The sequence below is a fragment of the Solanum tuberosum genome, unplaced genomic scaffold (genome assembly GCF_000226075.1).
Source record: "Solanum tuberosum cultivar DM 1-3 516 R44 unplaced genomic scaffold, SolTub_3.0 scf00026, whole genome shotgun sequence".
In the NCBI taxonomy this organism is placed as follows: Eukaryota; Viridiplantae; Streptophyta; class Magnoliopsida; order Solanales; family Solanaceae; genus Solanum; species Solanum tuberosum.
In genome coordinates, this window is record NW_006238952.1 from 2,442,103 (window position 1) to 2,512,947 (window position 70,845).

Genomic DNA, 70,845 nt, shown 5'->3' on the forward strand with positions numbered 1-70,845 from the left:
TCCTCCAGTTTCACTTTGAAATATTTATCAATTATTTCTTCAATACTTGTGGAGCCATTGGAGCATGGTTTTCCACTTGGTGAAAAAAGTAGAACACCAACATCCGCTCCGGACATAGTTGCAAGCTTATTTGCTTGCTGGAATAGTGTATTTTTTCTTTTTGAGAAGCTTACAGCGCGTGCTTTCTCAGATTCGATCAACTTCATTTCAATCTTTTGCTTACCTCTTTTGGCCTCATTTTCCATTACTAAAGAAACTAATACAAAGAAGAAAATAAGATGTTTTGTTGAACAAGTCTGAGCAATGTTAAGAGGAACACTTGGGTAATTTATAGTAGGTGGGTGAGTGTAATTGTCATGAGTATTGTAATGTCTATTTAATGTTTTCATATCAGAAGTCTATTGTTGTCACGTGTATCGTCACGTTTATCTATTGTTATCATATTATGACTATTTGTCACGTGTATTGCTATGTTTATTAAGTGTTTTCATATTATGTGAATTTATTACGTGATTACCATGACTCCCAACAAAAGTTGCCTTCTATTCCACTGCAATTGCAAAGTAATATGTTGAATTCAATCTAAATGTAAATTAAAATAGTTTGTTATTTTATTTTAATGTTTTCATCTATTGAGTCTATTTGTCACGTGTATTGTCATGTTTATTTATTGTTTTCATATTATGAGTCTATTTGACAAATGTTTTGTCACCTTTATTTAGTCTTTTCATATAATGTGAATCTATTACGTGATTACCATGATTCCCAACAAAAGTTGCTTTCTTATTTTTTCCCACTGCAATTGCAAAGTTATAATTTTGAATTGAATCTAAAGATATATTTTTGTTAAATATGATATTATTTAAAGGAAATCTTAAAAATAACAATGAAAGAGATAAAGACGATGCCAAAAAATTGTAAGTAATTAGTTCAACAACTTCAATCAAGCTAATCAAGCTTAAAAAATAACAATAATTGTAACTAATTAGAGGTGTAAAATCATCTTAGGGAGATTTTTCTCTTAAATCACACTAGGAGAAGGGCCTCACCGAAGGGGTGTCAGGTAGCCAACCTATCCTAATGATAGCATTAGTAACTGCTTTCAAGGTTCAAACTTGTGGTCTATACACGAGGAAAACTTTACCGGTGATTCAAGGCTCCCCTTCCAAATTAAAATTATATATGTAAATAAATTAAATCATTGTTATTTTTCATTTATCTTTAGATTTATTTTATTTATTTTTGTCATAAAAAAAATCTAAAGATAAATAAAAAATAACAATGATTTAATTTATTTACATATATAATTTTAATTTGGAAGGGGAGCCTTGAATCACCGGTAAAGTTTTCCTCGTGTATAGACCACAAGTTTGAACCTTGAAAGCAGTTACTAATGCTATCATTAGGATAGGTTGGCTACCTGACACCCCTTCGGTGAGGCCCTTCTCCTAGTGTGATTTAAGAGAAAAATCTCCCTAAGATGATTTTACACCTCTAATTAGTTACAATTATTGTTATTTTTTAAGCTTGATTAGCTTGATTGAAGTTGTTGAACTAATTACTTACAATTTTTTGGCATCGTCTTTATCTCTTTCATTGTTATTTTTAAGATTTCCTTTAAATAATATCGACAATTTTATGCCCAATTACATTAAATTCATAGTGCATACGTTACAACTCACATAATATTGTGCTCCTTAATACACTTTAGACCTATAATATAATTATTCCATAAAAAATACATGTCTTTTATCTATTCCATCTGTAATACACCAGGTATGATTTAGCACTTGATCTATTTTAATACTTATCCTTAGATTGGCAACACCGGTTGGCTCGACCAATTCTTAATTCTTATATCTCCTAGCTTGCTCAACTGCCGTTTAGGGCAGTCCTGACTTTCAATTGCATCATTTTCTTTAATCTGTCCTGACATTAATGCAAGTGGGACCACATTCCAAACACTTTGTTTTATCTTCCTTCTCCCGCTCTTTCTGCTAAAGAACATAAACTCTTTCACGGTTTTTGACATCCTTTATGGAGTGTCAAACCATCTTAACATAGCCCACCATAACATTATTGATAATCCGCAATGTAGAAGAAGATGATCTACGTCATTGTCCGCCTCCTTGCACATGTAACACCAACTGATGCAAACAACCTTCCGCTTACTAAGATTTTCCGCTGTCAAAATCACCCCTCTAACAGCTAGCCAAGTGAAAAAATACATCTTTCATGGCACCTTTGGAGTCCATATTACATTACATGGGAAAGCTTGCTCCCTCCTAACTAAAATCTTCTCGTAGAAGGACTTCACAGAGAATATTCCATTATTTCCCAAGTCCCACCATCAACCATCGGGTTTGTCAATCAGATTGACTTATCTATGAAGTTAGGCTAACAATCTTTGAAACTCGGTCACTCTCCAATCTTGAAATTCTTTTATAAATCTCAAGTTCCATAAAATCTCTCCACCTTGTATCCCCCTAATTAGTTGTACCGTCAAGTCTCTTTGACAAGATATTCTGGAAATTCTTTGGAACTCCTCTTTAGATGTGCCGAAAATTTACTGTTTTTCTGTCTCCGACCATGAATGAGATATATTCCCAGAAATATTTATATCCCTTCATAATATTCCTCCACAAACCACACCCAAAAGGCAAAGTGATATTTCTAGTTCTCCAACCCCCTTCTATTCCATATTTATCAGCTATAACCACTCCGAACTTCCTATTCCAGTTGCCTAATAAGGCTTGTTAAAGACCTTTGCATCTTTTTAAATAAGAGGTTGTAGTAAGATTTGAATACTAAGTAGTTAATGCTGTTTGTTTTCTCAACATTTGAATGTATAAAAATTGTCTTTGTTTTAAAAATAATAAATATAAAGTTTAAATAAAATACTAAATTGATCTAATATTATATTAATAAAATATTTTAAAACATTTATATGATAATTAGTGGTAGACCTCCCCATTTTTAGGAGATGTGACAGTCTCTCACTGCACCAAGTGAAATTTCCTTGCCCCATCTGCCGCAGCCCATAAGAAATTTCTTTGAATTTTTTCCAACTTTTCAGTAACCAAAAATTAGAGCACGAATCGAGGACATGTAGTAAGTGGGAATACTCAACAGTCTGCTCTTAATAAGCCATTAGGCAAATATCTTTTGTGCTACCCTGCAAGTTTCTTCTCAACCCTCTAAAGAATGGGATTCAACATTGTATGATCCTTGTTCGACGCAACTAACGACACTATAATACATGCTATCGGAAGGGCTCCAACCATGCAATTCAGAACTTTAGCAAGCGATCCAATGTCATTTACCTCTCCAAGCAGAATATTTTCACACTTTGTCAAGTTGATTTTGAGGCCTGACACTGCCTGAAACCATGTGAGGACTTGGCCTAAATAATCCAACTTGGTCTCAACTGCTTCACAAAAAACCAAAGTATTCCACAAACAGCAAGTGAGTCATTGAAACTGTCCTCTACACCCCAAACGCAGCATCGAAACCCTTCAAGTGTGAAGTAACCCCCCAAGACAGCTATATCCATCATCCAGCTCTAAGTTTCCATAACTAGAATAAACGACATTGGAGATACATGGACCCCTTGTCTCAAACCCCTCAAGCTCTCAAAAAATTCACATGGATTACCATTTACCGACAGAGAATCTCACTGAAGAGATGCAAAAATATATCTAATTTCTCCACTTTTCCCCAAATCCCATTTGAAGCAATAATGGAATCTAGGAATTTTTGGTCCACATGATTATTGGCGTTTTGAAGATGAAGTTTGCACTAAACACCAGGCACTCCTTGCTTTCTCCTTGAATCCACCACCACGTTTTCCACTAAAGTTGCATCCAAGATCTGTATACCCTCAACAAAAGCATTCTGCGATGCAAAAATAGTTTCGTCCAACACCTTCTGAATTCTAATGAAGGCACCTTAGAGATGATCTTAAAGATGCTTCCCACTAGACTAATATGTCTATAGTCCTTCATGCTCGTAGCTCCCTCCCATTTAGGAATGATCACAATGAACGAGGCATTCAAACTATTTTTGAATTGACATCTTTTATGAAACTTAGCAATAGTATCCATCACATCAGTTTTGACCATATTCCAGCAATGCTGGAAAAAAGTCAAGGAGAACCATCAGGTCCCGACACTGTGTCACCCGCAGAACACTGCACCGCCCTTTTCACCTCCTCCTCGATTGCCTTTCCTAGCCACTCGCCCTCCTCTCCTCCTATTTGAATGAACCCTAACCACCACCGCCCCAAAAAAATAAATTAGGCCTCCACTCTGGTTCCTCTTCATACAAATGTTCATGAAAGTCTACAACTGCCCCCTCTACTTTCTCCTTCCCTACATTTCTGGCATAACTCACCCTATTGATCTTCACTGACTCTATGTAGTTCCTTCTCCTATTTGAGGTTGTTGCCCTATGAAATTTTTTTGTACTAGAATCCGCCTCCATCAACCATAATGCCCTAGATTTTTGTCTCCAACTAACCTTTTGGGCCAAGGCCAATCAGCTAGCGCCCTTTTCAATCTTTTCTTTCCTCTCCTTTTCCCTCTTATCTAACTCCCTCCCCACTTCTACCTTCTCCAAATCCCCCACTTCATTCATAATTTCTCATTTTCACTTTTACTCTCCCAAAACACCTCTTTATTCCACACCCTTATGTCAGCTTTAAGCAACGTCAACTTCTTGAAAAGCCTCATATTACTCTCCCAAAACACCTCTTTATTCCACACCCTTATGTCAGCTTTAAGCAACGTCAACTTCTTGAAAAGCCTCATATTACTCTCCCAAAACACCTCTTTATTCCACACCCTTATGTCAGCTTTAAGCAACGTCAACTTCTTGAAAAGCCTCATATTACTCTCCCAAAACACCTCTTTATTCCACACCCTTATGTCAGCTTTTAAGCAACTTCAACTTCTTGAAAAGCCTATAAGAGGGTCTCCCCTCCACCACATAACTATTCGACCAGCTAGCCATTCTATCCCCAAAATTTGCCACTTTAGCCACATATTTTCAAATCTAAAAGGAGATCTCATCCGCCTTCCCAAATTGCATCATTAATATATACTGTGATGATTTTTACCTTATCATTACTTGAGTCGAGGGTCTATGGGAAACATCCTCTCTATCTTCTTCGCAAAGTTGGGTTAAGGTTGCATATACACCATCCTCCCCAAACCCCACTTGTGGGATTACACTGTATGGTTGTTGTTGTTTTAAACACTACAATTATTTGGAATTCACAGCTGTCAGAAAGTAATTCCTCTTATTATTAATTTGTAAAAATTTGCTTGATTGAAATTAAATTTATCATCTGTTCGGATATTGGAATTTGTTGGTGGAAGTTTCTGATCAAATGGCTTTCAAAATTGTCCCAAACTGTAAGAGTACATCCTATTTGGTTATTAGGAAATTCAAGTGAAAAATAAATGTAAAAATCAACTTATCAAATCGTTTCTTACTGCTTAGGCACATGGATAGAGTGAGTTTTATTCTTTTGGACTTCAAATCCTGTTTCATCAGCATACCACTTGACATCTGAACAAACTCCCGTATAGAAAGAGATCTTCTCAATCTTTGTTCATGCTCCATGTGAAATAAGTGTGCAACATTGTGGTGAGAAAAATCTAGTTCTTGCTACAAAATGTGTGCTTTTCCTCTTCTGATGGCATGCTTAACTTTAGACAAACTGTTTAAATTCCCAACTGTCAGCAGATTGACATGTGGTACCAAGGATTGCTATTTGCTTCAGTTTGTCACCATGTGGTAACTTATCACTTATATTCTTCCTTTCAGATTCGTTTTCTTTCATCAAGGGCACACATACTTTCAGAAAAGTGGGACCATGTACCTATTGTGCTTGCAGGTGATTATAATAGTACTCCCCAGGTGTGAATAGCTGAAATATATCTTTATGAAGTATGTTATTGACTTCTATTTTTAAAAATTACTTGCTGAAACAATGCCTATTTGTTTATCCCTTGTGACAGAGTCCAATCTACAAATTCTTGTCATCATCCGAGGTAATACGCCAGATCCCAATTCAGTATCCTTTATGCAATATTAAAGTACTTCTTAAGTAATATGATCTGCATGCTTTTTCGTTGAATTGTTTGCTTCTCAAAGGCTTTGTTTTTGATATAGCAGCTCAATCTAATGCTACATAACCGAAAAGAGTTATCTGGTCAGAGACGATGCCATCCTTCTCAAGTTCTTGGTCTTAGAAGAGAAAAGGGGATTTTGTTTGTTTTAATGGACAGGTGAAGCAAAAATCTTCCAGTACTTATTATGTCTTTTGAAGGTCTATGTGCTCCTATAAATCAGATAGCTAGAGTGTTCATAAAACCTAAGGGGGGTTCATAAGGTGCTTCAGTTTTTGTTTTGTGAGAAAACAATGTGGTGTTTTTTAACAACATGACATCTTCTCTATATCCTCATTCTCAGTTTTCAACTTCACTATAATGTGTTGTATGGGTCAACTTCACTGTATCACCAAATTTGTTTATGGGGATAGGACTTTGTCACATTGATAGAATATAACAAAAATGGAGATATGAAACTAACTAACCATTTACATAAGGCTTAAAAATATGTAATAATAATAAAAGACGTATAACTCTTCCAACTGTTTATGTTGGTTGTTGCTGATTTTATTTGGGTTCTGCTATTAATGCCCTTCATACATTGTCAAGTGTGTTTGATTCTTGATCCATTGATGTTTGAGATTTCTGATGCCAATTGGTTTACTTGTGAGAAAACTAAATTATTTGTATTATCATATGATTCTGATGAAGAATTCTGTTGTGTGCATGCAATTGACTTCAGATTTTTTAATTCTCGATGGAGCGACGAGGAGATAAATGTTGCGATTGGCACCCCTAAATCCCACATAGCTATGCACCCTTTGAAGCTAAATAGTTCTTATGCGATGGTGAAGGTACGGCTTGTCCTTCCTATCCACAGTTTATGTTTATTTCTTTGTATATTCCTCTTAGGCAGACGCTACCTCTTCCTTCTTCTTAGGGACCTCTAACAACAAGGGATAACAGTGGTGAACCATTAGCCACATCTTACCACTCGAAGTTTCTGGGAACTGTTGATTATTTGTGGTACTAATGCTGCTGATTACAACTGTTACTCATATTTTTCTGCTAACTTGAAGGGAGTAAGCACTAAAGTAAAATCCACCACATGCAGGTATTCTGATGGTCTTGCACCCACAAAAGTTTTAGATACTTTACCAATTAATGTCTTGAAGAAAACAGGTGGTCTTCCCTACAAGGTATTGTTCTTCTGACATAGTAACTTGATGTTGTTAATAAGAACGTCTTAGATTATGCAAATGACCTGATGCTTGATTGCACATTTGGGATAGATTCAGCCATCAAGAACCATTGTCACAACATCTTTTCTTTATGGTGAACCAGTAAACTTTTATTTCGTAAGCCGGATAAGAGCACTCCTAGATCTCATTACATTTGATATATTCCTTGAGATGTTTTGTGTGTTAACTTCTTCTCTAAGCTAATTTTGATCTGAATTTCTGGGCCGCAGAAATTGGGTAGTGATCACTTGGCTTTGGTTTCTGAGTTTGCATTCTTGGAAGTTGTTGGAGCAACTGAAGACCGTCTATCAGTTAAAGGTGACATCTGTTAATATAGCGATGGACCGATCATCCATACAACAAACTCCTCATCATGGCACGCAGGTTCAAGACAACATGAGAAACAAACTGGATATTGCAGATGTCAAACGGAGTTGCGTGAATTAAATTGAGCGTAAGAAATGACAAAGTTTAGTTTGTGATTACTAAGCAAATGCAATGTTCTATCCGCTGTTGACTAGAATTATACTACGTACAAATGATTGTAGTAGCATAAATGATAGGAACTCATGGTTTGGACATGTGAATATGTTATCGCTGAACAAATCGGTACCTTTAATATCATCTCAAGTTTTTGTCTGCAACTCTGCATTGCAGTAGGAACATATATGTTAACACAAAACCAAGTTTGCAACATTGTGATCTCAAAATTTTCTCTTCCTAATGAGATGCTATCAAGACTTGGCTAACAGGATGAGAAGTACTTCTTCCTGGGTTTGCAATTTGCATCTAGTTAGCTGGGTGGGCAACAAATTTCATTCAGTTCCAACGTCTTCGTCCATATAAAGTTGTGTTCCTCTTAAACCGTTTGGTCATGTGAAATGAAATCATAATATAATTGGAAATCATATAAGATAAAGTTGAAGTTTTGTGAAGACGTGTAATTTGAAATTTTTAGTTAAGTATATTTTTTTTGCTCATAAACATAAAACTCACATAATGCATTGTCACAAAGCAATTCTAAAAAAAAGAGATTATATTGATCGAATTTTTGTTCAATTAAAAAGTAAAATTGAACATGAATAATATTTATATACCAACAAAAACAGCATTTGGTAAAAATTTATTAAAGAGAGGTGAAGGAAATGAGAAAGTTTTGTGTAAACCAACAATATTTATGTTGGTGGGAATAATAGTTATATCCAATACAAATGGTTTAAAATTTAAAATTTGGTAAGAGTAATAATGTTAACAATATTTTTTGTTTGCATATTAAATAAACGGTTGGAGGATATAAAATGGTGGGATTTTTTTCACAAAATGTGGGCTAATTTTTGTATTTGAAAAAATGTGAAATCATGATATAAAATTTTCAAATCTATTTTTTGGAGAATTAAAGATTTCATCTCATGATTTGAAATAATGAGATAAAATAACATGTACAAAATATCTATTAAAATATCAAAAAGAGTGTATAATAAGAGTAAATTTTCTCAACTTTTGTGTAACATGTAATCTATTATCGATGTTCTATTTACGGAAACAAGAAAAGACAAATTCAGACTAAACTATAAAAGGAAACTTGAACTTTCAACACAATAAGAAAGTAATTTGAAGAAAATTATTTTCACCAATAGAAGAAAAATGACTCTTTCCTATTTATAAGAGAGAGTGAGAGACCTTCATATTTGTTTAATTTTTACTTTCTTACCATTATTTTATGAGCACTCAAAAAGTTTCATTAAAACATTATATGATTTTTATTTTATTATCAATTTTTATAGATAATTTTCCTCGTATCTCATCGTCTCTAACATATAATGTGTCAATCTGATAAAGTGAAATTTGTTTTAGTGATAGAACGCTTTTATCATCAATGCTAGTTTGAGCATTCAAGTTACTCCGAAAAAAAATGAGAATACTATTTATCCTTCTAGCTAAATTAGACGTTTACTCGTCATTCAGCACTAACTCAGGGACTGTATTTGCAATATGATGAAATATTTAAATCAAGCGTGTCTTGACTTTTGAGTCGAATGGATATATTAACACAAACGTGTAGTCATCGACACGTCACTGCAGGGGTAGAAAGCGATTGAAATAATTCTATCCAATTATAGAATGCCAAGTTGCAATTTGGGAACCATTTTTACAGACCACAAACCGACTTATTCCGGACGGCAAGAATCGGGCGTGTTATATCTTTACCGACTCCTATTTCGCCGGGAACGGATCCATTTTCTCTCTCTATCTCGCCGGAGAATTTTGGAAATTAGTTTACAGTTATTTCGATTGAATAATTTTTTCTTCCCGGAGATATATCGATTTACTCGGTTTCCATTATTTGTTGTTGTTGTTACCAAATCTAATCCAAATATAATCTACGTTGTCGCAACCGATGCAACGGCTCGTTGACCATACCCTTGCTGTTACCAAAGAGTAAGTTCTTCATTTCTCGTCTTTGTTATGTGTATAATATACACATAATGTACATGCCTGTATGCGATTCAGGCGCATAGTGGTTCTGATTGGAATGAAATGGAGGGCGGGCGGAATGTATGGAAGATTTATTGGTATTGGATTGAGGCTTATCTGATTGTGATCTTTTGCTTTCTCGCATTAAGTTTCTTTTGGAAAATTGTTGTTTCAGAGGTTGAAATTCGCCATGATTGTCCTAGTTCAGGTGCAGAAATGTCATCTCTTTTGACGTATGAGTGTACATCTTGCTCAACTGTTAAATGCTTAAGTTTTGGTGGGAAAAAATGCAATTTTGTGTTTAAGTTTCTGTTTTGGGTTCAGTTGATCAGCCAGAGCTTAAGAAAATAAGAAGTAGAGCAATATGTTCCACATCTTATATTTGAACCTCTAGCTTCTTTGTATTTACTCCTGATGCCATTTATGGTAGTCAAACTAATATAACAATTGTTTTTTTTGGATAGATTTAGCTATAATCTCCACTATTCATACAGTGGGATAAACATGAAGTATTGCAGAAGTTTCCTTTTAAATTGTACTGATTGCCTTAAGGGCATTGGTTGAGTGGAGGACAACATTATAAGCTCAATATCTATATGATTTCCTTCATTTCTTTGTCCTTTTTTATTTTTAAGGAAATATAATAGATGGAACTTTTCGTAATGATATTAGATAATTCACTGCTTTAGAAGTCAGCACTATTACTTGGGCGGATGGATTGGAATAAGCTCTGAAGTTACTAGTCATAAAACTAGCTCATACTCAGCTGTATCATCTCATTCCTACGTTGTAATAATTATTCAGCTTGAAATCCTTAGGGTTACTTTCACGCTACTTTCTGGCTGTAGGTTTTTGTCTTAGCTTTAGCAAGTTTTGTTATTGATGCATCATTTGATGTTTCTGATTCTTGTTAACATTTACTCAGGTCAGTTAAGACATTGACCTATGAGTCGCTGAATAATGTTGTGAGATTGATTAATGGAGTGTCAGCACTATTATTGACGATATTGCCGGGGAAATCTACTATTCTTGAAGGCATACATGGTTGGGAACTTCGTCCAACCTTTCGTGGACCTCGGCTTCCACAGTGGATGGAGAAGTGAGCTTTCTAATTTTTTCCATGTTACCCTGTTTTGGCTTTTGAATTAATGTCTTTTTTATAATGGAAATGTATTAACAATTACCTTCTTGGTGATCACAGTGGCGCCTCATCTTTTAACCAGTTCATCCATGAACATTCTTTTGATTCTGATACCTCCTCCTCAAGTGTGGATTATTCATCAGAAGAAGAAGAACAATATACTGATGAAACCATTTGTCCTCCATCTCCACTGTCACAAAGTTCTCGGGTTTCTAGAGCTCGCAGTCTTTCAAGGCGGAACAGGCATTGGATGCATTGGTTCAGATACATCGTCTCATGGCTCCTATTCCCTATTAAATTTATGTTGGGCCTACCTTTGTTTATATATGCTTTGAGTAGGGGCCGTAGAGCCTCTCGGACATCTGAGAATTTTCAGTCTTCCCATGTACAAGCTAGGAAGAGATTACAGACACTCAGGGATCAAGTTATCCAGTCTGCCACTGACAGAAGACGTGGCGTTGTTGAGGTTTGACTTTTCGCGTAACGTTAATCTTCGTCCATTTTTTTTTTCTTCTCTTCCATGTATGGAAAGGCGAAACCAATTGATTCAGAAATGGAAGCAAATTGAAAGATAGAAAACTTCATTTTATTTCATATGATGTTGACTCAAAAATACGCCAACATTCCAACATTCATATGATGTTGACTCTGCTTAGCTGCTACCTTCACTTTCTTTCGTCTACAGTTTCCTACGCAATTCCTGAAGAGAGACTATGAATGAGCGAGATAGTTAGCCTCCCTTTTTCTGGTTCTCCTTAGATTCAGAGGAATGTATTTTGTATCTGAAAACAATTACTATATTACAAAATAAAAAGGAGAAAATACATGGGAGAAAGAACTGTAATGAGGGAGCAAAGAACCTATCTAGATTGAATTGGAAAAGAAAAGACAATCTGACTCTGTCCTTTATGGAAGGGTAAGAGAACTTTATCAATGATAAGTGGGGCTGTGATAGCGGAGGTGATCGGAAAAGGCTCCTCTCCTTAAGCAGTACATCAAGGAGCAGGTTAAGGAAAATGATCCATGAAATTGAGTGAAGAAAGGGTGTGAAGAACTACAACTTTAATTAGCTTTTAAGTTTTCCTGTTTACCATTTTAATGTCAAGGAAAATGTTGGACCTGAGAAGGCTAGCCTTGGGGCGACAGAGAAGTGCTCCGTGTTTCTATGAGTGACTAGGGTTTGAAACAAGGAAGCAGCCTCTCCATTAAGTAGGGAAAGCTGTTGACCCCCGTCTTTTCCTGAGTCTGCTTTAGCAGGAGCCTTCTGGCACTCTGGTCGGCTTTGGAAAAAGTTGGACTTGAGTAGTTCTGTTGGTTCTCATGTCAAACAGAAGCAACCAAGCATCTGAACTAACTCCTGATGGGCTTTATCACCAACATCCTACTCCTCTGGCACTGCCTGCTCAAGAACAATACCAAAGTGAAGAGTAATAGAAAGGAGAATAGGGAATATAAAAATGGTGTCTTTTAGAAATCACTTTGTCCCTTATATGCTATACTATTGTTTGTTTTCTCCTCGATTGTAACTTTTCATGGAAATGACTTGGTCTGAATTTTTTACATGTAGGACCTCCATCTAGCAATTGAGATCACCATAGAGGCTGTTTTTGATTTTTTTCACAAGGCTGCACACTGTCTTCTTTCACCAATAGACACCTTGAAGAAATTGGTGAAGTGGTTTTCTTCTGACAACAGTGGTCATGTGGACGTTCCCACTGTCGGTTCAGGTGTCTCTGTTCCTGTGGATACCCTTTCGGAGAGTGATCCTACTCCAAGACAACGGAAAACGGGCTTTCATTCCCTCAATACAGATGCTCGGACATGTCAAGATGTCATTACAGAGCTTGGGTAAGGGATTTTGCTTGCATCCTATGTAATTTAACATATTGCATACGTGGTTTTCTTTAAAAAATCTTACATACACAGTGAAAGGGATTGGACGTTTCCAATCCTATTTAAAAAGATTTGTTAAGTTTTTCTTATTAATCTGTGGATTTTTCTTAAGTTTAGATTTAAAATATACATTTCCAATTTCTTTAGAGGTCTTTTAAGTGTTGGATAGGATTAGCATAATGTTGGATTAGTGTCTTTTGTCACTAATCCAGTGAACCTAGCGAATGCTTATTTCCTTAAATACTAAGTAACATTTAAGTTATATTGATCAGTCTAAACTGGTTGGACATACTGCTTTTTGGACAAGAAATATGTTGGAAATATTTTGAAATTACAAGTGTAAACAGGATTATAAAAATTGTGAACTTTCAGTTATATTTTTGTCTTGTCAGTGTTGTTTGGGTACACATTATCCTCTATAGACTTGAAAACTTGGTTGGTCAGAAGTTGTAGTAAAACCAGTTCATTTTCAGGCAACCTCACCAATACATAATGGTGAAGTGTGTATTAAACTCTTTGTATTCATAACTAGTGTGCATTAGTTTTCAAATAAAGTTTAGCATTCCAGTCTCAACTTGTGTCTCTTTCCTTTGTAGATACCCATATGAAGCTCTTCGTGTGGTTACTGATGATGGATATATTCTCCTTTTGGAGAGAATTCCAAGGTTTGGGTTCTTTTTATCATCACCATATCTTTATATCTACAGCTTTGAGGTGGATGCCCATTTATAGATGTTCCTTGATGTTTCTAACTTGATTTTGCAGACGTGATGCTCGAAAAGTTGTTTATCTACAACATGGGATTTTTGATTCATCCATGGGGTGAGCTTCGCATGTCTTTTAACTCTTCAAAATCATTTTCCCTTTCTTATGCATAGTATTCAACTTGTTGCGTACTTTGGTTAACACCGACTGTCTTTGGCATAAATCGCAAGTTGTTTTTTGAGATCTTCTAAGCGTATGAGTTATTATACTTCCATAATATTTTAGTTGAAATGACAGTTGATCAGATAGAAGGACTTTGGAAGTACGTAATATTGGTTCTCTGCCGTTCTTATTTCTTACATCTCCTTTCTTGCCTAAATATTGTCAAGATCAGTCCAATTTTCAATTGTGTTATTAAGAGTTGCTGCAGTGATCAGTTCTAATTGTCAACTGCATCATTATTTATTCCATGATTATATGATTTACAGGTGGGTATCGAATGGAGTTGTTGGTTCCCCAGCATTTGCAGCCTATGATCAAGGTTTGTTCTTTGTATTTTTTGGTCTATAGGTGTGCATATACTATAAACTACCCTGAGATAATTCTGTAGTATTCATTCTTCTGTTTCTTGATTACAGGGTATGATGTTTTCCTAGGAAATTTCCGGGGATTGGTGTCGAGAGAGCACGTTGACAAGAATATATCCTCACGTCGGTAAGTGCATCACTTCATGCAGCTCCCATTGCGTCTGAAATGTCATTTGACCTCTTTTTTGAAAGGAAAATAAACTCCATATTTTATGTTTTTGTTGATTGCTGAATTTCTATCAAGTTACTTCAGCTCCCAAGTATGGCATCTTCATGCAGGTACTGGAAGTACTCCATAAATGAGCATGGGACACAGGATATACCTGCAATGATAGAGAGGATCCACCAAACAAAAGTTACTGAATTGGAAAATAGCCAAAAAATTGTGGAGGAAGAGAGTGGCAATGATCAGCCTTACAAACTTTGTGCAATTTGTCATAGTTTGGGTGGAGCTGCTATTTTAATGTACATTTTAACACGTCGAATTGAGGTAAAGCCCCATAGGCTTTCAAGATTAATCTTATTATCGCCGGCTGGGTTTCATCATGATTCCAATCCCGTATTCACAATGATGGAATGCTTATTCCTGCTATTGTCTCCTCTACTTGCCCCTTTTGTGTCAGCTTTCTATATTCCCACTCGGTTTTTCCGCATGTTGTTTAACAAGTTGGCCCGAGACTTCCATAACTTACCAGCAGTTGGAGGCCTTGTGCAAACTCTCATCAGTTATTTGGTTGGTGGAGACAGCTCCAATTGGGTTGGAGTCTTAGGGTTGCCACACTACAATATGAATGATATGCCAGCTGTTTCATTCCGTGTGGCCCTTCATTTGGCACAGATCAAGCACACTCGGAAGTTTATGATGTTTGACTATGGGAGTGCAGCTGCGAACATGAAAGCTTATGGTTCCCCTCAGCCTTTAGATTTGGGGGAGTTCTATTCCCTTATTGATATTCCGGTTGATCTTGTTGCTGGGCGTAAGGACAAGGTCATCAGGCCATCCATGGTAAGGAAACATTATAAGCTGATGAAGGATGCAGGTGTGGAGGTGTCATATAATGAGTTTGAGTATGCTCATTTGGATTTTACATTTTCCCATCATGAAGAACTATTGGCCTATGTTATGTCTCGACTAATTTTAGTAGGTGCTTCTATGAAGCAGCAACCTGGCCAGAAATCATTGAAGAACAGGAGAAAAGAGGGGCAAACCAGCAGCAGCCGTTAAAGTGTAGCACTAACAAGAGTCGGACCTGTCTATATCTTGGGTGTTTCTTTGTAATACATGTATGTCACTTGTACAGAAAAATATAGAGGATGCTGAATCAGGATAGGGTACGTACGCGGCCCCTTTTGGACATTACAAAAGCCTACTCAAGGAAATAGAATTGGACTGGATGTTGTGTCCTGGAGTGTTGGATGTGGTTTTGTGTATATTTTGTATGTATGTTGTAACTTGTAAAGGTGTACCATTGTTTTGGAATGAGTACTACACATATGGTGTTTATTGTGTAATTAGTACTTTGTAGAATTTGTGAAAAATGAAATCTTATGAATGGGCATGATGCAAGATACAAATGATATGCCTTAAAAAAATCAGCTGCTGATGTTCTCTTATTGACGGGTGTTGTATAAATCTGGGGCGAGGGTTTCCAGCAGGCCCCCTTCTCTGGCTTTCCCTTTTGTATGAATAAAGATGCTCTTGGCTGGACATCATTGGTTCTGTGTCACTAGAACCCCGGTGCCTGCCAAACGTGCTTCCAGACCATCTGCAAAGCAATGAGCTAATATGTGGTTTCCATCTCCAAAAAGAGATGAATGGAGTCTAATCTGGTTCAGTAGTTCACTTGCACTCCTGCAATCATCGGTGGCAACAGTCTCTGCACAATTTTATTAAAAGAGACCTTAAATCTACGATTTCCTTTTTGACACACTATTTCATCCCGCAGCCGCCTGTCCCTACAGTAGATCCTTTTGATTGCCCCTTCTGCGCCGTGGTTTTCGTTCTAGCATTCTTCTTGCGGTAAGCTGTCAATGCTTCCCTTCCATTGCACATGCTATGCAGCAAAATTACATCAAACTTCTCCGAACGAACTGTTGATTCTGTATAAACAGCAGTTTGCTTGCTGCTACTTCGTTTTTTTAAATCTATATCATCTCTATGAGGATTTTTCCTCCCTCTTGGTCCTGTAGGTGAAGTCTCTCCCTCATCCCTTTTGTCCACCTGAGCTGCCACAACCACTTTCTCCTCTTTTCTCAAGAGGCAGCAAGTCATTGATAACCACATTTGACATTGTCCAACAACTTATTATTAGTAGGGAGGAATTTGCTTGCTTCTTTAATTGTTTTTCTAAAGAAAAAAGAAAGGTCACGGGTTCAGCTATTTGAACCTCTAAATTTACTTAATGCATGACGCGGATCCAGTTAATTTCTTATTTTTATTGTACTTTTACACTTAGTTGCGCGGACTCTCTACTTTTGATGCCGCACCCATCTCGGATTCTCCAAAAATACATTATTTTTGGCGAATCTGACATGCACCCGTTGACATTTTTGAATAGTCCGACCAACATAACTTTTACATTCTAATATAATGTATAAATATAGTAATCTTTAAGCCGCTGTTATGTGGTTCAACTTGTCTGCTTAACATCAATAACATGCCCTCTGCATATAAAATTGGGACCTTTCAAATTGATTTAGGACTTCATATGTTTTAGGAGCATAAAGACTTGTCGAGTGTCTGGGACTTGTTTGTCGATACTTCTTCTCAGTTGTTATAGAATCTTTAGCATTGTAGATGAGGTTCCATTAGAAGACTGATGTAGTGAATGTCTAATATCTGCTTTCAAGTGTGGAGGTCTTTATTCCTTTGCACATAACATATTTTATGAAAGTCCTGTTCAAACTTTTAAAGAATGATACATTAATTCTTAGCAAATTCTTAGCTGATGATGTTGTTTCCAAGCTGCTTAAAGTCATTGTAGTTATATCGTTTATGCTACAAAAATCATTGTGTTAAGTTGATTGTTATACTAGAACTTGATTATTCAAAGGGAGAAAGCATATAGCTTCTCTGTTGTGCATTAGTATAGCATTATATCTGCTCCCATTAAGCCATCGACTATCTTATTCTTTCTACTGTCTTTTGATTTACTTCTCCTCCTTCCATCCGAAGCATAACTGCACACTCACACGATCTTTGTCGAGAGATAGGAGCATTCGGTTTCTGATGGTGGAGAGAATGGACTAGATTCTTTCCTACCTTTCAATTAATTTGTTCATTGTGTCAACAATTTTAAATTCAATTCTTATAATGTGGCTTGAGCTATATCCAACTAGGAATTTCTAATGCTAAATTTTCTATAAGTTACAAGAGGTTTTCACAATCATAAAGCATGGGGCACTGGATTCTAAAATTTACTACAAGCATTTCATCACCATATAGTGATGAGAAGAATGGGATTATTGTTCTTCTTGTCTGACAATTGACTTGTTCCGTTGTGTCAATTCTTTATGTCAATTATCTTGAAATTTATTTAGATGCTCATCTGAGTCGAATAGATGCAATGCTATAATAATTAGTACAAGCTTCAAAAGTAAAAGGTTCACAAATAATGATATATTGTTTAGGTTTCTCCTTATTCTCTCTAAAATCTCATGAATTACCATACTTGATACATTAATTTTCATATTTCTTTGGCTTCTTGATAATGTTGTTAAAGCTTACTTAAATTCATTAATCCCTGAAGCTCACCGAAGCCCAGGGTATACGCTTCACCTCGCTTAAATAGCGCTTTAGTATAGGTGTTGAGGTGCATATACAAGTATATAACAGATATACAAATACATTTCGCCTCCCTCCACACTCAGATGTCTCTTGCTCGCCTCTTTCCTCCCTCTCCCAATCTCGCTCGCCTTTCTCTTCCCTCTCTCAATATCGCTCACTAGATATACAAATACATATGTATACCAGTTACATCTATACAATCATCTGATCGATATACATATACAATTCGACAGATATACAAATACAATTCACTCTTCCACTCTCACCCTCTCTTGCTCGCCTCTCTCCTCCCTCTAACATGTAGCTACGAATCGTTATTAACAAACTATAGCCATTGAGCCTAATTAAGTTATTTTTAGTGGCTATTTGCAAAATTGTCCCTTTTTAAATTTTATCTTTTGAATGAATGATTTTTTGTTTTTGTCATTCAACATACTAAGTAATAATAAATAATTGGTTCAAGATACCCTTGACATTAAAAGAAAAAATTGCAAGACTCAAATTATGTCTTACGAAGAAAAAATTCCACAAGACACATAAATAATGTCTTACAAGACATAAATTCAATTTCAGAACATTATGCCATAAAAGGTCAAAATCTATAAGCTACAACATAACTTAGTTTCCATAGAATTTATATTTATAGATATGTAAGTTTAGTTTCAAAACCACAAAAAGTTATATTTTAGAGGCATAACTTATCATAGTGAACTTTTGTCAAATAAGATAAATATTTTCAAAACTTATGTTGGACAAGGTAAAAAGTTCTCTACACTTATATAGAGTAAATAACTAATTCTTGCAAATTAAATAGAGTAAATTTTAGGTTTAGCAAATATAAAATTCATATTTGTATGTTATAGCTATAGTTTGTATAATTGTGCTCCATAGCAAACTTTATGTTTGCTATGGCTATTAATATGTATATTTCGGTATACATATACATAAAAATTATGTATTTGGGTCTATTTGTATATTTCGGTCTACAAATGGGTCCTGCATTTGTATATTTTGGTCTATTTATATATTTTGGTATACAAATGGGATGGCAAAAAACATGGAATGTTTGCTGCAAATTACAAATAAAAGAAACTATGACTATAACATTTAATTTGAATTAATAGTTTGTTATTTCATACAATTTTCCCAATTAAATACTACATAACTCATATCGAACGAGGTAAAAAAATACTAAATTTCAACCTTGCAAAGTTAGGTCATAAATAATAGGGATAAGGGTCTGAAAAATACCCCAACTTTGGTCGGATTTGTTGTTGTGATACTAAACTTTCATAAGGATCTATTACCTCCCTAGACTATTTAATACCGTATTTTTTTACCCCCTGAACTATTTAATAGTGTATTTTAAAGGTATATATGTGCCCACGTGGACACATTATTATTTATAATTTTGCATTATTTTTTATGGCCACGTGGGCAAATATATATGTTTAAAATACGGTATTAAATAGTCTAGGGAGGTAAAAGGTCCTCGTGAAAGTTTAGTATCTCAACAACAAATTCGATCAAAATTGAGGTATTTTTCAGACCCTTATACCTAAATAATACTACTTTAATCTAAAACTTTTAATTAAAGTACAAATTATCAATTTAAACTTTAAAGGACAAAACTTAAATACCACCCTCAAAATATGGATTATCCTTGCACAAACTTGTTTTCGGCCCAGTTGGAAGAGCCCATCATAGGAGTGAGTTGTGGCCCACTTTCGAAGAGCCATATGTGAGTCAATAATCTCAGATTTCGGATTCAGGGTAGAAAGGGGGAGAGGAAAATCGAAGGAAAACAATCGGAAACGGAGACGGAGACTAGAAATAAGAGAGAGCAATGAAATCGCCGAGATGGGGATATGTTAGAATTATATCAGGAACTATTTTTGGAGGCATTCTTGGATTCTATCTTATGCATCGCGCTGAACTTCAATACAAGGTTTTGCGATCTTCTTTTTCTTATTCTAGGTTAAATTGCCTACGCCAAAGAGCGATCATCTGTATAAATTACTGTTATGTGATTGAAGGAAATGTGGAACGAGAGATTGAAGAAGTATGAGGAGGAGCTCAAAATGAATCAAAGTATGGAGACGCATACCCCCACTGAGTTGTCTGGAGATCCTCTTGCGAGATAGGTACTTTGAAACACCGACCTGCTAATCTCTTCACTTTCTGTAGTTTATAGCTTAGATAAGGTTTGAGATGTTCAGATTCTTATGTATCTTGTGGATTATGATTTGGAAATTCAATCCAGACTGGACACTCCAATAGAAATGAATAATTGGGTATGGAATTGCAGTCCTGGAATTTAGGCTGACTTTCTGTGTGAGGCTTATGTCTTGTTTATAATAATTTATGTTTATGCAAGTACAATGGGTTTAGTAGATATATGATTGGGGAGTCCTATACACGAGGGTCTTATTTAGGTCTTGTTCATGCTAAAATGTAATATATAGTTAAGTTTGACAGTTGTGAATTATGAGGCTGTCTAGTTCTCCAAACATGTTTCCAGGACATCCTAGTTTGTAGCATTCTTTCACAGTGTAATCACCCTTCTTTTAAGTTGACCCAAAGTGTAAGTTGGGTGTATGAAACTATAAAACTAATTTATGTTTATACATAAGTAATTTTTTTATTGAAATTGGTAAGATTAACTTTATACATAAGTAATTATTCATGTTCCCTAGATAACAGGTTTTAAACCACCTTATCCCTATTCCCTACACTAGAAGCTTCCGTAATGTAACGAAAATCAAACATTTTATGTATACACAAAAATTGTACATATATTATTTATTAATAGGAATTAGGATTCCCCTTCATGCAAGCTGGCTCCGTCCCTGCTTGCAACAGTTCCATATCAATGTCTCCAAATTCTGCAGAAAGTCGCAGCTCTTATTTAAGACACGTTTCAGTTTTCCAATAGTTATTTGCTAAAGTCCTGCTGCATTTAGAAATTTTGGCCAAGATGTCTTTCCTCAGAACTGAATTGATTAATCAGTAGCAGGAACAAGACTACTGTACGTATGATCCAACAATAATTCAAGAGGGAGAAGGTTTTCCTTCTTGTATTGTACACTTGCACCTTGCTTCTTAATTTTTTCATCATTTTACACTACATTCTTTATTCATGCAATTTTCCATACCTTTGATCCAATTCTTTATGATTGTTTTTCTTCTGCTGCTCAGTCCATTGCACTTGCATCAGTATTATATAAACTTTTTGGTTCTAGACTCTAGTGATCAGCTTAAGGCACATTGGTCCAATCACTTAATATCATTATTTACTAGTACTGAATATCTCTTGTATATGGAGAATGTTGAGGCCTACCCTTAGTCAATCAAGCGAACTGTGGACAGATTTTAGTAGGTACAATGTATTCGTGTCTTTCTTAAAATGCTTAACTGTTCTATCATTACATTAATTTAGTTGATGCATGTAAATTTTTCTTACGAGACATAACTATACTGTCTTTTCATCCCTCAAGTTGTACATTCTGCACTTTTGTTTATATTAAGTCCAGGAAAGAAAAGCTTTTTGGCCTCATGTTTACATGTCCAGATCGCTTCACCCTCATTGTTAGTCTCATTCACTAACATTATTTAGTAGTCGGACATACTGTCCACATAAACACCCCTTCTTTTATTTGCAGCTAAAGATAAGTTTCTCATGTCATATCTTCAGTAGCATTTCCAAAAGACTTTGCAACTTGAATTTAGACTGAAGATATATGATGAATGAGGATATCAATTGATTCAAGTTTCATGTTCTTTCCCTTAAATGTGTGGTGTTCATCTAATGTGAGTGTTTACTGTTGGTTCTTTTAGATGAGCTCTACTTTATTAAAGTGAAGAAACATTCTGCATAATTTCATGCTATAAACCCAGTATGCTATTTGTGTTTTTTAAGTACCTGGGACAGAAGGAGTCGAAGTAGAGTAGAAATTGGGGAAGAGAAAAGGGGAGGATGATAATAAATCACGAGTCCGGATATTGATAAATCTTCATTTTTGCTTGAGCCTAGGGTCTATCAGAAACAACCTCTCTATCTCCCAAGGTAGAGGAAAGGTCTGCTTACATTCTACCCTCCCCAGACCTCACTTGTGGGACTACATGTTGCTTGTCTGTTTGTTGTTGAAGAAAGTGAATGTAAAGTAAGGTCCCTTCCATATTCTTGCGACTTCTTATAACTTGCTTCTCAAAATCATTTCTGTGGTTTTTCATGGAATTCATCTCCTTTTCGATTACCCATGCATGTAAAATCATTGCATTGATCACTTGTGCTTGTAAATCTAATCTAAACCGCAGTGGAATGCTAGCATATCTCCATTCAAGGTCATTTTTCTTGCTTCCAATTGTTAGTTGCAGTTAGCTGTCTTTGTTATTGATCAACAGAAGTGACAGGTGCAGATGGAATTCTGTGCGTAATTCTTCAAAGGCGTGATCCGGGTTTCAACCTCAACTGCTGTTTCATATGTCCAAAGAGGTAGACAGGGAAACGGCAGAGATGTGGTTGCTGTTATCATGTGAAAAGATGATCATAGAGAACAAACCCCCACGGGAATGTAGTTTTGTGAATTATATTAATAAGTCAGATCTTTGGGGAGGAAAATAACTATCACCTTATTTCACAGCTCCACCCCCCACCCCCACCCGAATTTTCTCAAGCCAACCTTTCCCGCTGCAGCTCCTTTTTTTTTTTGTCCGTGGATTGGCTTAAATTTAAGTGCCAAGTAAAGTTTTAGCTTTTTTGCGTTTGGTAAATAATGAGTCAATTTTTCTATGAGTGTCCTTCATTTGAAATGGGGAAAATTTGACAAAACGTGCACAACCATTGAGGGCATCAGAGAAGAAGAAAAGCAGCGCATTTGCTTGAAAAATAAAGTGGCCAAATGGCCATTTTTTGACAAGTGGATTATTTTGGGGAACAATGTTGATACAAAATATTGTCTAAATATTCCTTTTTTTTAACTGAACTTTCTGTCGATATGGGTTGAGATGAGTTTATATGGCTAGACTGGACCGTTCTTTTTCAGCAGATGAGCATTTTAATCAACTACTTGTGTTCTTCAAATATTAACTTTTACCTTATAAAAAGTGTGTTTAATTAATGACACTTACAATTAGAGAGAATTGAACAAATAATGCAAATTAGACCTTAAGTTTTCTTATGCTCCTTTAAAATCTGTTTGGTATACAAGTGTATGTAGCTGTAATTTCTATGTTAACCTTTTAAAAAAGAATCAAGACCGTCGGATGGAAGTAACTATCCTTCAAAAGATTTCAACTCTTATTCAATTTCACTTGTCTCGTGGTTATATATAGTTCTAGATGCTCATGGTCTCTTCACTTAATTTTATTGTACGGATATTATTGTATATAGACCTTTGTCATCATTGCTTTTCTAATTTCTTTAGAGTTTTTTCTTTTAGTCAATTCAGAGACGTTTCTCAAACATTTGCATGAAAAGATATGTTATTTAAGACTAAAGTATGATGATATACACGAAAAAATGGATAACAAAAGGTGTTGATCATAAACTATATGACGCTTTGTGTGTATATGCTAAATTTTTTCTATTATAGAAATGTGATGGAGAGGGTAAAACAGATATTATACCAATCATACAAGGGCAAAATTGTAATTTACACTAACAAATGGACTGATTTCAATTCCAAACGCAAGGTATAGACCCATCCGTCTTCCATCTTTCTCACTCCAAGCAAAAAGATTTCAACTCATTCCAAGCACAAACACTCTAACATAGTTCTAAAAGCATAGTTTCTTCCATCCCTCTTGTTCCAACACCAGTTAATCGATTCGCAAGTCCTCATAATTTCAGGTATGTCCCAAAATTATATATGAAATCCATGGCTGATGTGAAGGTTTATGTTGTCTGAAATTCATGGCTGATGTGAAGGTTTATGTTGTCCTTACATATCTGCGATTCCATAAGAAAATAACATATTACTAATTACTGACTGATCTAATAAAGAGTTCACATTTTATGAAATTGAACCGTGTTTGTTTATGCATAAGTATACACCCCATACCAATTGCTAGAGGTTATGGATGAGTTATCAACCATGGTAGTCTAGATTCAATTACCCATCTATTTTTTGGAACGAAACAAGAACATAAATGGAGTTTAAAAGCATATGAAAAGATGAAGTTGTGTTGCTCGCTATTGTCAATGAAACTTTCTCGCGTGTACAATCGCGTGTGTAGTTACACATTTATCTACAAGGATCCAAATACCATCTCTTCCCTCGGCATCTTCACTATCGAACCCGAACAAAAGTTGTGAATCTTCACCAATAAACAGGGATGGAATCCATCTGCAAAGAGCTGATGGAGAACACTGTGCCGATTTCCACTTATGCTCCATCAAATATATTGTACTTGGCACAATAAAACTTGGACATGTTTCTACTTTAGTTAATTAAAACAAAAGTAAGGGTATGTTTTCTGGATCATTCTTCATATGTCTCTCCATAATTTCTCATTCCTCACCTTTACTGTCTTACCCTAAGAGGGCAACTGGGCAAGGTAAGATCAAATAAATATATGAATCTTTTACTCCTCTTCGGAATTTCAATAAGAAAGAAGATTCACTAAAGTTTAGGATTTGGAATTTTTTAAAAATTCTCTTAATTTTTCTTCGATTTAGAGTGTAGCTAGCTTTGGTGGGTCACTGATATCCGCACGACCCAAGGCCTTCCGTTGAACTACTACTCAGGTCTAAATCTCATTCTATAACATGTTCTCCTTCTCTTCATATATTCTACTTTGAAAATATTCTTTCTTATTTTTGAGAATGTTTTTTTCTCTTCTTAAATTATTATTTTTGAGAATGGAAAATATTCTTTCTTATTTCCTCTTAGTTAAAACATTTTAAATACATTACCCTCTATTATCTTTATCTATTGCACCCAACAATATGACTTCTGAGTTTAGATTTAACCGTTTTATATTTGATTGTTAATATATGTTTTTATTATTTTGATTTTTTTTAATTGCACATAGATCTCATCTCCTTTCCTAAAGCCAAAATCAATCTCTATATATCTGTGGGATTTCATTAGCTCTTCCGCGTGTAAGGTGAGTTCGTATTTCGCTTAACAACTTAAATTTCCCCTTCTTAATATGTCTGTGATTTTTTGCATATGCTTGCATTCACTGAAAAATAGTGTTTATTGTCACTCATGAACTTTTCATAAATGCCTTTTTCTTTTCTATATAATCCCACGTATCTTTCATTTTCAGATCCTTTCCTGGTTGCATCAGTGTTTGTGTTAAGGTAAATGTATACATTACAACTCTCAATGGCTGGTTGTTCATATAAGGTTCCTCACACTTACTCTCTCTTTGAGGCATGAATATGAGGTACAATCAGATGGTCTTGCAGAGTACAATCCCTGGCAAACATATATTACGGTGATTAGTAACTTCAAAAGAACTTTCTGATGGTTAAATACTTCTGGTTTTATTTGATACTCCCTCTGTCCCTAATTACTTGTCCACTTTTGAATTGACACACCTATTAAGAAATCAATTATTGACATAGTGAGTTTACCATTTTATCCCTATTAATTATGAAGTGGATAGATTAAAAATTTAAGATTTTCAAGAAATTCTACCTTTTCAAAGTAATTAATTGAAGGTATAATAGGTAAAATTATTTTTGTCCTTTCTTGATTTGTCAAAATGGACAAGTAATTAGGGACAACTATAAAAGGAAAAGTGGACAAGTAATTAGAGACAGAGGGAGTATTTTTGTGCTCTACCAAAAGTTTTGGATTATTCGGTTAACACAAAAACCATACAAAAAGTACAATTTTGAGGCGTCTTTCAAAATGAGAAATCTTGAAAAACCTAAAAGTTGTCTCATGTAAAACTGATTATGATGTTGAATGGATTATGGACACGCAGTCTGGAAGACACTATTGTTACTTTGTTGAGTGAAAGATGGCAGATTTCCACCAAAGATTGGTTACCTTGCCTTGGTTTCCTTGCCTCCATTTTTATTATATGCTTTACTTGAGCCGTAGTCGATCAAAAACAACATTTCTACCTTTATAAGGTAAGGATAAGTCTATATACACACCATCCTCCCTAGACCTACTTCTACTTCTGGGATTGCACTGGTATGTTACTGTTGTTGTTTGCCTCCTTTGTTTGGTTCAGGGTTAGGGTCACGCTAGCTAAACTATATACTTTCAATTTTACGATGTTACTATTAATACATATGGTTATACCTCTCGAATTTTTTCGTTTAACGTGTTGACTGAATATGATTTGGTTACTTTGTTGGAATTACTTGCCCCATTGCCCCCTACATTTGCCAAGAGGAGAATGATTTTAATGTTGTTTTTGGATGAATCTTTACACAGAAAAACAAAGTATAATTTATCATAAAAGTTGATTAGTTAGAGAAGAAAATGGAGAATTATTCGCAAGCTCTCTTAATTTTTCCATTCCGGTTGGATCCAAGAGAGGACGTCATACATGCATGGTACATGGATGACATCGATGAGGACCAGAGGCTTCCTCATCACCATGAGCCAAAGGAATTTGTGTCTCTTGACAAGCTTGCCGGTAAAGATCAGGCTAAGAATTATATTTGTATAAATTATCTATGAAGAATCGCTAGGTTTCAGGGCAGTTTATCACTTGCGTGATCCCTTCAATACCTTTCGATAAGTTTTTGAGTTCTCTGTACAAGGATCTCACATTTGTAAATTCTTGCTAAGTGGATAAATTACTTTTCAGTTAATACTGCTAATCTAATTTGTTGCCAATGTCTTGGTATTTAGGGCTTAGAAATTGAATAGGTGGATATCTTTTTTATGTTGGCATTGGTAGATGAGAATCCTACATTGATAAGGATGTATTATCATTGGTCCAAATTGAACAAGGAATAAAATAATGAACCAACCCTAAAAATGGTTACAAGTTGATTACTGGTTTTGTCCTGCCTTTGTACTCCTTTCTTAATTACTATGTGAAAAATTTCGGAACTTGGAATGCTCCGCTAGAGACTTGATGCCTACATTTATGGGACTAATGAGGAGTTGAATAAAATTCGGAAAGATAATGAATATTCATACATTGTATGTTAAAAGTTACAAAATCGAGACCTTTCCTCAGTATATGGATACAAGTCGGTCCTTTTATTTTTATTTTTATGAGTACTAAAGCTTTAAGGATTCATAATTTGCTTCAGGATTTCCTTGAGGTTTGCCCTGAGAAACTATTAAATTACGAGGAGAATATCAAGAGCTTTTTTATAGAACACTTCCATACCAATTAGGAGATTTGTTATTGTGTTGCAGGAAGTGGTTTGATGTTGTTTATTGATTGGATTTTGCTATTCTACCTTCCAACTACTGTTGCTAAATATATACTTCTGACCTTCTTGGTGTAATATGAATGAGAGCTGGATTTACATCTGGGTAAAGAAAGGTGGAATGATTGTGCTTCCTACTGGAATATATTACCGCTTCACGCTTAAATGACCTTAATTCTACTTTTTTTTGTCGAAGATTCACGAAGAATACATCAGCTTTGGCTTCTATGTATGTATATTATTTACCCTCCCATGTATGTGAATCAGTGAGCATCCAAAAGCATGATACTTCGATGGATATATTAAAAGTACATTTGGTAGCCACACTACATTCTAGAGCGTGATATTTTGTACGTAATATAGGTATATAATATGCAACAATTAATATCTGATGTTTTTGTTAACTGATTTGGCAATCACTTACATGCATCAATTTCTCCACTAATATTAGTGCTCTACTCCTAAAGTTAGCAAAGCAGAGGAAGTATAATTATGATTAGTTTAACCTTGTGAGACAATGAAAGTTGATAAAGTTTGGTTACTGACCTAAACAATGCGACTAATGGTGCACGCTGTTGTGTCACTTGAACCATGCCCGACTCATCATGATTTGCCGAGAAAGTAAACATTTACCTCTACAAGTTTGTGCAAGTGAATAAATGTGGAATAATATAAATAAAAAGCATTTAAAGACCAAACGTCCGCCAATCTAAACGTTTGCTTAAGAGTTTGAATTGATTAAAATGCTGGTCAAATCTACTTTTAAGTCATTTTTAATTTTTGGGAGTGTTTGATAAAGTAAAAATAACTTGAAATAAGTTTTAAATAACTTGAAAAAATTTAAAAGTAGGTATTCATCCAATTCCATTTTTCAACTCAAAAGCTACTTAAGTTTAACTTTCTAAAAACTATTTTCAAAGAGCTTCTTTTTTTAAAGTTAAGTCAAATGGGCTTTTAAATTAATTAAATATAATAATTCCAACTTTTACAATATTGGATTTGTGTTACAATCGAGCACCAAACAACGAGAAATCATATTCCAAATTGCAATCTTATAATATTGAGTTTGTGCCAACAGCGAGAAATCACGTTCAAAATCGCAATCTACCAGCACTAAACAAGGACAAATCACTTAGAATGCAAATTCGTTAGATATTTATCATAAGGGCCAACTTATTTTTGTTGGTAAATTCTAGCTGAAGTTAATTGCTAATTAACGTTAGCGTGTTAACATTTGTAGGAATAAGTTCGTGGTTACACGCCCAACTATCCCAAATGAAGTTCATGTCGAAGATAATGATGTAGTTAGAGTTGTCAAAAAGGGTTAGCTCAGTCTCACCTAGTCCAAGCCTCGCGGGTCAAGGAATTTGAGGGGCTAGGGTGGGCCGGTTTTTTTCATTTGGAAGGGCCGGCTTGGAAATGTTCAACCTAACCCAACCCAACCTTACCCTAGAAGGGTCGCGGACTGGCAAGCTAGCCCTTTTTATTTTTTTTCAAACTTAAAATTCTATGACATCAAGAAATGAGAAGATTTTCAAATCAAATCTGGCAAACAATGTTGTTGTTTCAATAACACTAGCAAAAAATCTAATGTGATTAGCATGTATCTAGGATATTAGATTCGCGAGATGCATGTATTTGGTGTGATGTATCCCAGATACGTGAGCGTGATAAGAGAGTAACGAACGATATCAGAGGGAGGCGAGGGAGCGGGATTTGTCAATGTATCCTAGACACATGTGAATCCACTTGGATAAAGTGTATATAGAAAAATTACACCTAATTTTGAGTCCATATATACTGAGATATATGTATTTGGATACACCAAAATCTGGTAAAATTCATACTATTACAACATAGCATGTATCTAAGTAATTAGCTCATACACTAGTGAACTTTCTGTAAGATACCCTTAAATGAATAGCTTTGGCCCATGAGCCGACCCTGACCCGTCCCCGATCAAGCCTCAAAGGTCAAGGGCTTATACGGAACGGGATTATAAGCCCTAGTTTTAAATCAACTTGAAAAATTTCTATCCCAACCCTACCCTAATAAAGGGTTGGGTGAGGCTGTCCCCATGGGCTAAGCCTATTTGACGGCTCTGGATGTAGTACGGACTTTACTCGCAGAGAAAGAGTTGCTACAAAATAAAATTCTTAATTTAAATAAGAATCTTTGGAAAGAGATAAAGAGAGTAAAATATATTGGATCCGTGACATATAGATAATTACGATAAAAAAAATTTAATTGACTCTTCAAATATTATATGAGACACATAATCTTTGACAAGGTAGTAAAGACATTTCCAAAAATTGAATAGACATTTCCAATGCTTTTTATATTTGCAAATTACGTTAAAATTACTATAACTCACTTTAATTAACAACTTAAAATAATTTATAAAATAATAAAAGTTACGATCAAAGAAAATTGCATTGACTATCAAAATTATATATGTATATTGTATAGCATTAATTGGGATAGAAAAAGTAACATACATTGAGTCCGTGCTGTAAAAAAAAACATGTTAAAAAATATACTAACTCTCCAAATTTCATAAATTGAAAAGGAGGAAGTAAAGACATTCCAATAATTAAAAATACATTCTTAATAATTTATGTATTTGTAATTGATGTTAAAAATACAAAATTTGAATTTTTTAAACTTGCCAACAAATAAAAAATTTAATTGATTTTCAAAATTTTATTGTATCATATAAATTAAAATTAAAATAATAATATATGATGGGCTTGTATTGACAAGGGCTTCATACAAGGAGGAAGTTCGCGAGGCAAAGTGATTTTTAGGAAAAACAGTGGGCCCATTCCAAATCCATGTCCATTTTTCTGTCATGAAATAAAATAATAAAACGAAAAAAACCCTAGAAAATAGCTTTCCAATTAATTACGTCATAAAGGAAAACGCCGCTCCAGGGACCTGTTCATCTACCTCAGCTAGCAAACTCCCACCGTCCACCGTCCACCGTCGACAGTCCACCAGTCCACCAGTCCACAGTCCACAGTCCACAAACACGGTGAGACGCGACACAATTAGCAGAAATTTCTTCGTTTTGTGTTTGAGACTATTCCAATTCAGCAATGGATCCAAATCGCGCGGACGCATTTGGTCTGATTACAACAGGTATTCATCTCCGTCGTAGCTGTTACCTTACTGGGAAAAATACCTACTATATCTTAATAAATATAGATTTAAACTGCATTCTATTGTTATGTTTTTGGTGACACTGTATCTAGAATTGATCTTTAGACACAACATAGACTGAAAAAAAGTAGAAAGGGTAACATTTGTATATGGTTTTAGTATAACCTGTTACTGTTTTGTGATATATTACAAAGTTACCTATTTCAACAACATTATATATGCCAAGTAATCAAAGAATTGCTATTTTTCATTTATCTTTAGATTACAGTCGGCTCTATTACTATGCAACTGCAATGCAATAAATAAAAGATACCATTAGTTCCTTATCAAAAAAATAAAAGATACCATTAGTTGGGATTCATGGTAATCTCACAACATATTTACATAATATGAAAATATTAAATGAGTGTCACAAATATGCACCACTATAAATGGAGATATTAGTTATGCAGAGATTGTAATCCATAGAATGAAGGGGTTGTTATGTGGTTGCTAATAATTTTTTTTTTTTGATGAGTGTGGTGTCCGGGTTAACTTTTGTGCACCTCGACTAATTTCACGAGATACTTGCCACCTCCCACAAACAACAAGTACCAGGAAACTTTGTCGACCAAGGATAGGACAAATGAGAAGAATGACCTAGTGTTTTTTTGTAGTTTTCAACCTGAGACCTCATGGTTTTCAACCACTTCATTGACCACAAGGCCAGACCTTTGGGTGCATGTGGGTCATAAACAATTTAGCAATTGTTATACATGAATTACTTATTTTAGTGGAGTGGTCTTGCATTTAAGTAGTTAATACCTACATTGCTAATTTAGTAATTGAGTTTACACAAAATAGGAGCCACAAAATGAATAAGTCGAATTTGAGAAAGTACATTCCAAGGGCAACCCAAGGGTGTGGAATTAAACGCAAACGTATTAAACACTTATTTTGATAAAGGTAACAGTGATATTTATAGAACACTTTGTAGCATCACATTAGTGTTATAGGGAATGACACACTAAAGTGTAATACAGGAAAGATGACTGCTTTGGCATTTGCAGTCTGTAAAATTAGAAGTTTCTGTCTAAACTTCATGGCTACTAATTAGTATTTGATAATTGTCACAGGTGATTGTGATCGTTGTGGAGATATGATCTCAGTGTAAAAATGTGTCACTAATTTTGAAGGCAATGAGGTCTCAGAAGCATCTAAAATGAGCAATTTAACTGGTGGAAAATCTGAAACCAGTCTTCCAAATCAATTGGAAGTTATTTTTTGTCAAGATTTAAATGGAAGTTTGGATGGGGTTGGCTCAGCAGATGTTTGTGATTATACTTGTCATAATGATGGACGATTTTGGAGGTGTTACAACTTTGTACAAGAGACTAAGATGGGATCTCTGGTTTGAAAGCTGATCAATATGCTACAGCACTGAGGGAGCTGCTATTCGTTCATTTTGTATATTTCACTGATTTTGAAGGTGTGCATCTGATTATACCTTGCTGGTTAAGTCTTCTCCAAGCATAACTCCAATTTCAAGAACTCCAATTACCAACTCCATGATAATTATGAGTTCAAGAACTCTCCTTTTTTTCTGATTCAGGGGCAACATTTAAATCAAACTTGAAATGCTCGATTAAAGTAGCACTTTTTGTTTCTTCTAGAATTCCCCTACCCGCAACTTTATTGCCAACTTTTGCTCCTCCATGTGTTTATCTGGAGTATTTCAGAGCCGGGGTGCATAACCTTATACATTAGTATTCATTTGTTTTCTTTCTCGTTCCATGCTTTTAAATCTTTATGGAGATCTTCCAATGCCTTAAAGCCATTTGATTTTCCCTCAACATAATCACGTTGACGATTCTCTAGTTTCATTTTGAAAAATTTATCAATTATTTCTTCTATACTTGTGGAAAACACAAAAACCATGTGTTTTCCACAAGTATAGAATAAATAATTGATAAATTTTTCAAAGTGAAAGTAGAGGATCGCCAACATGATTATGCTTAGGGCAAATTAGATGGCTTTGAGGCACTGGAGATCTTTGTGAAGAATTACAAACATTTAATGAGAAAAACGAATACTAATGTATAAGATTATACACTCTGGCTCAGAAACACCTCATGATAAATATATGGAGCAGTAGAAGCTGGCCATTAAGTTGCAGGTGAAGAATGATAAAGAAGAAATAAGGAGGTGCTATGTTGGTCAAACATCTCAAATTTGATTTAATTGTAGTCTTTGAGCCAGAAGAGGAGAGTTTTTCAACTTATAATTAACATTGATTTGGTAGTTGGTGTTCTTGAAATTGGAGAATACCTTACCAATGATCGAATCTTCAAATTTGGTCAATCTTTGTTTTTATTATTAACTCATCCATTTATACGAATTGTTATACATTAATTACTTATTTTAGTGGAGTGGTTTTGCATTTAAGTAGTTAAAACCTACATTGCTAATTTAGTAATTGAGTTTACACAAAATAGGAGCCAGAAAAAGAATAAGTCAAATTTGAGAAAGTACATTCCAAGTGCACCCGAGGGTGTGGAATTAAACACAAACGTATTAAACACTTATTTTGATAAAGGTAACAGTGATATTTATAGAACACTTTGTAGCATCACATTAGTGTTATAGGGAATGACACACTAAAGTGTAATACAGGAAAGATGACTGCTTTGGCATTTGCAGTCTGTAAAATTAGAAGTTTCTGTCTAAACTTCATGGCTACTAATTAGTATTTGATAATTGTCACAGGTGATTGTGATCGTTGTGGAGATATGATCTCAGTGTAAAAATGTGTCACTAATTTTGAAGGCAATGAGGTCTCAGAAGCATCTAAAATGAGCAATTTAACTGGTGGAAAATCTGAAACCAGTCTTCCAAATCAATTGGAAGTTATTTTTTGTCAAGATTTAAATGGAAGTTTGGATGGGGTTGGCTCAGCAGATGTTTGTGATTATACTTGTCATAATGATGGACGATTTTGGAGGTGTTACAACTTTGTACAAGAGACTAAGATGGGATCTCTGATTTGAAAGCTGATCAATATGCTACAGCACTGAGGGAGCTGCTATTTGTTCATTTTGTATATTTCACTGATTTTGAAGGTGTGCATCTGATTATACCTTGCTGTTACTTTGTTATGAACTTCAGAAAAGTGCCAAGTGCGAAAGTGTAAGAACTCGGAGGATATGTACAATGCTTAGTATAATTTTAAGGATGATGATGATGACAGTGACCGAGAACCATCAGAAAGGCAAATAGAAGTTCTGCAGTGGTTGTGTCAATTGTACCATGATCAATGTCGAGGATGTTGGCAATTGTGAAGTAAGTTGTTTATCTTTTCAGCTATTCTCTTTGTGCTCGTTTAGCATGCCCAGTCCCCTTCTGTTTTTTAAGCTAAATTAATTCGGAAGTTTTCACTTATTGTTGACATTATCTATTCCACGGTTTATTAATAGAATTCTGCCTGTTTAGGTATGCGGAGAACACAGTGAATCTAGGATACTCAGGCATGGATTTTTTTGCATCTCCATATCTGCCTGTCAACCAAGATGAGTTGCTGTAACTGGAAATCTGGAGGTTGGTAGTAATTTTACATAACTAGAGATTATATTTGCGCTTTTGATTGATTAATAATTGACTTTTTCGGACAATGAACTTTATCTTGTATAGTTGAAGTTATATCCCGTTATGCGAAATATGCCAATATGAAAGACTTCCTTTGCCCCTAGGTTAGTCACAAGGAATATCAGTGTGGATGACTGTCAATTGATCATGTTAGTTTTGACATTAGTTTACTGGTGCAAGGCATATTGTTTTGGAAGTTGAAGTCCATTATTATGTATCTGCTATCTTATGGTTAAGTCCTCACCTTTTGTGTTGTCTCCTACCCAATGTGGTACCCCTGTTTCTTTGTTCCATTTGGTTTACCCCCTTTCCAGATAACCCATGACAGCTAGAAAAGGTCAAATATCTGGATATGTAGATTGAAAGTCCAACATTTAAGAGATTGCTTATATGATATAATCTCATAGTCAGGAGTCATTATTTTGAAATGCTTTGGAAGTGACTAGTTGTTTAATTTTATTTCAATTATAAAGGTTGGTTAGAAAGACCGAAAAAGATGTTAGAGTGCATTAGAAGAAAAATAATGCATGCATAAGTCATAACTAATGCAAGCATTACTAATACACTCTACTCATCATTATTCTTATACCCCATATCAAACGACCCTTTATATTTTTGTTTGTAGGTTCCTCTTTTTTGGTATAACTCTTGTATATGACAAGTTGACCTTGTTTTATCAATGGAACTTTTTGCTTGATTAAAAAAAATAAAAAATAAACAAACAAATTACATAATGGTAATAGTTTGGCAGGTTGTGTTATGACCCATTATTTATCATATTTTTATCCAACCCATCACAATACAATAAATTCTTTGGTTGGATTGGACACTGACCCATTTAATTGATTCAATCCATCTTGACTAGCTAAAATGCCAGTTTAGCTAACTAGTAGTTTCATACATTTGCAAGCTCAACGTCCACTATGGTAGAGATATTTTTTTATGTGGAGATTGTAATGCTTGGATTGCTTATGAGGTAAATTAATAATAAAGAGATTGTTATTTCGTGATTAATAGTTTAGAGATTGTTTTACATTAATTAATTAATTACTTTGAAAGAATGTTTTTGTCTTTAAATAGTTACTATCTACATTGCTAATGCATATATTCTTATTCCACATTCTAATCAACAAAATAATACTAACCGTTAATGGATGTTTTATAATCCCGTTACAAAAGATTCCACCATTTCATAGAGAGCTAGCTCATGTGTAACATGTATATGCACCAATCTCCCTAGAGTTGGAACCATGATAGAACCTTAATGAGTGAATGAGTGTTCTCTTTGATCCATCACTTTCATTGTTCACTAGTTTAGAAAAGGCTTCAACTAATTTAGACAACTCATAATATCATAAATATTAAAGATGAAACAAACAAAAAAACATACTTAATTTCATAAGAACTCCAAAACCTTCTATTTTTTGGTCTAAACCTTCGTATAAATGGATGATTGAATATTATTAACAACCGACTTAAAACAAAGAAAAGAATTGATCATATTAAAAGATTCAATCACTGGTTAAGTCTTCTCCAAGCATAACTCCAATTTTAAGAACTCCAATTACCAACTCCATGATAATTATGAGTTCAAGAACTCTCCCCCTTTTCTGGCTCAGGGGCAACATTTAAATCAAACTTGAAATGCTCGATCAAAGTAGCACTTTTTGTTTCTTCTAGAACTTCCCCTACCCGCAACTTTATTGCCAGCTTTTGCTCCTCCATGCGTTTATCTAGAGGTATATTTGAGCCGAGGTGCATAACCTTACACATTAGTATTCGTTTGTTTTCTTTCTCGTTCCATGCTTCTAAATCTTTATGGAGATCTTCCAATGCCTCAAAGCCATTTGATTTACCCTCAACATAATCACGTTGACAATTCTCTAGTTTTATTTTGAAAAATTTATCAATTAGTTCTTCTATACTTGTGGAAAACATGGGTTTTCCACAAGTATAGAAGAAATAATTGATAAATTTTTAAAAGTGAAAGTAGAGGATCGCTAACATGATTATGCTTAGGGTAAATCAGATGGCTTTGAGGCACTGAAGATCTTTGTAAAGAATTACAAACATTTAATGTGAAAAATGAATACTAATGTATAAGATTATACACCCTGGCTCAGAAACACCTCATGATAAATACATGTAGAAGTAGAAGCTGGCCATTAAGTTGCAGGTAGAGAATGATAAAGAAGAAATAAGGTGGTGCTATTTTGGTCGAGCATCTCAAATTTGATTTAATTGTTGTCTTTGAGCCAGAAGAAGAGAGTTGTTCAACTTATAATTAACATTGATTTGGTAGTTGGTGTTCTTGAAATTGGAGGATACCTTACCAATGATCAAATCTTCTAATTAGGTCAATCTTTGTTTTTATTATTAACTCATCCATTTATACGAATTGTTATACATGAATTACTTATTTTAGTGGCGTGGTTTTGCATTTAAGTAGTTAATACCTACATTTCAATTACCAACTCCATGATAATTACTCTTCCTCATCTGGCTCATGGGAAACATGGAAATCAAACTTGAAATGCTCGATCAAAGTAGCAGTTTTTGTTTCTTCTAGAACTTTCCCTACCCGCAACTTTATTGCCAGCTTCTGCTCCTCCGTGTGTTTATCTAAGGTATTTCTGAGTCGAGGTGCATAACCTTATACATAAGTATTCGTTCGTTTTCTTTCTTGTTCCATGCTTCTAAATCTTTATGGAGATCCTATGCCTCAAAGTCATTTGATTTGCCCTCAACATAATCACGTTGGCGATTCTCTTGTTTCATTTTGAAAAAATTATCAATTATTTATTCTATACTTGTGGAAAACCATGTTCTTATGCTTTCACAAGTATAGAAAAATAATTTATAAGTTTTTAAAAGTGTAAGTAGAGGATCGCCAACATGATTATGCTTAGGGAAAATCAAATGGCTTTGAGGCACTAGAAGATCTTTGTAAAGAATTACAAACATTTAATGAGAGAAATTATTACTTATGTATAAGATTATACACCCTGGCTGAGAAACACCTCATGATAAATACATGGAGGAGTAGAAGTTGGCCATTAAGTTGTAGGTGGAGAATGATAAAGAAGAAATAAAGAGGTGCTATTTTGTCCGAGCATATCAAATTTGATTTAATTGTTGTCTTTGAACCAGAAGAGGAGAGCTTTTAAGCTTATAATTATCATGGATTTTGAAATTGGAGGATACCTTACCAATCTCCTAATTTGGTCAATCTTTGTTTTTGCTATCGACTCATTCATTTATACGAGATTTTAGACCACAAAATTGAAGGTTATGAAGTTCTTTTTTTACCAAGTCAATTTTTTTGGTATAACTCTTGTATACAACAAGTTGACATTTGTTTTATTATGGAACTCTTTGCTTGAATGAACAAATTAAATAATGGTAAGAGTTGGACGGGTTGTATTATGACCCATTGTTTATCATATATTTATCTAGCCCATATCAATCCAACAAATTTTTTGGGTTAGATTGGACAAAGAATCATTTATTGATTCAATCCATTTTAACTGCCAAATTCTGTCCAATTTGCCAGCTTGGCTAACTAGTATTTTCATACATTTGCAACCTCAACGTCCACTATGGTAGAGATATTTTTATGTGGAGATTGTAATGCATGGATTGTTATTCGGTGATTAATTGTTTAGAAATTTTTATACATTAATTAATTACTTTGAAAAAATATTTTTGTGTTTAAATAGTTATTATCTACATTGCTAATGCACATATTTTTATTCCACATTCTAATCAACATAAAATAATACTATTGTTAATGGATGTCTTATAAACTCATATTACAACAGATTCCACCATCTCACCCACCGAGAGCTAGTTTTGGTGTTAAATGTAATGCACCAATCTCCCTAGAGTTGGAACATTAAAGAGTGCTCTCTTTGATCCATCACTTCCACATTATTCACTAGTTCAGTAAGAGGCTTCATTAATTTACTAATCTAGACAACACAAAACATCATTAAATACTAAAGAGGAAACAAACAAAAATTTGTCTTAAATATATAAGTACTCCATAACCTTCTATTTTGTTGTTTTAAACCTCGTACAGATTGATGATTGAAGACCAACAACATGTGACTTAATAACAAAAGAAAGAATGTACTATCTTAGAAAGCTCGATCGCTGGTAAAGTCTTCTCCAAGTGTAACTCCAATTTCAAGAACTCTAATTACCAACTTCATAATAATTATGAGTTCAAGAACTCTCATACTCTTCCGTCTTAGGGGCAAAATTTAAATCAAACTTGGGATGCTCGGTCATAATAACACTTTTTTTTTTTTTTTAAGTTTCTCAACCCGCAACTTTATCGTCAACTTCTGCTCCTCCATGTGTTTATTTGGAGGTGTTTCTGAACCAACATTCATAATCTTGAACATTAGTATTCGCTTCATTCTTTCTCATTTGGTGCTTGTTATTCTTTACGAAGATCTTCAAATGCCTCGAAGCCATTTGATTTTCTCTAAGCATAATCGCGTTGGCGATCCTCTAGTTTCATTTTGAATTTTTTTCAATTATTTCTTCTATACTTGTGGAACCATAGGAAAATGATTTTCCACTTGGTGAAAAGAGCATATCACCAGCTTCCACTCCAGTTTGAGCTGCAATCTTATTTGCTTGTGGAATACAATATTTTATTCTTTTTGACAAACTAACATTGTGTGCTTACTGAGACTCTTATCAACTTTATTTTAGTCTTTTGCCTATCCCTTTTTGTCATGTTTTCCAACGTAAAAGGAAATAATTAAAGAAGAAAATAAGATATTTTTTGTTGAACAAGTCCTGAGCTATTCTTAAAAAAAACATCTTTTTTTCTTTTTTACTTATTTGTTTTTGCAATTGAAAATAGGACTAGAAATAGTAAGCAAAAGATTGAAACAACGTTGATTAAGTTTAGGAAAGCAACACTTTTAGATTTTCAAAAAGAACAAAACACCTTGTTCCATAATGTATATAAACTTGCAACTCGGGCCAGAGCAGATGCTGGTGTTGTGCTCTTTTCACTAAGTGGAAAACCATGTTCCTATGGTTCCACAAGTAAAGAGAAAATTATTGACCATCGTGATTATGCTTAGGGCAAATCAAATGGCTTTTGAGGCATTGAAAGATTTCTATAATGAATTACAAGCATTGGACGAGCAAGAAAAAAATGAATTCTAATGTATAAAATTATACACCATGCCTCACAAATACCTCTAGATGAACATATGTAGGAGCAGAAGCTGACAATTAAGTTGCAGGTGGAGATAGTTAAAGCTTAAATAAGAAGTATTATTTTGGAATGCATTTTATTTTTAATACACAAAATCAAATATTGCATAAAAAATAATCTTAGCATAACTAATTCAAACGTTACTAATACACTCTATTCATCATTGTTCTTATACACCCTATCAAACGATCCCTTATATTTTTATTTGTAGGTTCTCCTTTTTTGGTATAACTCTTGTATATGACGAGTTGACCTTTGTTTTATTAATGAAACTCTTTGCTTGATTAAAAAAATATACAATCATATTAAATAATGGTAGGAGTTGGGTGGGTTTTGTTATGACCCATTTTTTATCATATTTTTATCTTACCCATCTTAATCCAACAAATTTTTGGGTTAGATTGGACAATGACTTATTTATTGATTCAATCCATTTTGATCGTCCAAATTGACAATTTCCAGCTTGGCTAACCAGTAGTTTCATACATTTGCAACCTCAACGTCCACTGTGGTATAGTTTTTTTTTTTGTGGAGATTATAATGCATGAATTGTTTATAAGGTAAATTATTAATTAAGGGATTGTTTTTCGGTGATTAATAGTTTAGAGATTAGTATACATTAATTAATTAATTACTTTGAAAGAATATTGTTGTCATTAAATAGTTACTATCTACATCGCTAATGCACATTTTTTTTATTTTGAAATTGGTAAGATTGTATTATTCAATATTAAGGGCGTGCTAGCTAATGCATATATTTTTATTCCACATTCTAATCAACATAAAATAATACTTATATTTTGGACTATTCGTAACTACAATTATATAATTAATGGGGTAATTATAATAATTAATTTAGTTTGTGGTCAAAAGAAAATAGCATTGAAATTAGTAGTGGGTCACTTTCACCACTTTTATAATTAGTCATGTATAATAATTAGGGTAGTAAATAATCTGTAGAAAAGTACTTTACCATTCTTTATAAATAGTTTAGGTTAGGCAGACCGTGTTTCTGTAACTAGGTGATTTCAATTTTTAAATATTATTATTTTGTTATCATATTATAAAATAAGTTTTGATATAGTGAGATAGATAATTAAATATTAGGTCTGTTGTATTATATGAATTCCATTAGAGTTATGTTATTTGGATGAATTGAGACTTAACCCTAGGCTTGAATATTTAGGAACGAATGAGATTTGATATATTAGTTGATATCAAAATTTAGAAATTTGATAATGGATTTGGGTGAGTTTTTTAGTCTAGGCTAGATATATAGTAATTTATATAGTAATATGGATGTCTACGGACTCATTTGCTTATGAATATTGTATACTTGATAGATTGGAAACGTTCTGATGCATTGAGGAAAGGAAAAACATTGGGGAATTAGCTTGCTTGACTTCGGTTCTTCAGTGAATGTAGATTATGATTTATTCTATTTGATAGAGAGACTCTTAATAGTGATTGATAGTCATTAAGTAATTTTATGAAATTTCTATATACTTAATTGTTGTGGTTTGGATGATCATGTGTTGTTTGTGATTGATCTGTAATCTCAAGACCATGAAATCCATAAGATTGAACTTATTCTATTAAAGTGATGCCTTGAATAAAGAAGATTTGGTGAAATAGTGTTAATGAAGTGGAAAGTGATGAAAAAATGATGAGTTAACTATGTTGTTGGATCGGGTGCCCCGAGGTGTCACGATAGTTAACTCATCATTATTTTCATCACTTAACACTTCATTAACACTTTCACCAAGCCTTCTTTATTCAAGGCATCACTTCAATAAAATAAGTTCAAGATTATGGATTTTGCGGTCTTGGGATTACACACCAATCACAAACAACACATGAATCATCTAAACCACAATAATTACGTACATAGAAAATTTCACAGAATTACTCGATGACTATCAGTCACTATTAAGAGTCTCTCTATCACATAGAATAAACCATAACCTTTCTTTATCGAAGTAAAGCAAGCTAATTCCCCAATTTTTTTCTTTCCTTAATGCCTCAGAACATTTCTAATCTATCAAGTATACAATATTCATAAGCAAATGAGTCCGTAGACATCCATATTACTATATATCTAGCTTAGACTCAAAAACTCATCCAAATCTATAATCAAATTCCTAAATTTTGATACCAACTAATATATCAAGTCTCATTCGTTCCTAAATATTCAAGCCTAAGGTTAAGTCTCAATTCGTCCAAATAACATAACTCTAATGGAATTCATATAACACAATACCCTTAATATTTAATTATTTATCTCAATATATCAAAACTTAATTTATAATATGATAATAATACTGAAATCACTTAGTTACAGAAACACGGTCTGCCAAACCTAAACTATTTACAATGAATGATATACTACATAACTCAATCCTAATGATTGAATTATCTAATGGCAATCATCATTCAACTGATAGCCGTCAACATATTGATCAAAGACATAGTAGTAACACATTGCAGTGCATCAATTCAAATTACCTTCTCTCCTATCTAATATATTAATATTATCCAACCCATATACATAAAACGAAGATTTAGGGGCGTCTTGATTTACCAGATTCTCGATCTTTTCCTCTCCTGGTCGCTAAGTTTCTCTCTTTTCTTTTCTACAAATTATTTACGACCCTAATTATTATACATGATTAATTATAAAAGTAGTGAAAGTGGTCCACTACTAATTTCAATGCTATTTTATTAGAATTACCCCATTAATTATATAATTGTAGTTACGAATAGTCAGAAATACTCATTTAGAATATATTGGAAGTTATTTATGAAATAAGAAACTCTAGTACTTAAAATGACCTAATGGGTCGTTACAGAGTCTGTCTCTTGAAGGGGAATGACTGAGCCAGTTGTCGTGCCAAAACGGTAGCTTTCTAACATCACCAACGCATTCTGTGTTAAAAGGCCAAAGTTCGAAGAAGAACTACTCTCCTTGCGCCGTTCATTCTAATTCTTTCTTGAGCTACAATGAGATCTCTCTATTAAGCCTGAGTAGACTTTCCTCTTCCTTCCTTTCAATGATTGTGCTCTATTTCACTAAACTGGAAGTCTTTTTTCCCTGCTGCGTTGCCGTTGAAACTCTCTCACTTTATCAATCTTCTATCCCATTTGAAAGGGGCATAAATAAAGGCATGGTGTAGGCGGGAAAATACACTGCTAGTGAAATGGAACTAATACCTTTTAAAAAAAAAAATCGAGGGTCTTTCTTTTCTTGTGAATAATATTTCATTTTTTAAAATTCATTTTAAATTTTACCATTATCAAAACTCGAGATGTATTTTAAGAGGCATTAACTTAAAAGAGTGATTAGGGAAAAATACTTGCAGAAGAATTGAAAATAACATGTAGTATCCACCTGAGAATGATGTTGAATATTACATGATTGTTCAGTTCCCACTGTGTTTATACTTGTCGGGTAAATTAAGCTTGGTTAGGTGATCGGGACTCTAGTAGTAGGATATTTGATGTCAAATCTAGTTCACAGCTTATCAGATTTTAAGAGCGAATATTACCAAATACTAGACAAAATTCTCCTTATTGTGTAGCTATAGATGTCTACGGGGAAGCTTATTGGCAGCAAAAGACAATGTGATTCTCCGATGTGCTCTATTTGGTTTTTCCTTGCCAATTACAAATCTATATAATCCCCTGGATTCATGAATTATTTATGGAAGATCTTGCTTTAGAATGCAATTCATTGATTATATTAAGAGATGGATGACTGTTGTCTGTGTATTATGTGCAGATAATTTGGAGATTACTTGTGCAGACTCCCGTTGTTGTTGTGTGATGCCGCCTGAGAGCAAAAAACATGGTTGTCAAAGTGTACCTACCGATGTGTTTGTTATTATAAAAACTGTGAGAACAAGCATCTTATCGGGAAATGGAGGTATAAATGGTGCAGATTTCCACCACTGCGCTTTGATTATGCAGTTTGGGCGTCTACAAACCACGTACTCTCCCCTTCTAATTAGTTTACAAACATCATGCACCTCATTTTGACTATTCATTCAGGATCACTTGCGAAGTTTATACCCTCTATTTCTAGATTGAAAAGTATCCTGAGATTGACAGCTTAATTTATTTCCTCTGAAGAAAAGCATCTTGTTCTTTGAATTCTCTAAGTGGAACCGATATAAATTGGTGTCTTCATTCTTGAGAACTGAGTAAGAAATTCACTTGTTTCTGAAGAAAGTATTTTCCATGAAAACCGAAAACACCCTAGGAATTGGGTGTTGGTGACTTTGGATAGTGATGAATAAAAGTTGGTGTGATGAGTTGATATGTCATTTTAGTTAAAATGGATGGGGTTAAAGAGGAAGGACATATTCAAGCCACTTTTGTAACACTAAGAACATACATGAATAGATTTTTAATAGTAGATGAGAAGTACGACCTTTTTAGTTTGGTATTTTTTTTTTCAATATTGTGTTTTCACAAAGGAAATACAACTAAACTATGGTGAAATTGTCAATTACATACTTAAAACTATGGCTTGAGTCATATGCGGCCCATTAAAGTTGTCCGCATATTTCATTTGAACACCTCAACTTATCTTTGTTCCTGTTGAACATTTTATTTGTTTAAAAGTCATTCCTATTAGACACAAAATGCTGACATGTCAAAAAACATGTACTACACTCTCTTTGGACGCGTAAGACTACTGAAAATAATTTTTTTTTCTTTTTTTACCAACTTATATACAAAAATTAATAAAAAAGTTAAAAAATAATTTCTTTTGAAAAGGAAGTCTTCTTCCCCGCTCAATCTGCCATTCTCATCTACCATTTCCATAATCTTTTCTACACACACACCCCACCCCCTCCATTTATCTATTTCTCTCACCGTCTCCAATTCTTCTTCTGCTTTTTCCCTTTTTATTATTTTTTATGTAGATCTGCATATTCAATATTCCGGCAAAACTCTATTTATTCCGGTGAAATAACTATGAATTAATTTTTTCGGATAAAAGTTTGTTATTATTTGTTATAATTGTGATAAATAATTACAAATGGGAAGAAGATAAAGGCAATGAATAGAAGGTTTTGGTGCTATTAAAATGAAAAAAATAGGTATTTAGCTTGGGTGGATGGTGTATTGTCGACGTTGATGAAAGGAGTAAGATTCGATGGAGGAAATAAAAGATGTGAGTTGATCAACGGAGGAGAAGGAAGAGGTCGGATGATGGTTTGCTGGGCTGCCGATGCCCGCGTCGGCGCCGATAGAAGGGCGATGGAAGAGGGGATATGGGTTTTGAAGAAGAAGACGCGGGGTGGGGGAGGGCAATTCAAAAGAATAAATTTTATTTTCTTAAAAAAACATTTTGGATTATTTAAATAGATATTTTTAAAAAGTTGGATCCAATGCCACGTGTCATAATTTTATTGGTATGTTTATTATGTACAAGCGTTACAAATACACGCATCTTAATATTTTAACTGATTGTCATTTTATGTTAAATAGGTATATATTTCTTAAGGTCAAAGTGTTCAATAGGTACAAGTCTAACTTAAGGTGTCTAAGTGAAATATGCGGACAACTTTAAGGGGCTGCATGTGACTTAAACCTAAAACTATGCTAGTGTTTCATTACTTGCTAAAATTATTATTTTTTCTTATTATTTACCCTATATATTAAGCAAGGATCTTAACACCTTGAACTTTTTTAACCTATTATTTGATTCTTTTAGATCCAAATCGGTCCTCATCGTCTCACGTCTCATACACAATAAATAACGGACTCTATGCCCTTGTGTATATTAAATGCAAATAATATTTCAATGTAAAAAGAAAAGAATATGTGCTATACATAATGAAGTGAAAAAAATCCAACCACTTATAAACATATTGAAACTTGAGAGACGACGGAAATTTAGATAAGACACTAAAATTCTTTTTTGTGTCTAATATAAATGTGTTTATGCACATAATTTGGTTTAAAATCAGATAATTAGTGAAAAAGATATACAATACTATAAAAAAAAATATAGGAGCTGATAAGACCCCTGTTCACCCCACATGCTTAAAATATGTAATTTGATAATTTCATCATAATTTCAGTCTATTTGAATGCCTTATACAATAGTAGGAGCTCTAGAATCGCACACGTCATCATTGATATGTGTTTTATTTGAATTAACAAGACATTCCCAATAATTATATTTTTAAGTTACGGCATAATATTATAACTTAACTATAAGTAAAAACATAAATAATTTTAAAAATTAAAAATTTGCTGTTAAAGAACATTCCTATTGACCTTTTAAATTCTATCTATCACATAAATAAGAATAGAAAAAGTAATTGAACCCATGAGATAAAAAAATATACGGTAAAAAAATAATTTGATTGACTCTCTAAATTTTATATACGTGTCACATAAATTGAAAAAAGAAAGTAAAGTTATTTGTAATAATTTATATATTTGCAAATTACGTTAAAAAGTGTTATAAATTGTATTTCATAAATTGAAATAAAAAAATATAATATATTCTTGAACCAATTAGCACTGGCTTGGCTATCTAGATTCTAGTCCCTCTTAGAAGTTTGCGAGGCGAAGTGTATTTCCAAACCATGTCCTTTTTTTTTCTTGAAATAAAACAAAAAGGAAAATGCCCTAGAAAATAGCCTTCCCATTTATTACGTCATAAAGGAAAACGTCGCTCCAGTGAACTGCTCATCTTCCTCGCCGAACAAACCCTCTCTCGTCCTCCGTCACAGAAACGCTGAGACGAGACACAAATTTACAGTTCTACAGCTCCAAATCACAAGAAATTTCTTCGTTTTGTGTTTCAGAAACATTCCAAGTTCATTGCAGCAAGTGTTCCTAGTCGCGCCAACGCCTTTGGTCTGATTACAACAGGTATTTATCTTCATCGTAGCTGTTACCGTTACTGGTGCATTTATTTTGACCTTATAGTTGGTATTTCTCGCCTTGCTGCAACTACATTGCACTGGCTAACTTGGGAGATGATTCCTTTCCCGGTTCTACTAGATTAGTAAAAGCTAAAATCGTAGATTTGTTTGTTATTAAACTTTGGCATTTCCTTAGAGCTAAGAATTAGTCAAGCCTCTTAGAACCAAGAATTGGTTAAGTCTCCAGGCGTTGTCTATCTAAAGATTCGTATTGAGTTGGAACAGGGGTTAAATCGTACCTTGTTCATTTTGGATGTAAAGAAGGCCTAAGCATTTTTAGGGATAGTTTCACAATCTTACCAACTTTTCCTTTCTTACACTCTTTTAGTTTACTAATAAAATTACTATAGAACAGAAAGAAAACTAATACCATATCCTTCCTATGCAATTCTTTTCTCTCAACAACTTCAGTCTGCATCTTCGTTGAAGTCAGTGCCATAATTCTAAATTTTATGCTTGTCAACTAAAGAAAGTTATTAGATTCGCTAATATATTTAAATTTCTAACGGCAAGTTCAACTACATAAAATTAGCGATTAGTAGTGTGCTTTCTATCTTTTCTAGTTTGAAACCAAAGAAATCCGTTGATGTCCTTTCAACTCTTTAGCATTAGTCAATGGTGATGTTTGTTGCAAATTGAAACAACTAGAAAAGTTTCAATTGCTAAAGGTATTGTTGATTAAAATATTCCATTAGTTGTGACTTTTATGTGCACCAATCTATCCTTTCTCTGTTGCTTCATGTTGTTGATTTTTGTTTGTGTTTGTCTTCTTTTACTTCTTGGTTGTGCTACTTATTTTGATGGGATATGAGGTGGAGGAAATATTCATAAAGGAAAAACATGGAGTTTTATCCAATACAAATGTTGCGGAAAAAGAATTATGAGCTTCATATTAGTTTTCTTTTTTTATCTATAGAAATTCAGCTATTAGTTATTAGTTAATTAAAAGAATATAGAAAACGACAAATTGGTCATATTTTTAGTAATTTGATTTTGCAATAATTAAATTAAATAATTGTTGCAAAAAGTCAAAAAAAGAGGTGAGCATAATATTGTAAACCATAAGGTAGAGTGGTGTTATGAAGTCTAACCTGGAGGAGGTTTATGAAATTATTCCTATTTTATTGGAATAATCTAACTATAGGTCTAAAGTGAATACCATATAGTTCGGTTGTTAGGAGCACAATATTATGTGAGTTGAATGTATGTATTATGTGAATTTAGTGTTACTGGGCATTCAATTGCCGATATTACTTAAAGGAAATCTTGAAAATAACATTGAGAATGTTAAAGATGTCAAAAAAGGAAAGTAATTAGTTCAACAACTTCAATAAAACTGATCATGTTTACCTTGTGTGCACCCAAAGGGTGTGGGTTTCCCTTGTCATTAAAAAAAGAAAGTGGCAATACATGTAACTAACTAGAGGTATAAAGTCATCTTTTTTTTTCTTGAATCACATTAGGATAAAACATACGCGGTTATCTAAATATTAGGAGAAAATGTGCGTGCACATAACTGAAAAGTAAAACAAGCTATTTAGTTTGTTTCCTTTTCATTCGTAGTATATTATTCATATTATATATGTAAATAAAAAGGCTTCCATTTGGTGAAGTAAATAGCATTGATAACTGGCAAGAAGGCATGTGGTATGAGGATAAAGAACATTAAGGTGTAAAGTAACGCTTTCAGAATGAAGTGGATGTGCATTTTTGGTTTTGGCAGCAGGCTAAGGAACCTATACAGACAGAATGTTGGTTTTCTATGGTTTTATTTGGAAAAGAAAATTGTTTGTCCAGCTGGTTCTCTTGTATGCGCCTCTATTTTAGCAGCCCTCCGTTTACCTAAAAACCTGCATGTGGTCCTTTCTATTCATGCATTAATTTTTATATTCTTTGGTCTGGCTTTGGAATCTAGTTACTCATTTATCTCACGCGCTCTATTGCTCATACAGTGACACATGTCTATCAACTCAATCTTAATAATCAATAAGGAACCAAAAATTAAAATTAAAATAATACTTCAATCTCTACAGCTTTTACTAAATCCATATGCAACATACTTGCTTTGGATATAACTTATCAAGAAAAAGAAGAAGTGTTTATCTCAGTTCTCTTCTCTTTCAGATATTTCTATGATTTTGAACCTACCACAATTTCAACCCTTATCTCTACATAGATCTAGCTTTTGGAATTAAACAAACGTATTAAACACTTATTTTTTAGATAGGTAACAGTGATATTTATAGAACACTTTTTTTTGAGACAAGGGTAACTTTGTATTCACACCAAAAAATTCATCATCCCAAAAAATGATGAATAGGAAACTTACATCCCACCCATGGGTATACTTTACAAGTGTCCTTTAAAATCAACTAAATCTACTATATCCCCTACAAGATTCTGTTTATAGAACACTTTGAAGCGTCACATTAGTGTTATAGTGAAGGACACACTAAAGTGTAATAGAGGAAGAGAGGACTGCTTTGGCCTTTGCAGTTCGTAAAATCAGAAGTTTTTGTCCAAACTTTATGGCTACTAATTAGTATTTGATATTTGACATAGATGATTGTGATCATTGTGGAGAAATGATCTTAGTGCAAAAATGTGTTACTAGTTCTGAAGGCAATGAGATCTCAGAATCATCTAACATGAGCTATTTAACTGGTGGAAAGACTGAAACCAATCTTCCAAATCAATCAGAAGTTGTTCTATGTCAAGATTTAAATGGAAGATTAGACGGGGTTGGCTCCGCAGTTGTTTGTGATTATACTTGTCATAATGATGGACAATCTGGGGAGGTGTCACAACTTTGTACTAGAGACTCAGATGGGATCTCCGGTTTGAATGCTGATCCAGCTGCTATAACTGTGAGGGAGCTGCTATTAGTTCATTTTGTATATTTCACTGATTTTGAAGGTGTGCATCTGATGATTCCTTATTATAACTTTGTTGTCAACTTCAGAAAAGTGCTAAGCACGAAAGTGATATGACCTTGGAAGATATGTATAATGCTCGGTATAATTTTGACGAGGATGATGATGACAGTGACTGGGAACCATCAGAAAAGCAAATAGAAGTTCTGAAGTGGTTCTGTGTCAATTGTACAATGATCAATGTCGAGGATGTTGGCAATTGTGAAGTAAGTTGTTTATCTTTTTGGCTGTTTCTTTGTGCTCATTCAGCCTGCCCAGTCTCCTTCTGTTTTCTAAGCTAAATTAATTCTGAAGCTTTCACTTACTGTTGACATTATATATTCCATGGTTTATTAATAGAATACTGCCTATGCAGGTATGTGGAGAACACAGAGAATCTGGGATACTCAGTCATGGATTTTTTGCATCTCCATATCTGCCTTTAGAGGATGTCAACCAAGATGAGTTGCCTGTAACTGAAGATTCTGAAGGTTGGTAGTAATTTTGCATAACAGAATATTATATTTGCGATTTTGATTGATTAATAAATGACTTCCTCGTGTAATGAACGGTATCGTGTATAGTTGAAGTTTTATCCTGATATATGAAATACGCCCATACAAAAGAATTTGCAACTTTCGTAGCCTCTAGGACAGTTACAAAGAATATAGCTGTGGATGCCGTGAATTGATCATGTTAGCTGTGAAATAGTTTATCTGTGGAAGGCATAATGTTTTGGAAGTTGAAGTCCATTATATATCTGCTATCTTATGGTTGAGCCCTCACCTTTTGCGTCGTCTCCTACACAATGTTGTACCGCTGTTTGTTGGTTCCATTTGGTTCACCCCCTTTTCAGATAACCCATGGCAGCAAGAAAAAAGTCAAATATCTAGAAACGTAGAATGGAAGTACAAAATCTAAGAGTTAGCTTATATCATAATCTCATAGCCAGGAGTTATTGTTTCGAAATGCCTCTAGAATAATGTAGTTGGTTCACCCATGTATAACTAAGTTTGGTATTATCAATATATGATGACTCAGTAATTACTCCTGTTGCACTGGCTTAGTGCTAATATTTAGAGAAGTTCTTATTTACCAAACAAAAACTATGTATAATGTATATTCGTTGACTCAAAGCAAATACGTATCTAAATTTGAAAAAATATGTAGTCACGTGAAAGCCAAAGCCAAGGTTCATCGATAGTCAATTGAGGGGAATATGTGAAGGTAAGGAGTAAAAATCTTAGCACAACATAAACAAATGACATTTTATTTCTTATATCTGATAATTTTGGGTCACACAAATGTTTGGTGGATGAACAGTCGTAGGTCATTTATTGAATCGCAAAGTATAGTCCTTAGAAATGTGAGCAGACACATACTACTTCTAATTGCTCTTACTCATAGAACACATTCTTTCTTCTTTTCCTATGGTGCATGTCTATTGCCAGTTTTTACTATGTTTATTTGTGTATTGCGCTAAATGGTTTATGACCTTTCTCTTTTTATTTGTTTTGGCATAACTAGTATATTGATTTTTCTTCTACTGTAGATTCGTGCAAGCAAAGTTCTTTATCATCCTCCACTGCTGTAGGGTTTGACGAGAGGATGTTGCTTCACACAGAAGTATGGTATTTCTTCAATTTATTATCTTCTGTGTTAGTCTTTTATTGATTGTCCTTGTGCCTTCTCTAGTCGTAATAATGAATAAAATTAAAAAAAAAGAATTGAATTGTTCTTGCATTTTGTTTTGGATATTAGTTATTGAATGCCAGTTTCCTGTTATTGATGAAAATATTATTTATGGGTTCTCTTTTGATTGAAAAGGTTGTAATGAAGTCTCATCCACATCCTGAGAGACCAGATCGTCTTCGATCCATTGCAGCTAGCCTTGCAACAGCAGGTTTTCTTCAATTCTCTTTATCTCCGGGCCTTAGAGAACATTGCAGTGGTATAGCCTAGTATTGTGATATGGGCATCCACACTTTATGTGAAGTTGTAGAAGATTTAAGTGGTTTATACTGTCTAAAATCTATGATGTCTGTTCGTTGAAAAATGATTGTCTAATCTTTCGTGTTTTCTTGACATGTTAAGGTATATTCCCAGGGAAGTGCTATCCCATTCCTGCAAGAGAAATCACAAGGGAAGAACTCCAGATGGTGAGTTGCTCTCAAATTTTAGTTGTTTAGTGGATTATTGGGTGTGCTATGTGCTGTATACAGCATTACTTGAAATTTTGTACTAGTGTCTTCCCTGAGACCCATAGGTAATGCAATCAGAGAAGATGCTAGACATTTGCACACATATTTTCTCAAATTTTCTAGATGCTGCTATTCAGAGGTGACTAGCTGATTATCTTCTTTTTTTTTCAATTCTAAAGGTTGGTTATGTGTCCTATCTACCTTTAACCGACAAAAAATAGTGTCCTATCTTCCTTTAAGTGAAGGAAAGCCAAGATATCTATGATAAAATTATGGTTTATTTGATCATTAAGGACTCCTAAAACTCAGGTTTCCTTCCACAGTGATGGCCAACTATTTTTACTAGTATTATATACAAAAAGACAGAGGAGGTGATATCCTTCACTTCTAGAATTTTTTTTAGATTTCTTATGTATTAATTCTTATATATTTGGACCTTTAGGTACACTCCGAGGAAAATATTGAAGCCGTTGATAACACCAAGCGTATGCATGCCAGGTTTGAGAATATTGATTATTTACTTTCCATTTTTTTCGATCAGGTATCATTTGCTTTTCATTCTTATTGGTTTTGGTTCTGTTTAAGGACATTATTGTACTGGGACTACCCACGTGTAATAGAAAACCTTAGTATTTATCTTGATCAAGAGCTTTTTAAAATGGCAGTTATTTCACACCTGATACATATGCAAATGAACATTCAGCATGTGCTGCCAGGCTTGCAGCAGGTTTATGTGCTGACCTTGCTTCAGCAATTTACTCTGGACGTGTCAAAAATGGTTTTGCTCTGGTAAGAATTTGCATTTGATTATGCATTCCATATAAGAAGGAAAAACCACCCTGATATTTTCTTCTTAAATGTTGAGTCAGGTTCGTCCTCCTGGCCACCATGCTGGTGTGAAACAGGCCATGGGCTTCTGTCTCCACAACAATGCAGCAATTGCTGCATCAGCAGCTCAGGCGGCTGGTGCAAAGAAGGTGTTAATAGTTGATTGGGTATTTACCAGCGCTCTATGTTTATCCTTGATTGCTTGATAGTTCTGTTATCATGGGATATTTAACTCATGTAATACATGAGAAATGCAAAAGTTGTGACCTAATTTGTGATTTCTTTTCTCACACCTTGTAGGATGTGCATCATGGGAATGGCACACAAGAAATATTTGAGAGAAGCAAATCAGTAAGCAATGAATTGCTAAACTAAGTGTTGCGTTATGATCAATCTTTCTGCAGAACACTTAGATGGATCTTCATATTATAAGGGAAATCCTGGTCTCATAATTATTAAAAAAAGAAGAAGGGGGAACTCCCGGCCTTGCCTTTTGTACCATCTCATGTTTATTTCTGATTTAGGATATGTTTATGTTGCAGTATATAACTGTAGAGTTAAACAAACTCTACTGAAGATCCCCTTACTTTCCTTTGATACCGTCTTTGTCCTAGTTATGTACATATTTTGATTAGAAAAATAGGCTAATAAATTTATCTTTATATTCTTAACAAAAGCAAAAACGACGACAAAGGCGGAGATAAGAATTTGTATAGGCTACCTAAGGCCGGAGAGATGAGTGCTCGAGACCTAGACCAAATGAAGTGCGTCTAAGACTAGGAAGACAGCGTATTGGTTGAAGAGGCATCCATTAGACGGATCCATAAAATTTTGAATGAAGACGGGGATAGAGACATTGTGCCAGGTGGTTTAGAGCACTCTGAGAGTCGGTGGTACTACGAGTATTGCTGATGTATAAAGGTTGAGGTTAAGGGTGCTATTTATAGGATGAGTAGGCTAAGAGAGGCTGGGTCAAGGCGAGATCCCGATGGAATTTTGGAAGTGCACAGGCAGAGCGAGTTCATACCGTTAAGCCACACTATGAAAGTTTGGGTGAAAGTGGTGGAGATGAGGGTAAGGAGTGCGTTTATTTCCAAAAACCAGTTCGGACTCATGCCGGGGCGGTTTACTACAGAGTCATTCACCATGTGAGTCTAATTGGTAGATCAGTACAGCTAGGAAGATTTGGAGGTTGCGGATTAGGGTTGACGATTAGTAGGCAGTGAAGTGTTGTCTTGCTTGCTTGCTAGCTAGATAGGCTTGTGGGAAGTTTGGCACATTGTACCTGTTACTGTTACTTCTTTCATACAGGATTAGCAGTATACCCAAGGGTCTTTCAGAAACAAATTCTCTACTTCCACGAGGTACAAATATGGTCTGCGTACGCTCTACCCTTCCCAGTGCCCACATGTGGGATTTTATAGGGTACATTGTTGTTGCCGCATTTTTTTTTTAACGAAAGGGGTAATTGAAGTATTGAAAATCCTGCATAGTTAAATGATAAGTGAAACATATATATCATGGTTTGTATTTGAATTATAAAAGTTAATATGAATTTACTTGGGAGAATTGTATTTCCAAACAATTTGACACATCCTAAAATGAGATTGTTTATCACATTACGTGTATACGTGGATCACGGAGTGTGTTATAATGAATTCCCCGAACACGGCTCATTTGTTGTTTGGTTGGGAGAAGTTCTTTACAACTGAATGTTGTGGTTCTATTACTGAGCAGGTTTTGTATATATCATTGCACAGACATGAGGGTGGAAGATTCTACCCTGGTACAGGAGCTGCAGATGAGGTACTCATTTATTATTAAACTAACCTTTACTGGTGGTTTGGTTAGGTTGAGATTTAATTCATTTTTGTCTATGTAAAGGGCGTCCACAAATCACGATTTTCATGAATTCTGTTTCTAATTACATTCATTTGAGATGCATTGGGATGTCATAGTTTATTTTCCTTTTCCACAGGTTGGTTCTATGGGTGCAGAAGGGTACTGTGTGAATATTCCTTGGAGCCGTGGGGGAGTGAGTGACAATGACTACATTTTTGCATTTGAGCAAGTCGTGCTTCCCATAGGTAGGTATTTTATTTCTCTGTGAAGAACTTAAAAAAGAAACAAAGCTTTACTAAAATGAAGCAGTGAATAAACTTGTACAAAAATAAAGTGAGGATACTTGGAAGCAGTGATTAAGTGGAGATCTTAGCTGCAGTTATATATATCTCTTGCATATGCCAAAGTAATATCTGCCTGATTGCAGAGGAATGTAGGCATGTTCTGCTCCTTTTTCAATAGTTTATGACTGGGATGCCAAAAGCTAAGTCCTTACAGAAAATGGACACCAAGAAAGAACAATGAACTTGTGCAGAATGCCTTTAGTTTTCCTTCGTTTCAAAATAAAATATTGGAACTTATTCATAAATGAAACCCATGCACATTTTTCATCACAATTGGATATGAATGTAATATGTACCTTGGTGAGATTGTCCCAATATATTTCTAGTGTGAGGATCACCGCGAATTTACTAGGTTTATATTGGTTGTCAACGTACTGAAATCTTTCTCCCTTGTTTGGGTTTGAGACCGGAAATGTGATTAAAGCTCACATAGGCAGGAGGATGAATAAACTAGATTTGTGAGGAATGTTACATGAAAATGGCAACACTATGCATTTTCTCAGCTAAAATAAGAACTTTTGAAGGTCTGGAAAGACCCAATCATGTGATGCAAACCTCACTTTTATTATTGTACTTTTGGTGTAAGAGAGGAAATACTATGCTGCATTGGTGGTTAGATTGTTGGTGGCTTAGCAATATACGTATTGTACCTATTAAATACCATCTTGGTGTATATTAGTAAAACTATTTATCAAATTCTAGACCTTCTGTTTGTTCATCAAATTCTTTTCTTATATTGCTCAACAGCGCTATGTGCATTATGCATGTAAAGCTTGTTTCTTAGTGGTTGATTATTCTTACCTCTCCTTGAAATTATCTAGTTCTCTTTAGAAAGTAGGAAAAAACAAGAGTGACCTCATCAACTTCTCTGTTTCCACGTTGTTGCAGCTTTGGACTTTAATCCAGACTTAACTATCATTTCGGCAGGATTTGATGCTGCTAGGGGTGATCCCCTTGGCTGCTGTGATGTAAGGATTTTTCTAGTGTCAACTAGTTTAATAATGTACTCATTTTTACATCATATATGTTGCCTATGCTACTTTGTGTTACCTTTTGGATCGTCTTTGCAGGTAACTCCTGCTGGTTATGCATCAATGACTCAGATATTGAGTGCATTGTCAGGTGGAAAATTGCTTGTTATTCTGGAAGGCGGGTTTGTATCTTCTCTTTGTTCCTTCGTCTTGGCTCTTAAATTAAAGAGAACTGGAAGTTTATATGTTTGCTTGTGTTTGAATGGCTACGTTTTGCAGCTACAATCTTCGCTCAATTTCATCATCAGCTACAGCAGTGATTAAGGTAACTCTAATTTACGCAGAGTGAATGGATGGTGGACTAGGATGAACTGATGAAAAGGGCATGTAAAATAACTTAATGTTGGAAGAAAAAAAAGAACTTAAGTGTCTCCTTTCAAAACTTAGAGTTGGAAATAAGGCAAAAGAACGTGCAGTATCAGGGGAGTGTTTTTATCAGCATGTAAACCTCCAGTTTCAAGTACATGGGAGATTACAGATTCAAGTAAAACAACCAAGACAGATTTTATTCCCCTAGTCCTACCTCACTTCTATCATAACTATCACTACTAAGTCCAGTGTGATGAATTTTTCAACTGCTGCCACTTATGCTTGCCTATTGCAATGGGTATAGGCTCTTGGTCTGCACTAGTGTCTTGATATTAATGGTCATCTTTTTTAGTAGCTTTGACCTATTTCTTGTTTTGCTTTTCCTAACAAATTGCTCTCTGCATCAAAAGCATATTTGAAATCCTGGCTGAGTAATGTAGAACAAGCTCGGGCCCATTATCCACCGAGTTTAGAAGGCTGTGATTGGTCCAAAGGGAGGGTCACAGACAGATTTCTCGGTTATCAAAAAAAAAAAATGTAGAACAAACTTTTTTAGTTCTCAAAAGTCTTATTGCTGTACATATTCACACCTTCTTGGTGCAATTACTGAATTTTCAAGTAGTTGTCAAAAATAAAAGCTTACTCATTTCTCTACTAGGGGGATTATCCACCCAGTATCTTTTTCAGTTCGTTTTGGTTGCAGATAACCTGTTACATTATTATTATGACTAGAACAGATTCAATGGTGGTGACGTGGAAACTGCTGAACGTTTTTGTTCCCTAGTTTTATCCTTCAAACTCCTGGGGTATGCAGAAGTTTGAGTGTTTTTTCTGATGTTGTGTGATGTTGTCCTTTCTTTTCTAGGTCTTGCTTGGTGAAAGTCCAACGATTGACATAGAAAATACTGTACCTTCCAAAGCTGGACTGCGAAGTGTTTTGGATGTTCTAAAGATTCAGATGAACTTCTGGCCTACACTGGAGGCGAACTTCACTAAATTGCATTCGGAGTGGGGATCCTATGCTTTTCAGGATACAAGTGAGTTTCTTGAATTTTCTTTGGGGCGTATACATGAGGTCCCTATTTTATCTTTTTGCCTCTAATTTGAATGATAATGGTTAGCTCTCTCTTTTAACCTTGTGGATTTTCTCAAATTGGTCCTGTCAATTCATGTTAACTATTTGACTAAGTGTGCAACTAGTCAAAAGTTTCAGCTAACTTTTGAGAAATATACAATGATTCTAAGACCTTACCTAAAAAGTGATATTCTATGGCTGAAATGAAGCTGGCGTCTTGTACACTATTGTCACCCTGCAGGCCAAGTGAGGTAAAAATTGATCTAACTATGAAGATGACTGACCATTTAACATCTGAAATATTTTGAACTTTGATGATGATAAAAGATCAAATTCAACCCCAAATTGAGTTCCCTGCACCTGGGCAGTGAAAAGATGATCCAGTAGATCAGCTTCAGCCCTCTTGCTTTATGCATGTTAGCTGATGATTTTTTTATGCTCGGACAATGTATCTGCTGAAAATTGATCTTCTCGTCTAGGAAGTGGGTACATCAGTCTGGGTGTGGGGAATAGGTCATTTCTTGTAATAATGGATTCGAGGACAGTTAACTTTTTTTATAAAGAATCCTTTAGACACAAAATTCTGCATTGGTGTTGTGGAGGATTGGACTTCTAGTGTATTGAACTATATCCTTGCTGGTAATGCAGGAGAACAGAGTAAAAAAAGACGCAGGACTGGTTTACCAATATGGTGGAGATGGGGACGAAAGAGGCTGTTGTATCGCATACTGTCCAAGCAGCTGCGTGCAAAGTCCTCTTGTAATTTTTCTTGTTGATGTTGATTCTCGTTGTAAGCTACAGGCATTAGGTCTAGACTGTGTTGTTGTTTTGTAAGCCTGCCCTACTGTTTCTTTTTTTCTTGTTTTGTTTAGTCATTGTACCTCTTAACTAAATCTCTCCCTTGACGTACTCGGATAGTTGTTATTTTGCAGTGTTCTATTTCTAATCCATCAACGTGCGTATGAGTGATTATGGTTTAATAGAACCTGCAGCAATCAAATAACAACAAACATATCAGTGTAATCTCAGAAGTGGGGTATGGGAATGGTAGGATGAACAAATACCGTAGCTGTATCTGACCTTACCCCCTACCTTTATGGAGTTAGAGAGTGATAGACCCTCTGTTTGAAATAAAAGTAATCGATGTGGAATTGTAAGAAAATAAGACAGTGAATTAACAAAATACAAAACCGAAGCAGCCATTTAGTGGTACAGATTGAAAGAACTTGCCTTGTTGGATGTCTTGTGTCCCTTCATGTAATTGTCAACAATTGGAGTCGTTGCCATTGCTGTTGGTGGAATTGAAATGTAGAAATAAAATAGGATGTCCAATTTTATAATGCAATAGAGCTAAAGGTGACAAATATCTTCAGGACCCTCTACCCCGACCCCTGAACTAAAAAGCAACCCTCACATGCTAAACGCCGTCGGTCCATATGCTATTTTAACCTAGTCTTAAAATCTCAATTATTGGGATTTGAGTAGTATTAATTTTCTACTTTTAGGGAAATAAAATCTAATATCTGGGATAATAGAAAAGTAACACTTCAAATTTAACTTTAAAAATTACGTATTTTGTAACAGTCCGAAAAAAAAAATGTATTATAGATTTCCAAGAGAAGGTTCCCCTCTCTTCTTTTTCTCCACAGAACCTTCATTTGTTCTTTTCCCCACAATCATGTGCCACTGTTCCCTATTGGTGGATTTTGCGTTCAGGACACTTCCTCTATTCTTCCCTGCTAAAGAGTCCTCCAAACTGGAAAGAAAAATCACAAAATTGCTTTGGCTTTTCTATAAGTGGGTTAAATTAGCTTATAAATATCTTTTGATTTATAAATCAAATTGTATAATTTTGAAGGATTCTGAGCACTTTTGTATTATTTTGTTCTTAATAATTTTATAATCTTAGAAACTCTTTTTAAATAGTATAACTTTTAACTACTTTTATGTTTTATTGGACACATAATTTTAAAATAAAATGAAAACTTTTGAAACTTGTGTTCATCATCGATTCATCACCATTCTACAAAATACATAATTGCTTCTATGTATAAAAAAGATACTAGTAATACTTATACTTTTCGACCCTTAATATTTATTACCTTTATGTAAAAGAATTGATGAGCAATTGAGCATCCCTTAAAACATTCAAACTCTAATATTTACAAATTTCTCAATAAGAAAGAAAACAATTGGGAGAATTTTGATACTTAAAAACAACCCATGAGCCTTTCAAAATTCAGTTTTCAGAGAAAGCTCAAAAGCATTTATGATATACTAACTCTATTGAAATTTAGAAAGAAGAAAATCCAGTTATGTGTGGACCATTCATTTACTGGTGCATGGGTGGTGGCGGTGGCGGTATAGGATATGCAAGTGGAAGTACATAAGGAGGATGGTGTCCATGAGGAAGCATAACCGGTGTTCCGACTGCTGAGGCAAGGTGGCTTGGCGGTGCAGCGACGGGGTGACCCATCGGAGCACCGTACATGCCCATACTATGCATATTGGGTTGGGTTCTGTGCTTGACTGAGGGTCCAAGAGCAGCTGGATTTGATGGATTCGGATTCACCTGTTGGCCTGTAATTGGAGCTTGATGAGTTGAAACGTCTCCTCCATTATTGATACTTGTAATGTCGTGAATACTTGACCTTCTTCTATCTCTATTCATGGAATTCAAACGAATAAAGTATTTCTGGGCATGACTAGCTACTTGTGTTGGTGTTCGAGATATAACAAAATTCCTTGAAATACTTCTCCAATCTCCTTTCCCAAATTTGTCTAAACCTAGCAAAAACAACCTGTAAATCAAAATTAGGCAAAATTAGGTTTCATTTACCATTAGATTTAAACTTTGTTTCGCCTTAAAAATTGAGTATTATTACCTATGTTCTTCTTCAGTCCACGGTATGCCTTTTCGTCTCTCTTGTTCAGACCTAGAATTCCCTTTTCCACCATGCCCAATCGGGTCATGGGTCGTACCTGAAAATCCATTTGAATAACCACAATTGGAGCGCCGTCCGTCCACTGACCCAGGATATCCTAGATTAACTTCTTTAGTTGAAGAGGAAGAAGCTTCTTCTCCTTTGTAATTGGGTATTGGAACTTGGCCTGCTTCAATGGCTGCAACATCTTCCAAAAGTAGCTGGTAATGTTCCTTAAGCTCATCAATGGTCTTTGTGGGGACCATAGAAGCAAACTGCTCCCATTGCTGTTCAGAATCTTCAACCCAGTGCAGAGCAATGGCATTCTCAAAAGCTTTTTCTTCTTCTCTGCTCCACACTACTGAAGATGAATCTGAAGGTGACATTTCTAAATTTCTTCTTGTTTTATTTTTTTCGTTCAATTTGGGGAAAATTGCATCTAATAATATTTCTCTTTTTCAGTTTGAAAGAAAGAAAATAATAATAGTAGGGAAGAAAAGAAAGTGGGGGTATCAAATGTATTAATGGAGAAGGACCACTTGTGAGGTTGAAGGGATGGTCTGATTTGTCACCTTCATACAAAGTCATGCAAACAAAATTACAAAAAGTGAAAAGCCAATTGTAATTCAAGAATAATTTTTCACTTTAGTTAAGAGTCGATATAAAGTAGAGATTTTATATAGGGGATTATTAAGGATAAAAGTAAAACTATAAACATTCTAGGTCCAATGAATGAAAATATTTTAAAGATACCGGGAATTAATTTGATCAATCTAAATTAAATTAATATCTGAAAATTAAAATTTCAAGTAATTTGACAGAAAAAAATGAAACGTGATGAATTTTGAAACGGAATGAGTATCGAATAATCTAAATATTATATATTAAAAAAAGAAAATGAATATAATAATGGGGGTCTTATACACATTGAAATTAATCTCCATATATATATACATAAGCTGACAAAAAGGTGGGCAAAAGAACAAACAGAAAAGGGAAAAGAAAGAAAATAAGGAAAGGTAGTGTAGAAAATTACCAACTTTTATACAGCAGTAAAATCTTTCCTAGTTAGTAGAATGGAAACTATGGAATAAACAATGATTAAAAGGGTGGAATAATAAATAAAGAAACATGAAAGTTTAAAAAATGGTATCTATTTCATCATTAAAATGAAAAAAAAAAAAAGTGGCATCTTAGTAGTAGCAATGATTGAATGGGTGAATGGCAATAAGAGGCTCCATACAAAATCTTATAGAAATTTTGGGCCACGCACTGTTTGCCCTCGTGATTCTAGGACTAGTACTATAACGATTCTCAAATAATTAATTGTGAGATAATTTGTTCCAATCAAATGAGCCTTTAAGGGTTAGGATATATTAGAGATAATAATATTGTTCTAGCCAAACACCCTACGATTTAGGATGTATTAGAAATAAGAATATTGGTATTAATTTTAATATTATGTAATCCCCTCTTTATTTAGTGAGTAGTATTTTGACCTTGTGCACTTTATTCAGTAATATTAGGTTAATGGTGGGTGGGAAGAAGTGGGATTGGAGTCAAAATATTTAAAACATTAATTGCAACTTTGCAAGTAATCAAAGATCTAATTATGTATTGAGCATGAATGTATGATAAAATGATAATCACGTGCCAATTTGCTTTAACTTTTGGTTAAATAGGTACTCCCTTTGTCCCTAATTACTTGTTCACTTTTTCTTTTTTAATTGTCTCTAATTACTCGTCCATTTTGACAAATCAAGAAAGGACAAAAATTAATTGCTTATACATGGTCATTATTTTGACTTTAAAAAAGAGTAGATAGTTTATGCACAATTCAAAAGATGAGTAATAAATCTTTTATTTTCCTCCATATAAAAACATAAGGCTTTACAATATAATAAAATTTGAACTCGCAATATCAAAGAAAAAATTCATAAAGAAGCGAACCATATTATGCACGGATTAAATGTAAACTAAAATAATTAATATTTTATTTAAAATTATTATTTTTATTTCACCGATCAATACAATAGTAATTGTGTTTACTTGAGAAAGTGTTGCTCAGACAGTACCACAAGGGTGTGGGGAAAGAATTTTGAGTAATGATTTTTTCCAAAATTTGTCACTTTTTGTCTTTCAACCTCTTATTCATGTACCTACGTGGCTTTTTCTCCTTCTCTAATTCATGTAGAACTATGCCCATCTTGTCAATAAGAAGATGTGAGTAAACATAAACAATCAAAAATGCCATAAGAAAAAAGAAAAAAAAAGTTTGAATAAAATAAAATAAAAAAGGAGTTGCGCCAACGAGTTGTCTAGTTTATTTCTTTTTTCTATTTTTATAATAAAAATAAAAAAGAAAAGTTTATGTCTGGAATTTGGATATTACAAAAATAAATATGCACAGTTTCATTTTCATAAAAGGAAATAATTTGAATTATGATATTTCAATATGCAATGGGGTCTTGAATGATTGTATATATTAACCTTAAGTCTATGTCACACTTCCATCATTTTCATACGGAAAAGATATATGGTTGTTAGCTTGTAAACTTGTAATAATAATTATAATTATGCATCACTTTTGTATGAGTTGATTATAATGATAATGTTAATTATAATAATGTATTAAAATAAGACCAAAGTACGCCTCAAAAAACAATACGTTCAACATCAACGTACTAACAAGATTCAAAACTTATAATTAACGGACACTATATGAATCTTTGCTTTTGGTGTGTATTAATTTTAAGATATTGTTAGTCATGGTTTTAAATCTATCTCGTCTCTTATTTTTGTAACACTTCTCGTTATAGTTTCATATGATATGAACATATATATATTGAAGTTGACATAGCATATGATCAAATTATATCTTTTTCTCATTTTGTTCTTAATATATGCTGCAAGCCCCTCGTGACTGATGCAAATTTTTTTTTAAAATCTTATCTAATGTTATATAATTGTCCGTCCATCTTATCATTCATTGGATTATAGCACAAAATATTAAATTAGAAACTGTCACATTTTATAATTATCTGAAGGATACAGGGCCAAAAAGATAAAGGTAAATTAATGAGAAAAGATGTTGTTCTTATATGAATCCGACGTCAGTCATAGATAATCATTACACTATAAATGAAAAATGATAGATGACAAAGTCCATTTTTGCGTCTCTTCGAGACCCTATCCGTAAGGTTATCGATCGTTATGTTGTCTCTTTTATATTAGTAGTATAGTATTATTTTTTTAAGCTTTTATTCTTTAATTTCTATTACTATTTATTTGTCATAATTTTATTGTTTCCCATTTTCTTTTTCAAACTTCTTTGAATTGTTTTGCCTTGAGCCAATAATCTATTAAAAACGTCTAAACCTTCTAAAATAGAGATAGAATATGCGTACCCTCTAAAATCTCCAGCCTTATTTGGCTGACAAAATTTTGTGGATGTAAAGAACTTTATAGTCATTAGTGTTGTTGAAACAACAAAGGGTCTTTGTCAGGCCATAATTTCACTTTCTTTGATAATTTAAGTTGTCTCCTTGATATTTATAAACAAGTCACAAGGACCGCATTACCAGCAGTCTTTTACACATGAAATCACATGGAATTCTTGATTTCACACTTAAATGGTCATTAAAAGGATTGACATATCACATATTCATTCATCAACTATCATCCACCAATTATTTTTAATGGATAAGGTTTATAAAAATCTTGATCTTCTTGGACCCTTTGAATCCTAAAAGGTTCACAGCAACAGTGCTGTCTTATGTTTTTTCATATCTGACATGCCATATTTGTAATGGACAAGATAACTGAGACTGCTAATCTCTGACTGAGCACAAGGTCAATAGAAAAACTGAATCAGCGACTCTCAAAACCAGTATATAACCTATGTTAGTTGGACTCTTCAAAAAATCCCAATAGATGCGCGGTGGATCCATCCTCCAAAAGTAGTACATTTTTCAAGGATCCGACATGGGAGCGACTAATTTTGGGTTGTCCAAAGCAACATCGAATATAACAATAGTCGCAAATCGCAGCTTTGAAACTGCAGAAAGATGGTTGAGCTTTAACAGGAAAATCAATTAAGCTGCAATTTTCAAGGAAACAAGATGAGAGGAAAAGGGGAGGGTGATGTGCAGCAAATTTAGCCAAGTAAAAGCATCCTTTGACATGTTTCATACAGGTTCTTCTTCCCGTGTTCTAACGAAATGCAAACACTGATATTCCATTTACAGCATGACTTGTCTAATCATGCGCCATATGACATTGATGTCCTTGAGGGGAAACAGAAACCAAAGAGGGACCCCTTCATTGAGATAGAATAAAATAGAAAAAAGCTGGAGTTTTACAACATAAGGGCTCATTACTTGTTTCTCATATATCTGGAAATCGTTTTCCCTTTCAATAGTAAGTTAAACAGACTTCTATTCATCCCGAAACATCATATAAGAATCAATTATCTGGAAAAATTCAAATACCAATTCAGGAGAAGAATCTGATCTCGGTACACCGGAACAGCTTCAAATAGATAGATAATAGTTCTTTGCCAAAGTAATCTGGAGGAAAGATAAAAATCATGTTCACAATCAATTTATCTCAAGAATGCAAAATGGAAATCTGAGGCAAGATTTAACTGACCTTGCAGCAGATCATTGAGAAGTCCAGCTCCTGCAAGAATTTACAGTGAAGAAGAGGACATGATTGATTCTACATCTTCTGGCGGCACCATAGAACTCTCAACTCAGCTGTCTGATTAAATCTTAGCCACACAAGCTCCTGTCATCTGGTTGATTTAGAGGGAAGCTCATCATCTCGTACAAGTGCTGCCCTCTCCGGGTTCATTAGCATAAGCTGCTGCATGTCCTTTGGGAGGACGTGAAACACTGCCTGAAGATCCTCCCTTAGTTTGCTGCTAGTGGCATCAGAACCTACTTCAAGAGTGGTAGACTGCTGCAGCAGAACATTGCCACCAAGAAAGATATATTGTCATTCACAATTACTAATTAGCATAGAAGAGAGTGGTAATAACTATCCCCGTGAAGGTTATGTGGAGCAGAAAACTAGATCACCTCAAATTTGAAAAACAGTTAAAAAACCCCATGCTCAAAACCTATATAATATCGATCAAGTCCTTATCCTACATATTATTCTGTTGCATTTTTTAATATAATTAACTCTGCCACTTTGCTAACCAATTAAGACAGATCAAAGCCAATAAAAAGTGTAGTTTGCAGTTCAAGTTGCAAAAATTGAACTGGACAAAAGCCATCGTCAGCGAATATGAATCCAAAAATAATGGGGAACATGTGAGTATGAATAATGGATGATAGTCGCCCTTCGCTTCATTTAAGAAGAGCGACTATGAATCCAAAAACGATGGATAATATGCGAGTATTTTCCAAAATTCTTAACATGTTACAACTATAATCGACAATACCATCTCAGCTCAACAGAATTGATAACTTTTTTGAGATAATATTACAAAATAACATCATTTCTCTCTCAACAGAATTGATACTTGTCCAGGATATGCAAAAGAAATATGGTAATTGTGAATCTATCATTGGAGATTGGCCAAAGGAAAAAAGGAACGTGGCAAGGAAATACAGCATAGATGTACAGCATGGTTTAATTTCCCAAGGAAAGTATTGATGGCTTTTCTGGTTGTTGGTGTGGTTGCAAGGAACTGAGGAAGTGAAATGTTGTGATATACTTCCTCCTTTAGATCACATTTTGGAGTTGAAAAGGTGTCATGAAAAGGTATGCAACCCTTTCACATTTAATTTCCCTCCTCTTTTCTCTCCTACTGAATAAAAGGAAACAGCCTTACCACTCCACCTTGTCAAACCCCTCCCTATTTTCATCAAGCAACATAGGGTTGCCTACCATGATAACTTGTTCACTGGAGTTATATGGCTTTCCCTGTTTGGATGCTTCAAAATTTGTTTCCTTAGACCAATCAATCAAAAGCACACTTTCATCCTTCTAGTGGAATAGTACAAGATGGGAAAATGGGAAAGATGCTACGACAGGATTAAAGTCATGTTTAAACATATTCTGCACTGGCTATCAAATAATATAGTAGCCTTAAGAAATGACAAGGTCGCACGCTGGTATTTACAGCTGAATTGTTTCTCTTCCTAGTTTGGTAACCAGTTTCATTATGGGATTTTCTATCGACATGTTGCTCCTTGCCATGTACATAGAGTTTCATCTGTATAAATCAAATATATATAGGTAATCTCAACTACGTCCATCATAGATAAAACCCTTATTTCTCCGCCTACAACTGAAAACTCTCACAGATGCTTATGATTAAATCTTAACATGAATAAAATCATTGAAAAACTCTCTAAATTTACTCATACAGAAACTGATGCTTCAGCCTAATATCATTCAGCTAAACAACAAGTCAGAAAACAATGGTAGCAAAGCCTTCAGTCTCTTTTTTCTACCGCCTCTGATAAACAACGAATCTCTGCCTCTCCATAGAAACTAGATATATCAGTCTATTTTTTTCTTTTTCTGGGAGGGGGTGATAAGTACATACTTCAGTCACTTGGGATAAAATGATCAAATACCATCTCACAATCACATTTATTAACACATGAGCAAATTTCTTAGTTTCATTTTCTAATTCAGTATGACCATTTCAATATTTTTGTGTACATTCCTCATAGGTGAAGAACTACTCAAAAGTCAGAATACACAGAGAAGAAAATGGAACTGTCACCATAAGTTTAGGAAAGCACATGCCTGTAATTCTCCAAGAAGATGCTTTTCAATTGCATTGAAAGTATCAACAATCTCCAACTCAGACATTCTAGATATAAAATGTTGTATGTCAGCCCTCATTCTAGCTTGCCTCCACAACCTATACTGTTCTTGTTCAGCAACAGCACGCTTTCGTTGAAACCACGGCAAAAAGTTGTGCCCTTTCAGAAACCGTCTGTACAAGTACAAGTTATCATTTCATTTTGAGTCAGGCGATAATCCGTTAATTACATGTATAAAGTTTGCTAGTAAACGTGGAAGAGAAAATCTATAAAAATTCAAAGAAGAGTATGCAAGAAGAAAAACTGACCATTCTTTACCTGTAAAGGTCCAGCCAGTTGGATTTCATCCTCTTCAACAGAAACTTTCCAGGACCCCTTGCTGACAAGCTAGTGAGGAAGTCCTCGGCATTAAATGTGGGTAGAGGAGGAGGATCAACATATGGGGAAGATCCTTCAGAAGGTGTTGTTGGTCTATAATACGGGCCGAATGGGGCCAAGAAGTTGGTTGTCAGCTCTAAGAAGTGCCGACGAAGTATGTCATTATTAACAACTGACATTGATTCCTCTACCCTGGGTGACATACCTGCATCAATTAGCCTATTCAAGATTGAAGTGTCTGGCTTTGTAATTGGAGCATAACTGCTCCAAAAGGCTTCTTTGTGCTCAGTCATCAGGCAGAGTGGACCATCTCTCCTCAACTTCATAGCATTCAAAAAATTTGATGGTGTAAACCTATTCAAGGAAAGATTGGGAAGACTAAGTCCTTCAGGTCCAGCCGGAATTCTACCGGTTGAAGCTCTAGCAGAAAATGGAAGTCGAGCTGCATTCATGACAGGATTTCCAACTGATAAGACGTGTGGAATTCTTCGAAGGGATTTCAAGAAAAAGAGGTTTGTCACACCCAAAATCATTGGAGGAAAAGCAGCACCTTCTTGAAGGGAGTTTAAATGAGCAAAGTCGGGATCATGAATAGTAAAGTAAGGCCTGAAATCAATGCTACATAGAAGCGGAGCGACCAGACTAACCAGACCAGCAACAGCTTCACAGCACTGAGGTGGTGTTGGCGCTATGATAAGAATGGGTTCTCCAATAAGTAACAATTCCCATAACTTCCAAAGCTGCATTAAAAGCCCCCTAAATGTCCCAAAAAGATCTGCATCATGGAAAAGACCTTGTGGAACTGATTGACTGGAAGGAAGAAATGGGGCTATTGGAGAAGCCAACTCTTCAAAAAGTACTCCACAATCCAAAGGCATACAATGGGCAGGTGGCAAGTTCACTTTAAGAGTAGCATTCCCAATTGGAAGCTCCATTAACTGACCAGGTACAGGAACAGGCCACATTGATACATAAGAAGCAATGAAATTGAGGGCTTTCTTCCCAATATCAAAGTACAATGGGCCCATGATCTGCAGCAAAGGTCGAAAGACACTAGAGAATGGGTTGTGAGAAAGAATTACCACGGACTTTTGCTCACCACCCCGTTTTAGCCTTTCATCGTGTCTCTGTCTATTAAACACAAACCCGTACAAATATCTTGAGTTCGCCCCTGTTTGAATTTTACTCCTTTGTTTTAGCACCTTATCACTGGCTGTCATTTGGGATGCTTGTGTTTTATTTACTTCCACTATCTCGGATGAAGGCAGATGTGCCACTTGAGGATTCCCCTGCCTCCGGACACGGAAGAAAAAGATACAGTCATGGATGCTTGATCGGTTATGATTCTGAGAAACTGAATCCGGAAATGAGCTAAAGGCAACTTCAAGCTCCTCATTATGTGTTAGACAGCCCGCTGGGTAACATTCTTCAATAAGCTGTCCCTGTTCAAGATCAAACCTAATAATACAGAAGCCAACAACCCATTGCTGTAGAGATTTTTCATCTACTTTTAAATCAGCTTCTGATCTCACCAAAAATGATGCAGATCGGCTCATTTCCGGCTACTGCAAAAACTACAACATCACTCAAAGAACTCCTATTTTCAACATACACACACAAACATTTGGCTTTTCGTCTCTCATCCAAGAGGAAATACAGAAACTTGTACAACTAATTAAGCCTGTGAAATGAAACCATTAACTCATAAAGTGAGACAGGAAACTATAGAGAACTCAGTCTGATAAATGGAGCAAAACCAAATAAATAACACCAGGGTATATGTACTTGGCACAAAAAGTCGGAAATATAACAACAGAAGCAGGACTACTAGGACCATAAATATCAAGACAACGAAGATTTTCACTCACGTAAAAGTTCAGGAAACAAGTACTCCAATTTACAAAAGCTTGGGTTAATTGGGTTTTTAAAAAAGTAGAAAAACCAAGAATCTAATTACAATATTTCAATCCAATAAGCATGGAATCAAAACAGAACAACATACCCAGAAGCGTCTTAAATTCAAGAATCAACAGCAAAAAAAGAAAAAAAAGGAATATATAATATGCATCAGACAGTCACCTGAATTCAACAAAGATACATCTGCCCGCTAACACTGTAGATGGATCGAAAAAATGAAATCTTTAGTAATTTTTTCAAAAAAAGAGTGGGTCTCGATCCAATGTGTTTGGTATATATCACCAAAAGGGCAAAACAAAAAAAAAGAACAATTGGGTCTATCCAAGAATGATACAACAAGGCAACCAATTAGGTGAAGAACGAGAGGGTTCACAGCTGGAAAAAAAACTTGTCTTTTTGCACAAATAATGTAAATTTTCGAATTGGGTTATATATTAGAGGACAGAGTTCTCTATCAAATCGACCTAAGCAGAAAATGGAGATGAAGGACTAGGATGTTTATCATGTTTGGATTTTCCCGACCCAAAAAAACACCTTTTTACCTGCTTTATTATTTGGGAGAAAATTGAAAGACTTGTGAATATAAAAACTTGATAGAATTCATACAGAATTGTTTATTTTTGGAACCCTAGTTTTTTTTCTTAAAATTTTCTGATAACCTTCACAAAATAAGCTTCGTGCAAATCAATTTTGCATCTTATTAGTACAAAAACTGTACATTTGCTTTGGCGAAAAAAAGTAGTAATATTTTACTTTCTTACTTGAATTTATATGACAATCTTTTCAACTTTAGAATATTACAAAAACATTTTGGAGATTTCATTATTAATATTATTTTGGGGACCATTCACATATTTTTTAGAGAAAAAAAAGAACTTTAACTTTGACTTAATTGGAGCACTATAAACTATTGTGACTAGTTATTTTTTCAATAATTGAGGATTAGTTTACTTGGTAAACTTTTTATCTACACAATTAAAATTTGATCACCGTAGCATTTCGTTTTTCTTTTCCCCTCCCATATGTAATAAAGATTAGTGCATTTCTATTGTTTTATATATATGGCCTAAGTTGCACGACTCTTCACTTTCAATGTCACAAAATTCTCTAAAAATACACTATTTTATGACACACCGATTGATATTTTTGAAGAGTACCTTATGGCATATGGCCAGTGATAGTGGTGAAATGTGCTAGAATGTCTTGTCAGCACGGAACAGTTAGCAAGTAGTTTTTCTGCATACATGGGTTGCACACAAATTATTTAAAACTTCTGAAGTATCTTTTGGGCATCTTTTAGTTACTGCTTCTTATCCTATTGAGCCTCTAATTTGGGCAAAAGCTTAGTTGTTTTTATTCATTTCTATAATCAGTCGATTTAGTAGTCATATTTGGAAAAAGTTTCTTCCTAAAGTAACTAGTCTTGGACATAGTTTTCAGGTTTCACCAAAAAGGCAGCATCACAACTTCAATATTGAATATCACTTCAAATTTTCTGATTACTGAATAACACAAAAAGGTCTGGAAAATAAAGTACTAGAGAACTATTTTTTAAAAGAAAACGAGAAAAGCAGATAATATATACAACTTACTTCAGCAGAAAGGACACATATTTACAAAAGATGACAGTTACTGGAAGAGCAACTGCAATCTGAAAATGTGTCCTACCTAATTACGTTAGTTCAGTCTAAGCAAAGTAACTGCACAAAATTCGGTAAACTACATTTCCAAGTATCATATTTGACATTTAAGAAGGCAGAAGCTTGATGGATTTAACTTAGACATCATATACAGGCAAGCGCTCCTCGATACAGACACGGCAGATGGGGCATTTGTCGCATTTCTCACAGCAGGAACTACACCACATGAGATAAGAATGAACATTTGTATGACTGGCAAGTAGTTAATATTGCTAGGCCCCATAATGGTAGAGCAAAATACCTGCAAAGGACGCGATGCCTGCAAGGGAGTAGCACTGTACTAATCTCTCTTTCAAAGCAAACCCTACATAAAACTTTTTC

The 70,845-nt window shown here is 34.6% G+C and overlaps 6 protein-coding genes and 3 long non-coding RNA genes across 22 annotated transcripts in view; 6 read left to right on the forward strand and 3 right to left on the reverse strand.

Moving 5' to 3' along the window:
• The window catches only part of LOC102601555 (carbon catabolite repressor protein 4 homolog 3-like), a 13,024-nt gene extending 4,985 nt beyond the window's left edge, over positions 1–8,039 (forward strand). For 3 of the 5 annotated variants that reach the window (XM_015306236.1, XM_015306234.1, XM_006341566.2), the window contains 7 exons: positions 5,830–5,922; positions 6,024–6,056; positions 6,178–6,293; positions 6,859–6,970; positions 7,057–7,142; positions 7,231–7,315; positions 7,588–8,039. In XM_015306236.1, the coding sequence (XP_015161722.1) occupies positions 5,830–5,922; positions 6,024–6,056; positions 6,178–6,293; positions 6,859–6,970; positions 7,057–7,142; positions 7,231–7,315; positions 7,588–7,689 (627 nt within the window). In that variant the 3' untranslated portion in view covers positions 7,690–8,039. The remainder of the gene's footprint in view (positions 1–5,829; positions 5,923–6,023; positions 6,057–6,177; positions 6,294–6,858; positions 6,971–7,056; positions 7,143–7,230; positions 7,316–7,587) is intronic. The other 2 variants (XM_015306235.1, XR_001472751.1) reach the window with 2 other exon arrangements.
• A 1,456-nt stretch (positions 8,040–9,495) lies between these two features.
• Positions 9,496–15,711, forward strand: LOC102602328 (uncharacterized). Its single transcript, XM_006341569.2, has 9 exons — positions 9,496–9,796; positions 10,758–10,931; positions 11,034–11,439; positions 12,541–12,821; positions 13,463–13,531; positions 13,632–13,688; positions 14,060–14,112; positions 14,210–14,285; positions 14,438–15,711. Exons 1-9 carry the CDS (start codon positions 9,756–9,758, stop codon positions 15,381–15,383), a joined length of 2,103 nt encoding a protein of 700 aa, XP_006341631.1. The 5' UTR covers positions 9,496–9,755; the 3' UTR covers positions 15,384–15,711.
• A 3,991-nt stretch (positions 15,712–19,702) lies between these two features.
• LOC102602661 (uncharacterized) lies at positions 19,703–23,010 on the forward strand. Its single transcript, XR_001472752.1, has 3 exons — positions 19,703–19,893; positions 19,982–20,089; positions 22,365–23,010. It is a non-coding gene; the product is annotated as an uncharacterized lncRNA (long non-coding RNA).
• Positions 23,011–23,342: 332 nt separating this feature from the next.
• LOC107059563 (uncharacterized) lies at positions 23,343–25,391 on the forward strand. Of its 2 annotated transcripts, XR_001472754.1 has the most exons (3): positions 23,385–24,693; positions 24,981–25,055; positions 25,221–25,391. It is a non-coding gene; the product is annotated as an uncharacterized lncRNA (long non-coding RNA). The 2 variants fall into 2 exon arrangements; XR_001472753.1 differs by having other exon boundaries at positions 23,343–25,055.
• Positions 25,392–30,180: 4,789 nt separating this feature from the next.
• Positions 30,181–43,527, forward strand: LOC102604246 (uncharacterized). 2 transcript variants are annotated; one of them, XR_001472755.1, is made up of 6 exons: positions 30,181–30,444; positions 31,581–31,933; positions 33,211–33,783; positions 33,934–34,038; positions 42,907–42,949; positions 43,107–43,527. It is a non-coding gene; the product is annotated as an uncharacterized lncRNA (long non-coding RNA). The 2 variants fall into 2 exon arrangements; XR_366867.2 differs by lacking the exon at positions 42,907–42,949 and having other exon boundaries at positions 30,182–30,444.
• A 2,404-nt stretch (positions 43,528–45,931) lies between these two features.
• On the forward strand, positions 45,932–57,767 carry LOC102603454 (histone deacetylase 15). 3 transcript variants are annotated; one of them, XM_006341572.2, is made up of 18 exons: positions 45,932–46,222; positions 48,838–49,142; positions 49,238–49,414; positions 49,564–49,678; positions 50,740–50,813; positions 51,015–51,090; positions 51,282–51,346; positions 51,831–51,886; positions 52,054–52,177; positions 52,258–52,383; positions 52,517–52,567; positions 53,954–54,022; positions 54,195–54,303; positions 55,291–55,370; positions 55,473–55,555; positions 55,653–55,698; positions 56,608–56,779; positions 57,466–57,767. In XM_006341572.2, the coding sequence occupies exons 2-18, from the start codon at positions 48,861–48,863 to the stop codon at positions 57,591–57,593; spliced, it is 1,833 nt and encodes a 610-aa protein (XP_006341634.1). In that variant the 5' UTR covers positions 45,932–46,222; positions 48,838–48,860; the 3' UTR covers positions 57,594–57,767. The 3 variants fall into 3 exon arrangements, with proteins under 3 accessions (XP_006341634.1, XP_006341635.1, XP_006341636.1); XM_006341573.2 differs by having other exon boundaries at positions 48,890–49,142; XM_006341574.2 differs by lacking the exon at positions 48,838–49,142 and having other exon boundaries at positions 45,935–46,222.
• A 1,122-nt stretch (positions 57,768–58,889) lies between these two features.
• Positions 58,890–60,441, reverse strand: LOC102604472 (transcription factor DIVARICATA). The gene is made up of 2 exons (XM_006341575.2): positions 59,703–60,441; positions 58,890–59,618 (listed from the first exon to the last, which is right to left on the reverse strand). Exons 1-2 carry the CDS (start codon positions 60,125–60,127, stop codon positions 59,150–59,152), a joined length of 894 nt encoding a protein of 297 aa, XP_006341637.1. The 5' UTR covers positions 60,128–60,441; the 3' UTR covers positions 58,890–59,149.
• Positions 60,442–63,887: 3,446 nt separating this feature from the next.
• Positions 63,888–69,566, reverse strand: LOC102604805 (protein DENND6A). Of its 5 annotated transcripts, none has more exons than XM_015306237.1 (5): positions 69,367–69,565; positions 66,848–68,588; positions 66,510–66,702; positions 64,392–64,703; positions 63,888–64,309 (listed from the first exon to the last, which is right to left on the reverse strand). In XM_015306237.1, the coding sequence occupies exons 2-4, from the start codon at positions 68,461–68,463 to the stop codon at positions 64,533–64,535; spliced, it is 1,980 nt and encodes a 659-aa protein (XP_015161723.1). In that variant the 5' UTR covers positions 68,464–68,588; positions 69,367–69,565; the 3' UTR covers positions 63,888–64,309; positions 64,392–64,532. The 5 variants fall into 5 exon arrangements, with proteins under 5 accessions (XP_015161723.1, XP_015161724.1, XP_006341639.1 ...); XM_015306238.1 differs by having other exon boundaries at positions 64,392–64,700; positions 68,987–69,565; XM_006341577.2 differs by having other exon boundaries at positions 68,987–69,565.
• Positions 69,567–70,346: 780 nt separating this feature from the next.
• Positions 70,347–70,845, reverse strand: part of LOC102605582 (uncharacterized) — a 14,089-nt gene continuing 13,590 nt past the window's right edge. For both annotated transcript variants that reach the window (XM_015306240.1, XM_006341580.2), the window contains 2 exons: positions 70,766–70,845; positions 70,347–70,680 (listed from right to left, as the gene is read on the reverse strand). In XM_015306240.1, coding sequence (XP_015161726.1) covers positions 70,602–70,680; positions 70,766–70,845 — 159 coding nt within the window. In that variant the 3' untranslated portion in view covers positions 70,347–70,601. The remainder of the gene's footprint in view (positions 70,681–70,765) is intronic.

Coding starts and splice junctions, on each gene's coding strand:
- LOC102604472 (XM_006341575.2), bottom strand. CDS start 60,127: ATGTCACCTTCAGATTCATCTTCAGTAGTGTGGAGCAGAGAAGAAGAA. Junction 59,619..59,702: donor TGGACTGAAGAAGAACATAG/GTAATAATACTC, acceptor TTTGATTTACAG/GTTGTTTTTGCTAGGTTTAG.
- LOC102604805 (XM_015306237.1), bottom strand. CDS start 68,463: ATGAGCCGATCTGCATCATTTTTGGTGAGATCAGAAGCTGATTTAAAA. Junction 66,703..66,847: donor AACTGGCTGGACCTTTACAG/GTAAAGAATGGT, acceptor GTACTTGTACAG/ACGGTTTCTGAAAGGGCACA. Junction 64,704..66,509: donor ATCTTCTTGGAGAATTACAG/GCATGTGCTTTC, acceptor GTTCTGCTGCAG/CAGTCTACCACTCTTGAAGT.
- LOC102602328 (XM_006341569.2), top strand. CDS start 9,756: ATGCAACGGCTCGTTGACCATACCCTTGCTGTTACCAAAGA. Junction 9,797..10,757: donor ACCCTTGCTGTTACCAAAGA/GTAAGTTCTTCA, acceptor ACATTTACTCAG/GTCAGTTAAGACATTGACCT. Junction 13,532..13,631: donor CTTTTGGAGAGAATTCCAAG/GTTTGGGTTCTT, acceptor TTGATTTTGCAG/ACGTGATGCTCGAAAAGTTG.
- LOC102603454 (XM_006341572.2), top strand. CDS start 48,861: ATGATCTTAGTGCAAAAATGTGTTACTAGTTCTGAAGGCAATGAGATC. Junction 49,143..49,237: donor CTGATCCAGCTGCTATAACT/GTGAGGGAGCTG, acceptor TGTCAACTTCAG/AAAAGTGCTAAGCACGAAAG. Junction 52,384..52,516: donor AGGTGTTAATAGTTGATTGG/GTATTTACCAGC, acceptor CACACCTTGTAG/GATGTGCATCATGGGAATGG.